The sequence below is a fragment of the Chiloscyllium plagiosum genome, unplaced genomic scaffold (assembly GCF_037043375.1).
Source record: "Chiloscyllium plagiosum isolate Xiang-an unplaced genomic scaffold, Cpla_swu_hap1 HiC_scaffold_18, whole genome shotgun sequence".
NCBI classification, from domain to species: Eukaryota; Metazoa; Chordata; class Chondrichthyes; order Orectolobiformes; family Hemiscylliidae; genus Chiloscyllium; species Chiloscyllium plagiosum.
In genome coordinates, this window is record NW_028270156.1 from 90,327,789 (window position 1) to 90,399,877 (window position 72,089).

Consider the following 72,089-nt stretch of genomic DNA (forward strand, 5'->3'; position numbering starts at 1 on the left):
TCATCCCTGTCACTGACTGAGATTCAATTACTGTCACTGTCTGAGATTCAATCTCTGTCACTGAATGAGATTCAATCCCTCTCACTGACTGATTGTCAATCCCTGTCACTGTCTGAGGGTCAACCCCTGTCACTGTCTGAGGGTCAATCCTTGTTACTGACTGATTATCAACCCCTGTCACTGACTGAGGGTCAATCCCTGTCACTGACTGAGATTCAATCCCTGTCACTGACTGAGATTCAATCCCTGTCACTGACTGATTGTCAATCCCTGTCACTGTCTGATGGTCAATCCTTGTCACTGACTGATTGTCATCCCCTGTCACTGAGTGAGGATCAATCCCTGTCACTGACTGAGATTCAATCCCTGTCACTGACTGAGATACAATCCCTGTCACTGACTGAGAGTCAATGCCTGTCACTGACTGAGATTCAATCCCTGTCACTGACTGAGATTCAATCCCTGTCACTGACTGATTGTCAATCTCTGTCACTGTCTGATGGTCAATCCTTGTCACTGACTGATTGTCAATCCCTGTCACTGATTGAGGTTCAATCTATGTCACTGACTGAGATTCAATGCCTGTCACTGACTGAGATTCAATCCATGTCACTGGCTGAGATTCAATTCCTGTCACTGACTGATTTTCAATGCCTTTCACTGAGTGAGATTCAATTCCTGTAACTAACTGAGATTTAATTCCTGTCACTGACGGAGATTCAATTCCAGTCACTGACTGAGATTCAATCTCTGTCACTGACTGAGATTCAATTCCTTTCACTGACTGAGGTTCAATCCCTGTCACTAACTGAGATTCAATTCCTGTCACTGACTGAGATTCAATCCCTGTCACTGAATGAGATTCAATCCCTCTCACTGACTGATTGTCAATCCCTGTCACTGACTGAGGGTCAATCCCTGTCACTGACTGAGATTCAATGCCTGTCACTGACTGAGATTCCATACCTGTCACTGACTGAGATTCAATTCCTGTCTCTGACTGAGATTCAATCCCTGTCACTGACTGAGTGTCAATCCCTGTCACTGTCTGATGGTCAATCCTTGTCACTGACTGATTGTCAATCCCTGTCACTGACTGAGGTTCAATCTCTGTCACTGACTGAGATTCAATCCCTGTCACTGACTGAGAGTCAATGCCTGTCACTGACTGAGATTCAATCCCTGTCACTGACTGAGATTCAATCCATGTCACTGGCTGAGATTCAATTCCTGTCACTGACTGATTTTCAATGCCTGTCACTGAGTGAGATTCAATTCCTTTAACTAACTGAGATTTAATTCCTGTCACTGACGGAGATTCAATTCCAGTCACTGACTGAGTTTCTATCCCTGTAAATGACTGAGATTCAATTCCTGTCATTGACAGAGATTCAATCCCTGTCACTGACTGATTGTCAATCCCTGTCACTGTCTGAGGTTCAAATCCAGTAACAGTGTGAGCTTCAATTCTTGTCACTGACTGAGATTCAATCTCTGTCACTGACTGATTTTTAATCCCTGTCACTGACTGAGATTCAATTCCTTTCACTGACTGAGGTTCAATCCCTGTCACTGACTGAGGTTCAATCCCTGTCACTGTTTGAGGCTCAATCCCTGTCACTGACTGAGATTCAATTCCTGTCACTGACTGAGATTCAATCCCTGTCACTGTTTGAGGCTCAATCCCTGTCACTGACTGAGATTCAATTCCTGTCACTGACTGAGATTCAATCCCTGTCACTGACTGAGATTCAATCCCTGTCACTGACTGAGATTCAATCCCTGTCACTGACTGAGATTCAATCCCTGTCTCTGACTGATTGTCAATCCCTGACACTGTGTGAGGGTTCATCCCTGTCACTGAGTGAGATTCAATCCCTGTCACTGACTGAGATTCAATCCCTGTCACTGACTGATTGTCAATCCCTGTCACTGTCTGATGGTCAATCCTTGTCACTGACTGATTGTCAACCCCTGTCACTGAGTGAGGGTCAATCCCTGTCACTGACTGAGATTCAATCCCTGTCACTGACTGATTGTCAATCCCTGTCACTGACTGAGAGTCAATGCCTGTCACTGACTGAGATTCAATGCCTGTCACTGACTGAGATTCAATCCCAGTCACTGGCTGAGATTCAATTCCTGTCACTGACTGATTTTCAATCCCTGTCACTGACTGAGGTTCTATTCCTGTCACTGACTGAGGTTCAATCCCTGTCACTGACTGAGGTACAATCCCTGTCACTGACTGAGATTCAATGCCTGTCACTGAGTGAGATTCAATTCCTGTCACTAACTGAGATTTATTTCCTGTCACTGACTGAGATTCAATCGCTATCACTGACTGAGATTCAATTCCTGTCATTGACAGAGATTCAATCCCTGTCACTGACTGATTGTCAATCCCTGTCACTGTCTGATGGTCAATCCTTGTCACTGACTGATTGTCAACCCCTGTCACTGAGTGATGGTCAATCCCTGACACTGTGTGAGGGTCAATCCCTGTCACTGACTGAGATTAAATTCCTGTCACTGACTGAGATTCAATCCCTGTCACTGACTGACATTCAATCCCTGTCACTGACTGAGATTCAATCCCAGTTAATGACTGATGGTCATTCCTTGTCACAGATTGAGAATCAATTGCTGTCACTGACTGTGGGTCAATCCCTGTCATTGTCTGAGATTCAATCCCTGTCACTGACTGAGATTCAATTCCTGTCACTGACTGAGATTCAATTCCTGTCACTGCCTGAGATTCAATTCCTGTCACTGACTGAGATTCATTCCCTGTCACTGACTAAGATTCAATTCCTGTTACTGACTGATTGTCAATCCGATTCACTGACAGCGATTCAAAGCCTGTCACGGACTGAGATTCAATCCCTGTCACTGACTGTGATTCAATCCCTGTCACTGACTGATTGTCAATCCCTGTCACTGTCTGAGGGTCAATCCTTGTCACTGACTGAATGTCAATCCCAGTCACTGACTGATGATCAATCCCTGTCACTGACTGAGATTAAATGCATGTCACTGACTGAGATTCAATCCCTGTCACTGACTGTGATTCAATCCCTGTCACTGACTGATTGTCAATCCCTGTCACTGTCTGAGGGTCAATCCTTGTCACTGACTGAAGGTCAATCCCAGTCACTGACTGATGTTCAATCCCTGTCACTGACTGAGATTCAATCCCTCTCACTGTCTGAGGGTCAATCCCTGTCCCTGACTGAATCTCCATCCCTGTCACTGACTGAAATTCAATCCCTGACACTGAATGAGATTCAATCCCTGTCACTGAATGAGATTCAATCCCTCTCACTGACTGATTGTCAATCCTTGTCACTGTCTGAGGGTCAATCCTTGTCACTGACTGAGGGTCAATCCCTGTCACTGACTGAATTTCTATCCTGGTCACTGACTGAGATTCAATGCCTTTCACTGACTGAGATTCAATTCCTGTCACTGACTGAGATTCAATCCGTGTCACTGAATGAGATTCAATCCCTGTTACTGTCTGAGGTTCAATCCCTGTCCCTGACTCAGTTTCAATCCCTGTCACTGATTGACATTCAATGCCTGTCAATGACTGAGATTCAATCCCTGTCACTGACTGAGATTCAATTCCTGTCACTGACTGAGATTCAATCCCTGTCACGGACTGAGATTCAATCCCTGTCACGGACTGAGATTCAATCCCTGTCACTGACTGATTGTCAAGCCCTGTCACTGTCTGAGGGTCAATCCTTGTCACTGACTGATTGTCAATCCCTGTCACTGACTGAGGTTCAATCCCTGTCACTGACTGAGATTCAATGCCTGTCACTGACTGAGATTCAATCCCTGTCACTGACTGATTGTCAATCCCTGTCACTGTCTGAGGGTCAATCCTTGTCACTGACTGATTGTCAATCCCTGTCACTGACTGAGATTCAATCCCTCTCACTGTCTGAGGGTCAATCCCTGTTCCTGACTGAATCTCCATCCCGGTCACTGACTGTGATTCAAATCCTGTCACTGACTGAGGGTCAATCCCTGTCACTGACTGAGATTCAATCCCTGACACTGACTGAGATTCAATCCCTGACACTGAATGAGATTCAATTTCTGTCACTGACTGATTTTCAATCCCTGTCACTGACTGATTTTCAATCCCTGTCACTGACTGAGATTCAATTCCTGTCACTGACTGAGATTCAATCCCAGTCACTGACTGAGGTTCAATCCCTGTCACTGACTGAGATTCAATCCCTGTCACTGACTGATTGTCAATCCCTGACACTGTGTGAGGGTCAATCCCTGTCACTGACTGAGATTCAATTCCTGTCACTGACTGAGATTCAATCCCTGTCACTGACTGACATTCAATCCCTGTCACTGACTGAGATTCAATCCCTGTCACTGACTGATTGTCAATCCCTGTCACTGTCTGAGGGTCAATCCTTGTCACTGACTGATTGTCAATCCCTGTCACTGACTGAGATTCAATCCCTCTCACTGTCTGAGGGTCAATCCCTGTTCCTGACTGAATCTCCATCCCGGTCACTGACTGTGATTCAAATCCTGTCACTGACTGAGGGTCAATCCCTGTCACTGACTGAGATTCAATCCCTGACACTGACTGAGATTCAATCCCTGACACTGAATGAGATTCAATCTCTGTCACTGACTGATTGTCAATCCCTGACACTGTGTGAGGGTCAATCCCTGTCACTGACTGAGATTAAATTCCTGTCACTGACTGATTGTCAATCCCTGACACTGTGTGAGGGTCAATCCCTGTCACTGACTGAGATTAAATTACTGTCACTGACTGAGATTCAATCCCTGTCACTGACTGACATTCAATCCCTGTCACTGACTGAGATTCAATCCCAGTTAATGACTGATGGTCATTCCCTGTCACAGATTGAGAATCAATTGCTGTCACTGACTGTGGGTCAATCCCTGTCATTGTCTGAGATTCAATCCCTGTCACTGACTCAGATTCAATTCCTGTCACTGACTGAGATTCAATTCCTGTCACTGCCTGAGATTCAATCCCTGTCACTGACTGAGATTCAATCCCTCTCACTGACTGTTTGTCAATCCATGACACTGTGTGAGGGTCAATCCCAGTCACTGACTGAGATTCAATTCCTGTCACTGACTGAGATCCAATCCCTGTCACTGACTGAGATTCAACTCCTGTCACTGACTGAGTTTCAATTCCTGTCACAAATTGAGATTCAATTCCTGTCACCGAGTTAGATTGAATCCCTGTCACTGAATGAGATTCAATCCCTCTCACTGACTGATTGTCAATCCCTGACACTGTGTGAGGGTCAATCCCTGTCACTGACTGAGATTGAATTCCTGTCACTGACTGAGATTCAATCCCTGTCACTGACTGACATTCAATCCCTGTCAATGACTGAGATTCATTCCCTGTCACTGAATGAGATACAATCCCTGTCACTGACTGATTGTCAACCCCTGTCACTGACTGAGGGTCAATCCCTGTCACTGACTGAGATTCAATGCCGGTAATTGACTGAGATTCAATCCCTGTCACTGACTGAGATTCAATGCCTGTCACTGACTGAGATTCAATCCCAGTCACTGACTGAAGGTCAATCCCTGTCACTGACTGAGATTCAATTCCTGTCACTGACTGAGATTTAATTCCTGTCACTGACTGAGATTCAATTCCTGTCACTGACTGAGTTTCAATCCCTGTCACTGACTGAGATTGAATCCCTGTCACTGACTGATTGTCAATCGCTGACACTGTGTGAGGGTCAATCCCTGTCACGAACTGAGATTCAATTCCTGTCACTGACTGAGATTCAATCCCTGTCACTCACTGAGATTAAATCCCTGTCACTGACTGATTGTCAATCCCTGTCACTGTCTGAGGGTCAATCCTTGTCACTGACTGATTGTCAATCCCTGTCACTGACTGAGATTCAATCCCTGTCACTGTCTGATTGTCAATCCCTGACACTGTGTGAGGGTTCATCCCTGTCACTAACTGAGATTCAATTCCTGTCACTGACTGAGATTCAATCCCTGTCACTGAATGAGATTCAATCCCTCTCACTGACTGATTGTCAATCCCTGTCACTGTCTGAGGGTCAATCCTTATCACTGACTGATTGTCAACCCCTGTCACTGACTGAGGGTCAACCCCTGTCACTGACTGAGATTCAATGCCTGTCACTGAATGAGATTCAATCCCTGTCACTGACTGAGGGTCAATCCCTGTCCCGGACTGAATCTCCATCCCGGTCACTGACTGAGATTCAATGCCTGTCACTGACTGAGATTCCATACCTGTCACTGACTGAGATTCAATACCTGTCACTGACTGAGATTCAATTCCTGTTACTGACTGAGATTTAATTCCTGTCACTGACTGAGATTCAATACCTGTCACTGACTGAGATTCAATCCCTGTCACGGACTGAAATTCAATTCCTGTCACTGACTGAGATTCATTCCCTGTCACTGACTGAGATTCAATACCTGTCACTGACAGAGATTCAATTCCTGTTACTGACTGAGGGTCAATCCCTGTCACTGACTGAATCTCCATCCCGGTCACTGACTGAGATTCAATGCCTGTCACTGACTGAGTATCCATACCTGTCACTGACTGAGATTCAATTCCTGTCACTGACTGAGATTTAATTCCTGTCACTGACTGAGATTCAATACCTGTCACTGACTGAGATTCAATACCTGTCACAGACAGAGATTCAATTCCTGTTACTGACTGAGTGTCAATCCCTGTCCCGGACTGAATCTCCATCCCGGTCACTGACTGAGATTCAAAGCCTGTCACTGACTGAGATTCCATACCTGTCACTGACTGAGATTCAATTCCTGTCACTGACTGAGATTTAATTCCTGTCACTGACTGAGATTCAAACCCTGTCACTGACTGACATTCAATCCCTGTCAATGACTGAGATTCAATCCCAGTTAATGACTGATGGTCATTCCCTGTCACAGATTGAGAATCAATTGCTGTCACTGAATGAGATACAATCCCTGTCACGGACTGATTGTCAACCCCTGTCACTGACTGAGGGTCAATCCCTGTCACTGACTGAGATTCAATGCCGGTAATTGACTGAGATTCAATCCCTGTCACTGACTGAGATTCAATGCCTGTCACTGACTGAGATTCAATCCCAGTCACTGACTGAAGGTCAATCCCTGTCACTGACTGAATTTCTATCCTGGTCACTGACTGCGATTCAATGCCTTTCACTGACTGAGATTCAATCCCTGTCACTGACTGCGATTCAATTCCTGTCACTGACTGAGATTTAATTCCTGTCACTGACTGAGATTCAATTCCTGTCACTGACTGAGTTTCAATCTCTGTCCCTCACTGAGGTTGAATCCCTGTCACTGACTGAGATTCAATTCCTGTCTCTGACTGAGATTCAATCCCTGTCACTGACTGAGATTCAATTCCTGTCACTGACTGAGATTCAATCCCTGTCACTGAATGAGATTCAATCCTGTCACTGATTGAGATTCAATCCCTGTCACTGAATGAGATTCAATCCCTGTCACTGACTGAGATTCAATCCCTGTCACTGACTGAGATTCAATCCTTGTCACTGACTGAGGTTCAATCCCTGTCACTGACTGAGGTTCAATCCCTGTCACTGACTGAGATTCAATTCCTGTCACTGACTGAGATTCAATCCTTGTCACTGACTGAGGTTCAATCCCTGTCACTGACTGAGGTTCAATCCCTGTCACTGACTGAGATTCAATTCCTGTCACTGACTGAGATTCAATCCCTGTCACTGACTGAGATTCAATCCCTGTCACTGTCTGATTGTCAATCCCTGACACTGTGTGAGGGTTCATCCCTGTCACTAACTGAGATTCAATTACTGTCACTGTCTGAGATTCAATCCCTGTCACTGAATGAGATTCAATCTCTGTCACTAACTGAGATTCAATTCCTGTCACTGACTGAGATTCAATCCCTGTCACTGAATGAGATTCAATCCCTCTCACTGACTGATTGTCAATCCCTGTCACTGTCTGAGGGTCAATCCTTATCACTGACTGATTGTCAACCCCTGTCACTGACTGAGGGTCAATCCCTGTCACTGACTGAGATTCAATGCCGGTCACTGAATGAGATTCAATCCCTGTCACTGACTGAGGGTCAATCCCTGTCCCGGACTGAATCTCCATCCCGGTCACTGACTGAGATTCAATGCCTGTCACTGACTGAGATTCCATACCTGTCACTGACTGAGATTCAATACCTGTCACTGACTGAGATTCAATTCCTGTTACTGACTGAGATTTAATTCCTGTCACTGACTGAGATTCAATACCTGTCACTGACTGAGATTCAATCCCTGTCACTGACTGAAATTCAATTCCTGTCACTGACTGAGATTCATTCCCTGTCACTGACTGAGATTCAATACCTGTCACTGACAGAGATTCAATTCCTGTTACTGACTGAGGGTCAATCCCTGTCCCTGACTGAATCTCCATCCCGGTCACTGACTGAGATTCAATGCCTGTCACTGACTGAGATTCCATACCTGTCACTGACTGAGATTCAATTCCTGTCACTGACTGAGATTTAATTCCTGTCACTGACTGAGATTCAATACCTGTCACTGACTGAGATTCAATTCCTGTTACTGACTGAGATTTAATTCCTGTCACTGACTGAGATTCAATACCTGTCACTGACTGAGATTCAATCCCTGTCACTGACTGAAATTCAATTCCTGTCACTGACTGAGATTCATTCCCTGTCACTGTCTGAGATTCAATTCCTGTTACTGACTGAGATTCAATACTTGTCACTGACTGAGATTCAATTCCTGTCACTGACTGAGATTTAATTCCTGTCACTGACTGAGATTCAATACCTGGCACTGACTGAGATTCAATCCCTGTCACTTATTGAAATTCAATTCCTGTCACTGACTGAGATTCATTCCATGTCACTGACTGAGATTCAATTCCTTTCACTGACTGAGATTCAATACCTGTCACTGACTGAGATTCAATTCCTGTCACTGACTGAGATTTAATTCCTGTCACTGACTGAGATTCAATACCTGTCACTGACTGAGATTCAATCCCTGTCACTTTTTGAAATTCAATTCCTGTCACTGACTGAGATTCATTCCCTGTCACTGACTGAGATTCAATTCCTGTCACTGACTGAAATTCCATTCCTGTCACTGACTGAGATTCAATCCCTGTCACTGACTGAGATTTAATGCCTGTCACTGACTGAGATTTAATTCCTGTCACTGACTGATTTTCAATCCCTGTCACTGCCTGATTTTCAATCCCTGTCACTGACTGAGATGCAATTCCTGTCACTGACTGAGATTCAATGCCTGTCACTGACTGACATTTAATCCTTGTCACTGACTGAGATTCAATGCCTGTCACTGACTGAGATTTAATTGCTGTCACTGACTGAGATTCAATTCCAGTCACTGACTGAGATTCAATCCCTGTCACTGTCTGATCGTCAATTCTTGTCACTGACTGATACTCAATCCCTGTCACTGACTGAGATTCAATCCCTGTCACTGAATGAGGTTCAATCCCTGTCACTAACTGAGATTTAATTCCTGTCACTGACTGAGATTCAATTCTATTCACTGACTGAGATTCAATCCCTGTAACTGACTGAGGTTCAATCGCTATCACTGACTGAGATTCAATTCCTGTCACTGACTGTGATTCAATCCCTGTCACTGATTGAGGTTCAATTCCTGTCACTGACTGAGTTTCATTCCCTGTCACTGACTGAGATTCAATTCCTGTTACTGACTGAAGGTCAATCCGTGTCACTGACAGCGATTCAAAGCCTGTCACGGACTGAGATTCAATCCCTGTCACTGACTGTGATTCAATCCCTGTCACTGACTGATTGTCAATCCCTGTCACTGTCTGAGGGTCAATCCTTGTCACTGACTGAATGTCAATCCCAGTCACTGACTGATGTTCAATCCCTGTCACTGACTGAGATTCAATGCATGTCACTGACTGAGATTCAATCCCTGTCACTGACTGATTGTCAATCCCTGTCACTGACTGAGATTCAATCCCTCTCACTGTCTTAGGGTCAATCCCTGTCCCTGACTGAATCTCCATCACGGTCACTGACTGAGATTCAAATACTGTCACTGACTGAGGGTCAATCCCTGTCACTGACAGAGTTTAAATTGCTGTCACTGATTGACATTCAATTCCTGTCACTGACTGAGATTCAATCCCTGACACAGACTGAGATTCAATCCCTGACACAGACTGAGATTCAATCCCTGACACTGAATAAGATTCATTGCCTGTCACTGACTGAGATTTAATTCTTGTCACTGACTGAGATTCAATGCCTGTCACTGACTGTGATTTAATTCCTGTCACTGACTGATTTTCAATCCCTGTCACTGACTGAGGTTCAATCCCTGTCCCTGACTGAATCTCCATCCCGGTCACTGACTGAGATTCAATCCCTGTCACTGACTGAGATTCAATCCCTGACACTGAATGAGATTCAATCCCTGTCACTGAATGAGATTCAATCCCTCTCACTGACTGATTGTCAATCCTTGTCACTGTCTGAGGGTCAATCCTTGTCACTGACTGAGGGTCAATCCCTGTCACTGACTGAGATTCAATGCCTGTCAATGACTGAGATTCAATTCCTGTCATTGACTGAGATTCAATGCCTGTCACTGAATGAGATTCAATCCCTGTCACTGACTGAGGGTCAATCCCTGTCCCGGACTGAATCTCCATCCCGGTCACTGACTGAGATTCAATGCCTGTCACTGACTGAGATTCAATTCCTGTCCCTGACTGAGATTTAATTCCTGTCACTGACTGAGATTCAATTCCTGTCCCTGACTGAGATTCAATTCCTGTCACTGACTGATATCCAATCCCAGTCTCAGACTGAGTTTCAATCCCTATGACTGACTGAGAATCAATTCATGTCACTGACGGAGATTCAAACTCTGTCCATGACTGAGATTCAATCCCTGGCGCTGACTGAGGTTCAATTCCTGTCACTGACTGAGATTCATTCCCTGTCACTGACTGAGATTCAATTCCTGTCACTGACTGAGATTCAATCCCTGTCACTGACTGAGATTCAATCCCTGTCACTGACTGAGATTCAATCCCTGTCACTGACTGATTGTCAATCATTGACACTGTGTGAGGGTCAATCCCTGTCACTGACTGAGATTCAATTCCTGTTACTGTCTGAGGTTCAATCCCTGTCCCTGACTCAATTTCAATCCCTGTCACTGATTGACATTCAATGCCTGTCACTGATTGAGATTCAATCCCTATCACTGACTGAGATTCAATTCCTGTCACTGACTGAGATTCAATCCCTGTCACGGACTGAGATTCAATCCCTGTCACTGACTGAGATTCAATCCCTGTCACTGACTGATTGTCAATCCCTGTCACTGTCTGAGGGTCAATCCTTGTCACTGACTGATTGTCAATCCCTGTCATTGACTGAGGTTCAATCCCTCTCACTGACTGAGATTCAATGCCTGTCACTGACTGAGATTAAATCCCTGTCACTATCTGAGGGTCAATCCTTGTCACTGACTGATTGTCAATCCCTGTCACTATCTGAGGGTCAATCCTTGTCACTGACTGATTGTCAATCCCTCTCACTGTCTGAGGGTCAATCCCTGTTCCTGACTGAATCTCCAGCCCGTTCACTGACTGTGATTCAAATCCTGTCACTGACTGAGGGTCAATCCCTGTCACTGACTGAGATTCAATACCTGACACTGACTGAGATTCAATCCCTGTCACTGACTGAGATTCAATCCCAGTCACTGACTGAGGTTCAATCCCTGTCACTGACTGAGATTCAATCCCTGTCACTGACTGATTGTCAATCATTGACACTGTGTGAGGGTCAATCCCTGTCACTGACTGAGATTCAATTCCTGTCACTGACTGAGATTCAATCCCTGTCACTGACTGACATTCAATCCCTGTCACTGACTGAGATTCAATCCCTGTCACAGATTGAGAATCAATTGCTGTCACTGACTGTGGGTCAATCCCTGTCATTGTCTGAGATTCAATCCCTGTCACTGACTGAGATTCAATTCCTGTCACTGACTGAGATTCAATTCCTGTCACTGCCTGAGATTCAATCCCTGTCACTGACTGAGATTCAATCCCTGTCACTGACTGATTGTCAATCCATGACACTGTGTGAGGGTCAATCCCAGTCACTGACTGAGATTCAATTCCTGTCACTGACTGAGATCCAATCCCTGTCACTGACTGAGATTCATCTCCTGTCAGTGTCTGAGTTTCAATTCCTGTCACAAATTGAGATTCAATTCCTGTCACCGAGTTAGATTCAATCCCTGTCACTGAATGAGATTCAATCCCTCTCACTGACTGATTGTCAATCCCTGACACTGTGTGAGGGTCAATCCCTGACACTGACTGAGATTGAATTCCTGTCACTGACTGAGATTCAATCCCTGTCACTGACTGACATTCAATCCCTGTCAATGACTGAGATTCAATCCCAGTTAATGACTGATGGTCATTCCCTGTCACAGATTGAGAATCAATTGCTGTCACTGAATGAGATACAATCCCTGTCACGGACTGATTGTCAACCCCTGTCACTGACTGAGGGTCAAACCCTGTCACTGACTGAGATTCAATGCCGGTAACTGACTGAGATTCAATCCCTGTCACTGACTGAGATTCAATGCCTGTCACTGACTGAAATTCAATCCCAGTCACTGACTGAAGGTCAATCCCTGTCACTGACTGAATTTCTATCCTGGTCACTGACTGAGATTCAATGCCTTTCACTGTCTGAGATTCAATACCTGTCACTGACTGAGATTCAATTCCTGCCTCTGACTGAGATTCATTCCCTATCACTGACTGAGATTCAATTCCTGTCACTGACTGAGATTCAATCCCTGTCACTGAATGAGATTCAATACCTGTTACTGTCTGAGGGTCAATCCCTGTCCATGACTGAGGTTCAATCCCTGTCACTGATTGAGATTCAATCCCTGTCACTGACTGATTGTCAATCCCTGACACTGTGTGAGGGTCAATCCCTGTCACTGACTGAGATTCAATTCCTGTCACTGACTGAGATTCAATCCCTGTCACTGACTGAGATTCAATTCCTGTCACTGACTGAGATTCAATCCCTGTCACTGACTGAGATTCAATTCCTGTCACTGACTGAGATTCAATCCCTGTCACTGACTGAGGTTCAATCCCTGTCACTGATTGAGATTCAATCCCTGTCACTGACTGATTGTCAATCCCTGACACTGTGTGAGGGTCAATCCCTGTCACTGACTGAGAGTCAATTCCTGTCACTGACTGAGATTCAATCCCTGTCACTGACTGACATTCAATCCCTGTCACTGACTGAGATTCAATCCCAGTTAATGACTGATGGTCATTCCCTGTCACAGATTGAGAATCAATTGCTGTCACTGACTGTGGGTCAATCCCTGTCATTGTCTGAGATTCAATCCCTGTCACTGACTGAGATTCAATTCCTGTCACTGACTGAGATTCAATTCCTGTCACTGCCTGAGATTTAATCCCTGTCACTGACTGAGATTCAATCCCTGTCACTGACTGATTGTCAATCCATGACACTGTGTGAGGGTCAATCCCAGTCACTGACTGAGATTCAATCCCTGTCACTGAATGAGATTCAATCCCTCTCACTGACTGATTGTCAATCCCTGACACTGTGTGAGGGTCAATCCCTGACACTGACTGCGATTGAATTCCTGTCACTGACTGAGATTCAATCCCTGTCACTGACTGACATTCAATCCCTGTCAATGACTGAGATTCAATCCCAGTTAATGACTGATGGTCATTCCCTGTCACAGATTGAGAATCAATTGCTGTCACTGAATGAGATACAATCCTTGTCACGGACTGATTGTCAACCCCTGTCACTGACTGAGGGTCAATCCCTGTCACTGACTGAGATTCAATGCCGGTAACTGACTGAGATTCAATCCCTGTCACTGACTGAGATTCAATGCCTGTCACTGACTGAAATTCAATCCCAGTCACTGACTGAAGGTCAATCCCTGTCACTGACTGAATTTCTATCCTGGTCACTGACTGAGATTCAATCCCTGTCACTGACTGATTGTCAATCCATGACACTGTGTGAGGGTCAATCCCAGTCACTGACTGAGATTCAATTCCTGTCACTGACTGAGATCCAATCCCTGTCACTGACTGAGATTCATCTCCTGTCAGTGTCTGAGTTTCAATTCCTGTCACAAATTGAGATTCAATTCCTGTCACCGAGTTAGATTCAATCCCTGTCACTGAATGAGATTCAATCCCTCTCACTGACTGATTGTCAATCCCTGACACTGTGTGATGGTCAATCCCTGACACTGACTGAGATTGAATTCCTGTCACTGACTGAGATTCAATCCCTGTCACTGACTGACATTCAATCCCTGTCAATGACTGAGATTCAATCCCAGTTAATGACTGATGGTCATTCCCTGTCACAGATTGAGAATCAATTGCTGTCACTGAATGAGATACAATCCATGTCACGGACTGATTGTCAACCCCTGTCACTGACTGAGGGTCAAACCCTGTCACTGACTGAGATTCAATGCCGGTAACTGACTGAGATTCAATCCCTGTCACTGACTGAGATTCAATGCCTGTCACTGACTGAAATTCAATCCCAGTCACTGACTGAAGGTCAATCCCTGTCACTGACTGAATTTCTATCCTGGTCACTGACTGAGATTCAATGCCTTTCACTGACTGAGATTCAATACCTGTCACTGACTGAGATTCAATTCCTGTCTCTGACTGAGATTCATTCCCTGTCACTGACTGAGATTCAATTCCTGTCACTGACTGAGATTCAATCCCTGTCACTGAATGAGATTCAATACCTGTTACTGTCTGAGGGTCAATCCCTGTCCATGACTGAGGTTCAATCCCTGTCACTGATTGAGATTCAATCCCTGTCACTGACTGAGATTGAATCCCTGTCACTGACTGATTGTCAATCCCTGACACTGTGTGAGGGTCAATCCCTGTCACTGACTGAGATTCAATTCCTGTCACTGACTGAGATTCAATCCCTGTCACTGACTGAGATTCAATTCCTGTCACTGACTGAGATTCAATCCCTGTCACTGACTGATTGTCAATCCTTGTCACTGACTGATTGTCAATCCCTGTCACTGACTGAGGTTCAATCCCTGTCACTGACTGAGATTGAATGCCTGTCACTGAATGAGATTGAATGCCTGTCACTCACTGAGATTAAATCCCTGTCACTGACTAATTGTCAATCCCTGTCACTGACTGAGATTCAATCCCTGTCACTGTCTGAGGGAAAATTCCCTGTCACTGACTGAATCTCCATCCTGGTCACTGACTGAGATTCAAATCCTGTCACTGACTGAGATTCAGTCCCTGTCACTGACTGTGGTTCAATCCCTATCACTGACAGAGATTCAATTCCTGTCACTGACTGAGATTCAATCCCTGTCACTGACTGAGATTCAATCCCTGTCTCTGACTGATTGTCAATCCCTGATACTGTGTGAGGGTTCATCCCTGTCACTGACTGAGATTCAATTCCTGTCACTGACTGAGATTAAATTCCTGTCACTGACTGAGATTTAATTGCAGTCAATGACTGAGATTCAATTCCAATCACTGACTGAGATTCAATTCCGGTCACTGACTGAGATTCAATCCCGATCACTAACTTAGATTCAATCCCTGTCACTGACTGAGATTCAATCCCTGTCTCTGACTGATTGTCAATCCTTGACACTGTGTGAGGGTTCATCCCTGTCACTGACTGAGATTCAATTACTGTCACTGTCTGAGATTCGATCTCTGTTACTGACTGATATCCAATCCCAGTCTCAGACTGAGTTTCAATCCCTATGACTGACTGAGAATCAATTCATGTCACTGACGGAGATTCAAACTCTGTCCATGACTGAGATTCAATCCCTGGCGCTGACTGAGATTCAATTCCTGTCACTGACTGAGATTCATTCCCTGTCACTGACTGAGATTCAATTCCTGTCACTGACTGATTGTCAATCCGTGTCACTGAATGAGATTCAATCCCTGTTACTGTCTGAGGTTCAATCCCTGTCCCTGACTCAGTTTCAATCCCTGCCACTGATTGACATTCAATGCCTGTCACTGACTGAGATTCAATCCCTGTCACTGACTGAGATTCAATTCCTGTCACTGACTGAGATTCAATACCTGTCACGGACTGAGATTCAATCCCTGTCACTGACTGAGATTCAATCCCTGTCACTGACTGATTGTCAATCCCTGTCACTGTCTGAGGGTCAATCCTTGTCACTGACTGATTGTCAATCCCTGTCACTGACTGAGGTTCAAACCCTCTCACTGACTGAGATTCAATGCCTGTCACTGACTGAGATTAAATCCCTGTCACTGACTGATTGTCAATCCCTGTCACTGACTGAGATTCAATCCCTCTCACTGTCTGAGGGTCAATCCCTGTTCCTGACTGAATCTCCATCCCGGTCACTGACTGTGATTCAAATCCTGTCACTGACTGAGGGTCAATCCCTGTCACTGACTGAGATTCAATACCTGACACTGACTGAGATCCAATTCCTGTCACTGACTGAGATTCAATCCCAGTCACTGACTGAGTTTCAATCCCTGTCACTGACTGAGATTCAATCCCTGTCACTGACTGATTGTCAATCATTGACACTGTGTGAGGGTCAATCCCTGTCACTGACTGAGATTCAATTCCTGTCACTGACTGAGATTCAATCCCTGTCACTGACTGACATTCAATCCCTGTCACTGACTGAGATTCAATCCCAGTTAATGACTGATGGTCATTCCCTGTCACAGATTGAGAATCAATTGCTGTCACTGACTGTGGGTCAATCCCTGTCATTGTCTGAGATTCAATCCCTGTCACTGACTGAGATTCAATTCCTGTCACTGACTGAGATTCAATTCCTGTCACTGCCTGAGATTCAATCCCTGTCACTGACTGAGATTCAATCCCTGTCACTGACTGATTGTCAATCCATGACACTGTGTGAGGGTCAATCCCAGTCACTGACTGAGATTCAATTCCTGTCACTGACTGAGATCCAATCCCTGTCACTGACTGAGATTCAACTCCTGTCAGTGTCTGAGTTTCACTTCCTGTCACAAATTGAGATTCAATTCCTGTCACCGAGTTAGATTCAATCCCTGTCACTGAATGAGATTCAATCCCTCTCACTGACTGATTGTCAATCCCTGACACTGTGTGAGGGTCAATCCCTGACACTGACTGCGATTGAATTCCTGTCACTGACTGAGATTCAATCCCTGTCACTGACTGACATTCAATCCCTGTCAATGACTGAGATTCAATCCCAGTTAATGACTGATGGTCATTCCCTGTCACAGATTGAGAATCAATTGCTGTCACTGAATGAGATACAATCCTTGTCACGGACTGATTGTCAACCCCTGTCACTGACTGAGGGTCAATCCCTGTCACTGACTGAGATTCAATGCCGGTAACTGACTGAGATTCAATCCCTGTCACTGACTGAGATTCAATGCCTGTCACTGACTGAAATTCAATCCCAGTCACAGACTGAAGGTCAATCCCTGTCACTGACTGAATTTCTATCCTGGTCACTGACTGAGATTCAATCCCTGTCACTGACTGATTGTCAATCCATGACACTGTGTGAGGGTCAATCCCAGTCACTGACTGAGATTCAATTCCTGTCACTGACTGAGATCCAATCCCTGTCACTGACTGAGATTCATCTCCTGTCAGTGTCTGAGTTTCAATTCCTGTCACAAATTGAGATTCAATTCCTGTCACCGAGTTAGATTCAATCCCTGTCACTGAATGAGATTCAATCCCTCTCACTGACTGATTGTCAATCCCTGACACTGTGTGAGGGTCAATCCCTGACACTGACTGAGATTGAATTCCTGTCACTGACTGAGATTCAATCCCTGTCACTGACTGACATTCAATCCCTGTCAATGACTGAGATTCAATCCCAGTTAATGACTGATGGTCATTCCCTGTCACAGATTGAGAATCAATTGCTGTCACTGAATGAGATACAATCCCTGTCACGGACTGATTGTCAACCCCTGTCACTGACTGAGGGTCAAACCCTGTCACTGACTGAGATTCAATGCCGGTAACTGACTGAGATTCAATCCCTGTCACTGACTGAGATTCAATGCCTGTCACTGACTGAAATTCAATCCCAGTCACTGACTGAAGGTCAATCCCTGTCACTGACTGAATTTCTATCCTGGTCACTGACTGAGATTCAATGCCTTTCACTGACTGAGATTCAATACCTGTCACTGACTGAGATTCAATTCCTGTCACTGACTGAGATTTAATTCCTGTCACTGACTGAGATTCAATTCCTGTCACTGACTGAGTTTCAATCTCTGTCCCTCACTGAGGTTCAATCCCTGTCACTGACTGAGATTCAATTCCTGTCTCTGACTGAGATTCATTCCCTGTCACTGACTGAGATTCAATTCCTGTCACTGACTGAGATTCAATCCCTGTCACTGAATGAGATTCAATACCTGTTACTGTCTGAGGGTCAATCCCTGTCCATGACTGAGGTTCAATCCCTGTCACTGGTTGAGATTCAATCCCTGTCACTGACTGAGATTGAATCCCTGTCACTGACTGATTGTCAATCCCTGTCATTGTCTGAGATTCAATCCCTGTCACTGACTGAGATTCAATTCCTGTCACTGACTGAGATTCAATTCCTGTCACTGCCTGAGATTTAATCCCTGTCACTGACTGAGATTCAATCCCTGTCACTGACTGATTGTCAATCCATGACACTGTGTGAGGGTCAATCCCAGTCACTGACTGAGATTCAATCCCTGTCACTGAATGAGATTCAATCCCTCTCACTGACTGATTGTCAATCCCTGACACTGTGTGAGGGTCAATCCCTGACACTGACTGCGATTGAATTCCTGTCACTGACTGAGATTCAATCCCTGTCACTGACTGACATTCAATCCCTGTCAATGACTGAGATTCAATCCCAGTTAATGACTGATGGTCATTCCCTGTCACAGATTGAGAATCAATTGCTGTCACTGAATGAGATACAATCCTTGTCACGGACTGATTGTCAACCCCTGTCACTGACTGAGGGTCAATCCCTGTCACTGACTGAGATTCAATGCCGGTAACTGACTGAGATTCAATCCCTGTCACTGACTGAGATTCAATGCCTGTCACTGACTGAAATTCAATCCCAGTCACTGACTGAAGGTCAATCCCTGTCACTGACTGAATTTCTATCCTGGTCACTGACTGAGATTCAATCCCTGTCACTGACTGATTGTCAATCCATGACACTGTGTGAGGGTCAATCCCAGTCACTGACTGAGATTCAATTCCTGTCACTGACTGAGATCCAATCCCTGTCACTGACTGAGATTCATCTCCTGTCAGTGTCTGAGTTTCAATTCCTGTCACAAATTGAGATTCAATTCCTGTCACCGAGTTAGATTCAATCCCTGTCACTGAATGAGATTCAATCCCTCTCACTGACTGATTGTCAATCCCTGACACTGTGTGATGGTCAATCCCTGACACTGACTGAGATTGAATTCCTGTCACTGACTGAGATTCAATCCCTGTCACTGACTGACATTCAATCCCTGTCAATGACTGAGATTCAATCCCAGTTAATGACTGATGGTCATTCCCTGTCACAGATTGAGAATCAATTGCTGTCACTGAATGAGATACAATCCATGTCACGGACTGATTGTCAACCCCTGTCACTGACTGAGGGTCAAACCCTGTCACTGACTGAGATTCAATGCCGGTAACTGACTGAGATTCAATCCCTGTCACTGACTGAGATTCAATGCCTGTCACTGACTGAAATTCAATCCCAGTCACTGACTGAAGGTCAATCCCTGTCACTGACTGAATTTCTATCCTGGTCACTGACTGAGATTCAATGCCTTTCACTGACTGAGATTCAATACCTGTCACTGACTGAGATTCAATTCCTGTCTCTGACTGAGATACATTCCCTGTCACTGACTGAGATTCAATTCCTGTCACTGACTGAGATTCAATCCCTGTCACTGAATGAGATTCAATACCTGTTACTGTCTGAGGGTCAATCCCTGTCCATGACTGAGGTTCAATCCCTGTCACTGATTGAGATTCAATCCCTGTCACTGACTGAGATTGAATCCCTGTCACTGACTGATTGTCAATCCCTGACACTGTGTGAGGGTCAATCCCTGTCACTGACTGAGATTCAATTCCTGTCACTGACTGAGATTCAATCCCTGTCACTGACTGAGATTCAATTCCTGTCACTGACTGAGATTCAATCCCTGTCACTGACTGATTGTCAATCCTTGTCACTGACTGATTGTCAATCCCTGTCACTGACTGAGGTTCAATCCCTGTCACTGACTGAGATTGAATGCCTGTCACTGAATGAGATTGAATGCCTGTCACTCACTGAGATTAAATCCCTGTCACTGACTAATTGTCAATCCCTGTCACTGACTGAGATTCAATCCCTGTCACTGTCTGAGGGAAAATTCCCTGTCACTGACTGAATCTCCATCCTGGTCACTGACTGAGATTCAAATCCTGTCACTGACTGAGATTCAGTCCCTGTCACTGACTGTGGTTCAATCCCTATCACTGACAGAGATTCAATTCCTGTCACTGACTGAGATTCAATCCCTGTCACTGACTGAGATTCAATCCCTGTCTCTGACTGATTGTCAATCCCTGATACTGTGTGAGGGTTCATCCCTGTCACTGACTGAGATTCAATTCCTGTCACTGACTGAGATTAAATTCCTGTCACTGACTGAGATTTAATTGCAGTCAATGACTGAGATTCAATTCCAATCACTGACTGAGATTCAATTCCGGTCACTGACTGAGATTCAATCCCGATCACTAACTTAGATTCAATCCCTGTCACTGACTGAGATTCAATCCCTGTCTCTGACTGATTGTCAATCCTTGACACTGTGTGAGGGTTCATCCCTGTCACTGACTGAGATTCAATTACTGTCACTGTCTGAGATTCGATCTCTGTTACTGACTGATATCCAATCCCAGTCTCAGACTGAGTTTCAATCCCTATGACTGACTGAGAATCAATTCATGTCACTGACGGAGATTCAAACTCTGTCCATGACTGAGATTCAATCCCTGGCGCTGACTGAGATTCAATTCCTGTCACTGACTGAGATTCATTCCCTGTCACTGACTGAGATTCAATTCCTGTCACTGACTGATTGTCAATCCGTGTCACTGAATGAGATTCAATCCCTGTTACTGTCTGAGGTTCAATCCCTGTCCCTGACTCAGTTTCAATCCCTGCCACTGATTGACATTCAATGCCTGTCACTGACTGAGATTCAATCCCTGTCACTGACTGAGATTCAATTCCTGTCACTGACTGAGATTCAATACCTGTCACGGACTGAGATTCAATCCCTGTCACTGACTGAGATTCAATCCCTGTCACTGACTGATTGTCAATCCCTGTCACTGTCTGAGGGTCAATCCTTGTCACTGACTGATTGTCAATCCCTGTCACTGACTGAGGTTCAAACCCTCTCACTGACTGAGATTCAATGCCTGTCACTGACTGAGATTAAATCCCTGTCACTGACTGATTGTCAATCCCTGTCACTGACTGAGATTCAATCCCTCTCACTGTCTGAGGGTCAATCCCTGTTCCTGACTGAATCTCCATCCCGGTCACTGACTGTGATTCAAATCCTGTCACTGACTGAGGGTCAATCCCTGTCACTGACTGAGATTCAATACCTGACACTGACTGAGATCCAATTCCTGTCACTGACTGAGATTCAATCCCAGTCACTGACTGAGTTTCAATCCCTGTCACTGACTGAGATTCAATCCCTGTCACTGACTGATTGTCAATCATTGACACTGTGTGAGGGTCAATCCCTGTCACTGACTGAGATTCAATTCCTGTCACTGACTGAGATTCAATCCCTGTCACTGACTGACATTCAATCCCTGTCACTGACTGAGATTCAATCCCAGTTAATGACTGATGGTCATTCCCTGTCACAGATTGAGAATCAATTGCTGTCACTGACTGTGGGTCAATCCCTGTCATTGTCTGAGATTCAATCCCTGTCACTGACTGAGATTCAATTCCTGTCACTGACTGAGATTCAATTCCTGTCACTGCCTGAGATTCAATCCCTGTCACTGACTGAGATTCAATCCCTGTCACTGACTGATTGTCAATCCATGACACTGTGTGAGGGTCAATCCCAGTCACTGACTGAGATTCAATTCCTGTCACTGACTGAGATCCAATCCCTGTCACTGACTGAGATTCAACTCCTGTCAGTGTCTGAGTTTCAATTCCTGTCACAAATTGAGATTCAATTCCTGTCACCGAGTTAGATTCAATCCCTGTCACTGAATGAGATTCAATCCCTCTCACTGACTGATTGTCAATCCCTGACACTGTGTGAGGGTCAATCCCTGACACTGACTGCGATTGAATTCCTGTCACTGACTGAGATTCAATCCCTGTCACTGACTGACATTCAATCCCTGTCAATGACTGAGATTCAATCCCAGTTAATGACTGATGGTCATTCCCTGTCACAGATTGAGAATCAATTGCTGTCACTGAATGAGATACAATCCTTGTCACGGACTGATTGTCAACCCCTGTCACTGACTGAGGGTCAATCCCTGTCACTGACTGAGATTCAATGCCGGTAACTGACTGAGATTCAATCCCTGTCACTGACTGAGATTCAATGCCTGTCACTGACTGAAATTCAATCCCAGTCACAGACTGAAGGTCAATCCCTGTCACTGACTGAATTTCTATCCTGGTCACTGACTGAGATTCAATCCCTGTCACTGACTGATTGTCAATCCATGACACTGTGTGAGGGTCAATCCCAGTCACTGACTGAGATTCAATTCCTGTCACTGACTGAGATCCAATCCCTGTCACTGACTGAGATTCATCTCCTGTCAGTGTCTGAGTTTCAATTCCTGTCACAAATTGAGATTCAATTCCTGTCACCGAGTTAGATTCAATCCCTGTCACTGAATGAGATTCAATCCCTCTCACTGACTGATTGTCAATCCCTGACACTGTGTGAGGGTCAATCCCTGACACTGACTGAGATTGAATTCCTGTCACTGACTGAGATTCAATCCCTGTCACTGACTGACATTCAATCCCTGTCAATGACTGAGATTCAATCCCAGTTAATGACTGATGGTCATTCCCTGTCACAGATTGAGAATCAATTGCTGTCACTGAATGAGATACAATCCCTGTCACGGACTGATTGTCAACCCCTGTCACTGACTGAGGGTCAAACCCTGTCACTGACTGAGATTCAATGCCGGTAACTGACTGAGATTCAATCCCTGTCACTGACTGAGATTCAATGCCTGTCACTGACTGAAATTCAATCCCAGTCACTGACTGAAGGTCAATCCCTGTCACTGACTGAATTTCTATCCTGGTCACTGACTGAGATTCAATGCCTTTCACTGACTGAGATTCAATACCTGTCACTGACTGAGATTCAATTCCTGTCACTGACTGAGATTTAATTCCTGTCACTGACTGAGATTCAATTCCTGTCACTGACTGAGTTTCAATCTCTGTCCCTCACTGAGGTTCAATCCCTGTCACTGACTGAGATTCAATTCCTGTCTCTGACTGAGATTCATTCCCTGTCACTGACTGAGATTCAATTCCTGTCACTGACTGAGATTCAATCCCTGTCACTGAATGAGATTCAATACCTGTTACTGTCTGAGGGTCAATCCCTGTCCATGACTGAGGTTCAATCCCTGTCACTGATTGAGATTCAATCCCTGTCACTGACTGAGATTGAATCCCTGTCACTGACTGATTGTCAATCCCTGACACTGTGTGAGGGTCAATCCCTGTCACTGACTGAGATTCAATCCCTGTCACTGACTGAGATTCAATCCCTGTCACTGACTGATTGTCAATCCCTGCCACTGTCTGTGGGTCAATCCTTGTCACTGACTGATTGTCAATCCCTGTCACTGACTGAGGTTCAATCCCTGTCACTGACTGAGATTGAATGCCTGTCACTGAATGAGATTGAATGCCTGTCACTCACTGAGATTAAATCCCTGTCACTGACTGATTGTCAATCCCTGTCACTGTCTGAGGATCAATCCTTGTCACTGACTGATTGTCAATCCCTGTCACTGACTGAGATTCAATCCCTGTCACTGTCTGAGGGAAAATTCCCTGTCCCTGACTGAATCTCCATCCTGGTCACTGACTGAGATTCAAATCCTGTCACTGACTGAGGGTCAATCCCTGTCATTGACAGAGTTTAAATTGCTGTCACTGACTGAGATTCAATCCCTGTCACTGACTGAGATTCAATCACTGACACTGAATGAGATTCAATCTCTGTCACTGACTGATTTTCAATCGCTGTCACTAACTGTGATTCAATGCCTGTCACTGAATGAGATTCAATCCCTGTCACTGACTGAGAATCAATGCCTGTCACTGACTGAGATTCAATTCCTTTCACTGACAGAGATTTAATTGCTGTCACTGACTGAGATTCAATTCCAGTCACTAACTGAGATTCAGTCCCTGTCACTGACTGTGGTTCAATCCCTATCACTGACAGAGATTCAATTCCTGTCACTGACTGAGATTCAATCCCTGTCACTGACTGAGATTCAATCCCTGTCTCTGACTGATTGTCAATCCCTGATACTGTGTGAGGGTTCATCCCTGTCACTGACTGAGATTCAATTCCTGTCACTGACTGAGATTAAATTCCTGTCACTGACTGAGATTTAATTGCAGTCAATGACTGAGATTCAATTCCAATCACTGACTGAGATTCAATTCCGGTCACTGACTGAGATTCAATACCTATCACTAACTTAGATTCAATCCCTGTCACTGACTGAGATTCAATCCCTGTCTCTGACTGATTGTCAATCCTTGACACTGTGTGAGGGTTCATCCCTGTCACTGACTGAGATTCAATTACTGTCACTGTCTGAGATTCAATCTCTGTTACTGAATGAGATTCAATCCCTGTCAATAACTTAGATTCAATCCCTGTCACTGACTGAGATTCAATCCCTGTCTCTGACTGATTGTCAATCCCTGACACTGTGTGAGGGTTCATCCCTGTCACTGACTGAGATTCAATTACTGTCACTGTCTGAGATTCAATCTCTGTAACTGAATGAGATTCAATCCCTCTCACTGACTGATTGTCAATCCCTGTCACTGTCTGAGGGTCAATCCCTGTCACTGTCTGAGGGTCAATCCTTGTCACTGACTGATTGTCAACCCCTGTCACTGACTGAGGGTCAATCCCTGTCACGGACTGAGATTCAATTCCTGTCACTGACTGAGATTCAATCCCTGTCACTGACTGAGAGTCAATGCCTGTCACTGACTGAGATTCAATCCCTGTCACTGACTGAGATTCAATCCCTGTCACTGACTGATTGTCAATCTCTGTCACTGTCTGATGGTCAATCCTTGTCACTGACTGATTGTCAATCCCTGTCACTGACTGAGGTTCAATCTCTGTCACTGACTGAGATTCAATGCCTGTCACTGACTGAGATTCAATCCCTGTCACTGGCTGAGATTCAAATCCTGTCACTGACTGATTGTCAATCCCTGTCACTGACTGAGGTTCAATCCCTGTCACTGACTGAGGTACAATCCCTGTCACTGACTGAGATTCAATGCATGTCACTGAGTGAGATTCAATTCCTGTCACTAACTGAGATTTAATTCCTGTCACTGACTGAGATTCAATTCCAGTCACTGACTGAGTTTCAATCCCTGTAACTGACTGAGGTTCAATCGCTATCACTGACTGAGATTCAATTCCTGTCATTGACAGAGATTCAATCCCTGTCACTGACTGATTGTCAATCCCTGTAACTGTCTGAGGGTCAATCCCAGTCACTGACTGAGATTCAAATCCAGTCACAGCCTGCGCTTCAATTCCTGTGACTGACTGAGATTCAATCTCTGTCACTGACTGAGATTCGAACGCAGTCACAGACTGATTGTCAATCCCTGTCACTGACTGAGGTTCAAATCCAGTCACTGTCTGAGCTTCAATTCCTGTCACTGACTGAGATTCAATCCCTGTCACTGATTGAGATTCAATTCCTGTCACTGACTGAGATTCATTCCCTGTCACTGACTAAGATTCAATTCCTGTTAATGACTGAAGGTCAATCCCTTTCACTGACTGAAGTTCAATCCGTGTCACTGACAGCGTTTCAAATCCTGTCACTGACTGAGATTCAATCCATGTCACTGAATGAGATTCAATCCCTTTTACTGACTGAGGTTCAATCCCTGACACTGAATGAGATTCAATCTCTGTCACTGACTGATTTTTAATCCCTGTCACTGACTGAGATTTAATTCCTGTCACTGACTGAGGTTCAATCCCTGTCACTGACTGAGGTTCAATCCCTGTCACTGTTTGAGGCTCAATCGCTGTCACTGACTGAGATTCAATCCCTGTCACTGACTAATATTCAATCCCTATCTCTGACTGAGATTTAATTCCTGTCACTGACTGAGATTCAATCCCTATCACTAACGAAGAATAAATTCCTGTCAATGTCGTAGATTAAATTCCAGTCACTGACTGAGATTCCATCCTTGTCACAGACTGAGATTGAATGCCTGTCACTAACTGAGGTACAATCCCTTTCACAGGTTGAGGTTCAATCCCTGTCCTTGACTGAGGCTCAATCCCTGTCACTGACTGAGGCTCTATCCCTGTCACTGGCTGAGGGTCAATCTCTGTCACTGACTGAGATTCAATTCCTGTCACTGACTGAGATTTAATTGCTGTCATTGACTGTGGTTCAATCCCTCTCACTGCCTGAATCCCTATCCCTGTCACTGTCTGAGATTCAATCCCTGGAATTCACTGAGATTAAATCCCTGTCACTGACTGATTGTCAATCCCTGTCACTGTCTGAGGGTCAACCCTTGTCACTGACTGATTGTCAATCCCTGTCACTGACTGAGATTCAATCCCTGTCACTGTCTGAGGGAAAATTCCCTGTCCCTGACTGAATCTCCATCCTGGTCACTGACTGATATTCAAATCCTGTCACTGACTGAGGGTCAATCCCTGTCACTGACTGAGATTCAATCCCTGTCACTGACTGAGATTCAATCTCTGACACTGAATGAGATTCAATCTCTGTCACTGACTGATTTTCAATCCCTATCACTAACTGAGATTCAATGCCTGTCACTGAATGAGATTCAATCCCTGTCACTGACTGAGAATCATTGCCTGTCACTGACTGAGATTAAATTCCTTTCACTGACAGAGATTTAATTGCTGTCACTGACTGAGATTCAATTCCAGTCACTGACTGAGATTCAGTCCCTGTCACTGACTGTGGTTCAATCCCTATCACTGACAGAGATTCAATTCCTGTCACTGACTGAGATTCAATCCCTGTCACTGACTGAGATTCAATCCCTGTCACTGACTGAGATTCAATCCCTGTCTCTGACTGATCGTCAACCCCTGACATTGTGTGAGGGTTCATCCCTGTCACTGACTGAGATTCAATTCCTGTCATTAACTGAGATTAAATTCCTGTCACTGACTGAGATTTAATTGCAGTCAATGACTGAGATTCAATTCCAATCACTGACTGAGATTCAGTCCCTGTAGCTGACTGTGGTTCAATCCCTATCACTGACTGAGATTCAATTCCTGTCACTGACTGAGATTCAATCCCTGTCACTGACTTAGATTCAATCCCTGTCACTGACTGAGATTCAATCCCTGTCTCTGACTAATTGTCAATCCCTGACACTGTGTGAGGGTTCATCCCTGTCACTGACTGAGATTCAATTACTGTCACTGTCTGACATTCAATCTCTGTCACTGAATGAGATTCAATCCCTCTCACTGACTGATTGTCAATCCTTGTCACTGTCTGAGGGTCAATCCCTGTCAATGTCTGAGGGTCAATCCTTGTCACTGACTGATTATCAACCCCTGTCACTGACTGAGGGTCAATCCCTGTCACTGACTGAGATTCAATCCCTGTCACTGACTGAGATTCAATCCCTGTCACTGACTGATTGTCAATCCCTGTCACTGTCTGATGGTCAATCCTTGTCACTGACTGATTGTCAACCCCTGTCACTGAGTGAGGATCAATCCCTGTCACTGACTGAGATTCCATCCCTGTCACTGACTGAGATTCAATCCCTGTCACTGACTGAGAGTCAATGCCTGTCACTGACTGAGATTCAATCCCTGTAACTGACTGAGGTTCAATCGCTATCACTGACTGAGATTCAATTCCTGTCATTGACAGAGATTCAATGCCTGTCACTGACTGATTGTCAATCCCTGTAACTGTCTGAGGGTCAATCCCAGCCACTGACTGAGATTCAAATCCAGTCACAGTCTGCGCTTCAATTCCTGTCACTGACTGAGATTCAATCTCTGTCACTGACTGAGATTCGAACGCAGTCACAGACTGATTGTCAATCCCTGTCACTGACTGAGGTTCAAATCCAGTCACTGTCTGAGCTTCAATTCCTGTCACTGACTGAGATTCAATCCCTGTCACTGATTGAGATTCAATTCCTGTCACTGACTGAGATTCATTCCCTGTCACTGACTAAGATTCAATTCCTGTTAATGACTGAAGGTCAATCCCTTTCACTGACTGAAGTTCAATCCGTGTCACTGACAGCGATTCAAATCCTGTCACTGACTGAGATTCAATTCCTGTCACTGACTGAGATTTAATTGCTGTCATTGACTGTGGTTCAATCCCTCTCACTGCCTGAATCCCTATCCCTGTCACTGTCTGAGATTCAATCCCTGGAATTCACTGAGATTAAATCCCTGTCACTGACTGATTGTCAATCCCTGTCACTGTCTGAGGGTCAACCCTTGTCACTGACTGATTGTCAATCCCTGTCACTGACTGAGATTCAATCCCTGTCACTGTCTGAGGGAAAATTCCCTGTCCCTGACTGAATCTCCATCCTGGTCACTGACTGATATTCAAATCCTGTCACTGACTGAGGGTCAATCCCTGTCACTGACTGAGATTCAATCCCTGTCACTGACTGAGATTCAATCTCTGACACTGAATGAGATTCAATCTCTGTCACTGACTGATTTTCAATCCCTATCACTAACTGAGATTCAATGCCTGTCACTGAATGAGATTCAATCCCTGTCACTGACTGAGAATCATTGCCTGTCACTGACTGAGATTAAATTCCTTTCACTGACAGAGATTTAATTGCTGTCACTGACTGAGATTCAATTCCAGTCACTGACTGAGATTCAGTCCCTGTCACTGACTGTGGTTCAATCCCTATCACTGACAGAGATTCAATTCCTGTCACTGACTGAGATTCAATCCCTGTCACTGACTGAGATTCAATCCCTGTCACTGACTGAGATTCAATCCCTGTCTCTGACTGATCGTCAACCCCTGACATTGTGTGAGGGTTCATCCCTGTCACTGACTGAGATTCAATTCCTGTCATTAACTGAGATTAAATTCCTGTCACTGACTGAGATTTAATTGCAGTCAATGACTGAGATTCAATTCCAATCACTGACTGAGATTCAGTCCCTGTAGCTGACTGTGGTTCAATCCCTATCACTGACTGAGATTCAATTCCAGTCACTGACTGAGATTCAATCCCTGTCACTGACTTAGATTCAATCCCTGTCACTGACTGAGATTCAATCCCTGTCTCTGACTAATTGTCAATCCCTGACACTGTGTGAGGGTTCATCCCTGTCACTGACTGAGATTCAATTACTGTCACTGTCTGACATTCAATCTCTGTCACTGAATGAGATTCAATCCCTCTCACTGACTGATTGTCAATCCTTGTCACTGTCTGAGGGTCAATCCCTGTCACTGTCTGAGGGTCAATCCTTGTCACTGACTGATTATCAACCCCTGTCACTGACTGAGGGTCAATCCCTGTCACTGACTGAGATTCAATCCCTGTCACTGACTGAGATTCAATCCCTGTCACTGACTGATTGTCAATCCCTGTCACTGTCTGATGGTCAATCCTTGTCACTGACTGATTGTCAACCCCTGTCACTGAGTGAGGATCAATCCCTGTCACTGACTGAGATTCCATCCCTGTCACTGACTGAGATTCAATCCCTGTCACTGACTGAGAGTCAATGCCTGTCACTGACTGAGATTCAATCCCTGTAACTGACTGAGGTTCAATCGCTATCACTGACTGAGATTCAATTCCTGTCATTGACAGAGATTCAATGCCTGTCACTGACTGATTGTCAATCCCTGTAACTGTCTGAGGGTCAATCCCAGCCACTGACTGAGATTCAAATCCAGTCACAGTCTGCGCTTCAATTCCTGTCACTGACTGAGATTCAATCTCTGTCACTGACTGAGATTCGAACGCAGTCACAGACTGATTGTCAATCCCTGTCACTGACTGAGGTTCAAATCCAGTCACTGTCTGAGCTTCAATTCCTGTCACTGACTGAGATTCAATCCCTGTCACTGATTGAGATTCAATTCCTGTCACTGACTGAGATTCATTCCCTGTCACTGACTAAGATTCAATTCCTGTTAATGACTGAAGGTCAATCCCTTTCACTGACTGAAGTTCAATCCGTGTCACTGACAGCGATTCAAATCCTGTCACTGACTGAGATTCAATCCATGTCACTGAATGAGATTCAATCCCTTTTACTGACTGAGGTTCAATCCCTGACACTGAATGAGATTCAATCTCTGTCACTGACTGATTTTTAATCCCTGTCACTGACTGAGATTCAATTCCTGTCACTGACTGAGGTTCAATCCCTGTCACTGACTGAGGTTCAATCCCTGTCACTGTTTGAGGCTCAATCCCTGTCACTGACTGAGATTCAATCCCTGTCACTGACTGAGGGTCAATCCCTATCTCTGACTGAGATTTAATTCCTGTCACTGACTGAGATTCAATCCCTATCACTAACGAAGAATAAATTCCTGTCAATGTCGTAGATTAAATTCCTGTCACTGACTGAGATTCCATCCTTGTCACAGACTGAGATTGAATGCCTGTCACTAACTGAGGTACAATCCCTTTCACAGGTTGAGGTTCAATCCCTGTCCTTGACTGAGGCTCAATCCCTGTCACTGACTGAGGCTCTAATCCTGTCACTGGCTGAGGGTCAATCTCTGTCACTGACTGGGATTCAATTCCTGTCACTGACTGAGATTTAATTGCTGTCATTGACTGTGGTTCAATCCCTATCACTGCCTGAATCTCTATCCCTGTCACTGTCTGAGATTCAATCCCTGTAATTCACTGAGATTAAATCCCTGTCACTGACTGATTGTCAATCCCTGTCACTGACTGAGGGTCAATCCCTGTCACTGTATGAGGGAAAATTCCCTGTCCCTGACTGAATCTCCATCCTGGTCACTGACTGAGATTCAAATCCTGTCACTGACTGAGGGTCAATCCCTGTCATTGACAGAGTTTAAATTGCAGTCACTGACTGAGCTTCAATCCCTGTCACTGACTGAGATTCAATCCCTGTCACTGACTGAGATTCAATCTCTGACCCTGAATGAGATTCAATCTCTGTCACTGACTGATTTTCAATCCCTGTCACTAACTGAGATTCAATGCCTGTCACTGAATGAGATTCAATCCCTGTCACTGACTGAGAATCAATGCCTGTCACTGACTGAGATTCAATTCCTTTCACTGACAGAGATTTAATTGCTGTCACTGACTGAGATTCAATTCCAGTCACTGACTGAGATTCAGTCCCTGTCACTGACTGTGGTTCAATCCCTATCACTGACAGAGATTCAATTCCTGTCACTGACTGAGATTCAATCCCTGTCACTGACTGAGATTCAATCCCTGTCACTGACTGAGATTCAATCCCTGTCTCTGACTGATTGTCAATCCCTGACATTGTGTGAGGGTTCATCCCTGTCACTGACTGAGATTCAATACCTGTCACTAACTGAGATTAAATTCCTGTCACTGACTGAGAGTTAATTGCAGTCAATGACTGAGATTCAATTCCAATCACTGACTGAGATTCAGTCCCTGTAGCTGACTGTGGTTCAATCCCTATCACTGACTGAGTTTCAATTCCTGTCACTAACTGAGATTCAATCCCTGTCACTGATTAGATTCAATCCCTGTCACTGACTGAGATTCAATCCCTGTCTCTGACTGATTGTCAATCCCTGACACTGTGTGAGGGTTCATCCCTGTCACTGACTGAGATTCAATTACTGTCACTGACTGACATTCAATCTCTGTCACTGAATGAGATTCAATCCCTCTCACTGACTGATTGTCAATCCCTGTCACTGTCTGAGGGTCAATCCCTGTCACTGTCTGCGGGTCAATCCTTGTCACTGACTGATTATCAACCCCTGTCACTGACTGAGGGTCAATCCCTGTCACTGACTGAGATTCAATCCCTGTCTCTGACTGAGATTCAATCCCTGTCACTGACTGATTGTCAATCCCTGTCACTGTCTGATGGTCAATCCTTGTCACTGACTGATTGTCAACCCCTGTCACTGAGTGAGGATCAATCCCTGTCACTGACTGAGATTCAATCCCTGTCACTGACTGAGATTCAATCCCTGTCACTGACTGAGAGTCAATGCCTGTCACTGACTGAGATTCAATCCCTGTAAATGACTGAGATTCAATTCCGGTCATTGACAGTGATTCAATCCCTGTCACTGACTGATTGTCAATCCCTGTATCTGTCTGAGGGTCAATCCCAGTCACTGACTGAGATTCAATTCCTGTCACTGACTGATTGTCAATCCCTGTCACTGACTGAGATTCAATTCCTTTCACTGACTGAGGTTCAATCCCTGTCACTGACTGAGATTCAATCCCTGTCACTGTTTGAGGCTCAATCCCTGTCACTGACTGAGATTCAATCCCTGTCACTGACTGAGATTCAATCCCTGTCACTGACTGAGATTCAATCCCTGTCTCTGACTGATTGTCAATCCCTGACATTGTGTGAGGGTTCATCCCTGTCACTGACTGAGATTCAATTCCTGTCACTGACTGAGATTAAATTCCTGTCACTGACTGAGATTTAATTGCAGTCAATGACTGAGATTCAATTCCAATCACTGACTGAGATTCAGTCCCTGTAGCTGACTGTGGTTCAATCCCTATCACTGACTGAGATTCAATTCCTGTCACTGACTGAGATTCAATCCCTGTCACTGACTTAGATTCAATCCCTGTCACTGACTGAGATTCAACCCCTGTCTCTGACTGATTGTCAACCCCTGACACTGTGTGAGGGTTCATCCCTGTCACTGACTGAGATTCAATTACTGTCACTGTCTGAGATTCAATCTCTGTCACTGAATGAGATTCAATCCCTCTCACTGACTAATTGTCAATCCCTGTCACTGTCTGAGGGTCAATCCCTGTCACTGACTGAGATTCAATCCCTGTCACTGACTGAGATTCAATCCCTGTCACTGACTGATTGTCAATCCCTGTCACTGTCTGATGGTCAATCCTTGTCACTGACTGATTGTCAACCCCTGTCACTGAGTGAGGGTCAATCCCTGTCACTGACTGAGATTCAATCCCTGTCACTGACTGAGAGTCAATGCCTGTCACTGACTGAGATTCAATCCCTGTCACTGACTGAGAATCAATCCCTGCCACTGAATGATTGTCAATCTCTGTCACCGTCTGATGGTCAATCCTTGTCACTGACTGATTGTCAATCCCTGTCACTGACTGAGGTTCAATCTCTGTCACTGACTGAGATTCAATGCCTGTCACTGACTGAGATTCAATCCCAGTCACTGGCTGAGATTCAATTCCTGTCACTGACTGATTTTCAATCCCTGTCACTGACTGAGATTCCATTCCTGTCACTGACTGAGGTTCAATCCCTGTGACTGACTGAGGTTCAATCCCTGTCACTGACTGAGGTACAATCCCTGTCACTGACTGAGATTCAATGCCTGTCACTGAGTGAGATTCAATTCCTGTCACTAACTGAGATTTAATTCCTGTCACTGACTGAGATTCAATTCCAGTCACTGACTGAGTTTCAATCCCTGTAACTGACTGAGGTTCAATCGCTATCACTGACTGAGATTCAATTCCTGTCATTGACTGAGATTCAATCCCTGTCACTGACTGATTGTCAATCCCTGTCACTGTCTGATGGTCAATCCTTGTCACTGACTGATTGTCAACCCCTGTCACTGACTGAGGGTCAATCCCTGTCACTGACTGAGATTCAATTCCTGTCACTGACTGAGATTCAATCTCTGTCACTGACTGAGATTCGAACCCTGTCACAGACTAATTGTCAATCCCTGTCACTGACTGAAGTTCAAATCCAGTCACTGTCTGAGCTTCAATTCCTGTCACTGACTAACATTCAATTCCTGTCCCTGACTGAGATTAAATTCCTGTCACTGACTGAGATTTAATTGCAGTCAATGACTGAGATTCAATTCCAATCACTGACTGAGATTCAGTCCCTGTAGCTGACTGTGGTTCTATCCCTATCACTGACGGAGATTCAATTCCTGTCACTGACTGAGATTCAATCCCTGTCACTGACTTAGATTCAATCCCTGTCACTGACTGAGATTCAATCCCTGTCTCTGACTGATTGTCAATCCCTGACACTGTGTGAGGGTTCATCCCTGTCACTGACTGAGATTCAATTACTGTCACTGTCTGACATTCAATCTCTGTCACTGAATGAGATTCAATCCCTCTCACTGACTAATTGTCAATCCCTGTCACTGTCTGAGGGTCAATCCCTGTCACTGTCTGAGGGTCAATCCTTGTTACTGACTGATTATCAACCCCTGTCACTGACTGAGGGTCAATCCCTGTCACTGACTGATTGTCAACCCCTGTCACTGAGTGAGGATCAATCCCTGTCACTGACTGAGATTCAATCCCTGTCACTGACTGAGATTCAATCCCTGTCACTGACTGAGAGTCAATGCCTGTCACTGACTGAGATTCAATCCCTGTCACTGACTGAGATTCAATCCCTGTCACTGACTGATTGTCAATCTCTGTCACTGTCTGCTGGTCAATCCTTGTCACTGACTGATTGTCAATCCCTGTCACTGACTCAGGTTCAATCTCTGTCACTGACTGAGATTCAATGCCTGTCACTGACTGAGATTCAATCCATGTCACTGGCTGAGATTCAATTCCTGTCACTGACTGATTTTCAATGCCTGTCACTGAGTGAGATTCAATTCCTGTAACTAACTGAGATTTAATTCCTGTCACTGACGGAGATTCAATTCCAGTCACTGACTGAGTTTCTATCCCTGTAAATGACTGAGATTCAATTCCTGTCATTGACAGAGATTCAATCCCTGTCACTGACTGATTGTCAATCCCTGTAACTGTCTGATGGTCAATCCCAGTCACTGACTGAGATTCAATTCCTGTCACTGACAGATTGTCAATCCCTGTCACTGACTGAGGTTCAAATCCAGTCACAGTGTGAGCTTCAATTCCTGTCACTGACTGAGATTCAATCTCTGTCACTGACTGATTTTTAATCCCTGTCACTGACTGAGATTCAATTCCTGTCACTGACTAATATTCAATCCCTATCTCTGACTGAGATTTAATTCCTGTCTCTGACTGAGATTCAATCCCTATCACTAACGAAGAATAAATTCCTGTCAATGCCGTAGATTAAATTCCTGTCACTGACTGAGATTCCATCCTTGTAACAGACTGAGATTGAATGCCTATCACTAACTGAGGTACAATCCCTTTCACAGGTTGAGGTTCAATCCCTGTCATTGATTGAGGCTCTATCCCTGTCACTGGCTGAGGGTCAATCTCTGTCACTGACTGAGATTCAATGCCAGTCACTGACTGAGATTCAATTCCTGTCACTGACTGAGATTTAATTGCTGTCACTGACTGTGGTTCAATCCCTATCACTGACTGAGATTCAATTTCCTGTCACTGACTGAGATTCAATCTCTGTCACTGACTGAGATTCAATCCCTCTCACTGACTGATTGTCAATCCCTGTCACTGTCTGAGGGTCAATCCTTATCACTGACTGATTGTCAACCCCTGTCACTGCCTGAAGGTCAATCCCTGTCACTGACTGAGATTCAATGCCTGTCACTGAATGAGATTCAATCCCTGTCACTGACTGAGGGTCAATCCCTGTCCCGGACTGAATCTCCATCCCGGTCACTGACTGAGATTCAATGCCTGTCACTGACTGAGATTCCATACCTGTCACTGACTGAGATTCAATTCCTGTCACTGACTGAGATTTAATTCCTGTCACTGACTGAGATTCAATACCTGTCACTGACTGAGATTCAATTCCTGTTACTGACTGAGATTTAATTCCTGTCACTGACTGAGATTCAATCCCTGTCACTGACTGAGATTCAATCCCTGTCACTGACTGAAATTCAATTCCTGTCACTGACTGAGATTCATTCCCTGTCACTGACTGAGATTCAATTCCTGTTACTGACTGAGATTCAATACTTGTCACTGACTGAGATTCAATTCCTGTCACTGACTGAGATTTAATTCCTGTCACTGACTGAGATTCAATACCTGTCACTGACTGAGATTCAATCCCTGTCACTTTTTTAAAATTCAATTCCTGTCACTGACTGAGATTCAATCCCTATCACTGACTGAGATTCAATCCCTGTCTCTGACTGATTGTCAATCCCTGACACTGTGTGAGGGTTCATCCCTGTCACTGACTGAGATTCAATTACTGTCACTGTCTGACATTCAATCTCTGTCACTGAATGAGATTCAATCCCTCTCACTGACTGATTGTCAATCACTGTCACTGTCTGAGGGTCAATCCCTGTCACTGACTGAGGGTCAATCCTTGTCACTGACTGATTATCAACCCATGTCACTTACAGAGGGTCAATCCCTGTCACTGACTGAGATTCAATCCCTGTCACTGACTGAGATTCAAACCCTGTCACTGACTGATTGTCAATCCCTGTCACTGTCTGATGGTCAATCCTTGTCACTGACTGATTGTCAACCCCTGTCACTGAGTGAGGATCAATCCCTGTCACTGACTGAGATTCAATCCCCGTCACTGACTGAGATTCAATCCCTGTCACTGACTGAGAGTCAATGCCTGTCACTGACTGAGATTCAATCCCTGTCACTGACTGAGATTCAATCCCTGTCACTGACTGATTGTCAATCTCTGTCACTGTCTGATGGTCAATCCTTGTCACTGACTGATTGTCAATCCCTGTCACTGACTGAGGTTTAATCTCTGTCACTGACTGAGATTCAATGCCTGTCACTGACTGAGATTCAATCCATGTCACTGGCTGAGATTCAATTCCTGTCACTGACTGATTTTCAATGCCTGTCACTGAGTGAGATTCAATTCCTGTAACTAACTGAGATTTAATTCCTGTCACTGACGGAGATTCAATTCCAGTCACTGACTGAGTTTCTATCCCTGTGAATGACTGAGATTCAATTCCTGTCATTGACAGAGATTCAATCCCTGTCACTGACTGATTGTCAATCCCTGTAACTGTCTGAGGGTCAATCCCAGTCACTGACTGAGATTCAATTCCTGTCACTGACTGATTGTCAATCCCTGTCACTGACTGAGGTTCAAATCCAGTCACGGTGTGAGCTTCAATTCCTGTCACTGACTGAGATTCAATCTCTGTCACTGACTGATTTTTAATCCCTGTCACTGACTGAGATTCAATTCCTTTCACTGACTGAGGTTCAATCCCTGTCACTGACTGAGGTTCAATCCCTGTCACTGTTTGAGGCTCAATCCCTGTCACTGACTGAGATTCAATCCCTGTCACTGACTGAGGGTCAATCACTGTCACTGACTGAGATTCAATCCCTGTCACTGATTAAGGCTCAATCCCTGACACTGAGTGTGATTCACTTCCTGTCACTGATTGAGATTCAATCCCTGTCACTGACTGAGATTCAATTCCTGTCACTGACTAATATTCAATCCCTATCTCTGACTGAGATTTAATTCCTGTCTCTGACTGAGATTCAATGCCTATCACTAACGAAGATTAAATTCCTGTCAATGTCGTAGATTAAATTCCTGTCACTGACTGAGATTCCATCCTTGTCACAGACTGAGATTGAATGCCTGTCACTAACTGAGGTACAATCCCTTTCACAGGTTGAGGTTCAATCCCTGTCATTGATTGAGGCTCAATCCCTGTCACTGACTGAGGCTCTATCCCTGTCACTGGCTGAGGGTCAATCTCTGTCACTGACTGAGATTCAATGCCTGTCACTGACTGAGATTCAATTCCTGTCACTGACTGAGATTTAATTGCTGTCACTGACTGAGGTTCAATCCCTATCACTGACTGAGATTCAATTTCCTGTCACTGACTGAGATTCAATCTCTGTCACTGACTGAGATTCAATCCCTGTCACTGACTGAGATTCAATCCCTGTCACTGACTGATTGTCAATCCCTGTCACTGACTGAGATTCAATCCCTGTCACTGACTGAGATTCAATCCCTGTCACTGACTGAGATTCCATACCTGTCACTGACTGAGATTCAATTCCTGTCACTGACTGAGATTTAATTCCTGTCACTGACTGAGATTCAATACCTGTCACTGACTGAGATTCAATTCCTGTTACTGACTGAGATTTAATTCCTGTCACTGACTGAGATTCAATCCCTGTCACTGACTGAGATTCAATCCCTGTCACTGACTGAAATTCAATTCCTGTCACTGACTGAGATTCATTCCCTGTCACTGACTGAGATTCAATTCCTGTTACTGACTGAGATACAATACTTGTCACTGACTGAGATTCAATTCCTGTCACTGACTGAGATTTAATTCCTGTCACTGACTGAGATTCAATACCTGTCACTGACTGAGATTCAATCCCTGTCACTTTTTTAAAATTCAATTCCTGTCACTGACTGAGATTCAATCCCTTTCACTGACTGAGATTCAATCCCTGTCTCTGACTGATTGTCAATCCCTGACACTGTGTGAGGGTTCATCCCTGTCACTGACTGAGATTCAATTACTGTCACTGTCTGACATTCAATCTCTGTCACTGAATGAGATTCAATCCCTCTCACTGACTGATTGTCAATCCCTGTCACTGTCTGAGGGTCAATCCCTGTCACTGTCTGAGGGTCAATCCTTGTCACTGACTGATTATCAACCCCTGTCACTGACTGAGGGTCAATCCCTGTCACTGACTGAGATTCAATCCCTGTCACTGACTGAGATTCAATCCCTGTCACTGACTGATTGTCAATCCCTGTCACTGTCTGATGGTCAATCCTTGTCACTGACTGATTGTCAACCCATGTCACTGAGTGAGGATCAATCCCTGTCACTGACTGAGATTCAATCCCTGTCACTGACTGAGATTCAATCCCTGTCACTGACTGAGAGTCAATGCCTGTCACTGACTGAGATTCAATCCCTGTCACTGACTGAGATTCAATCCCTGTCACTGACTGATTGTCAATCTCTGTCACTGTCTGATGGTCAATCCTTGTCACTGACTGATTGTCAATCCCTGTCACTGACTGAGGTTCAATGTCTGTCACTGACTGAGATTCAATGCCTGTCACTGACTGAGATTCAATCCTTGACACTGGCTGAGATTCAATTCCTGTCACTGACTGATTTTCAATGCCTGTCACTGAGTGAGATTCAATTCCTGTAACTAACTGAGATTTAATTCCTGTCACTGACGGAGATTCAATTCCAGTCACTGACTGAGTTTCTATCCCTGTTAATGACTGAGATTCAATTCCTGTCATTGACAGAGATTCAATCCCTGTCACTGACTGATTGTCAATCCCTGTAACTGTCTGAGGGTCAATCCCAGTCACTGACTGAGATTCAATTCCTGTCACTGATTGATTGTCAATCCCTGTCACTGACTGAGGTTCAAATCCAGTCACTGTGTGAGCTTCAATTCCAGTCACTGACTGAGATTCAATCTCTGTCACTGACTGAGGCTCAATCTCTGTCACTGACTGATTTTTAATCCCTGTCACTGACTGAGATTCAATCTCTGTCACTGACTGATTTTTAATCCCTGTCACTGACTGAGATTCAATCTCTGTCACTGACTGAGATTCAATCCCTGTCACTGACTGAGGGTCAATCACTGTCACTGACTGAGATTCAATCCCTGTCACTGACTGAGATTCAATCCCTGTCACTGACTGATTGTCAATCCCTGTCACTGACTGAGATTCAATCCCTGTCACTGACTGAGATTCAATCCCTGTCACTGACTGAGATTCAATCCCTGTCACTGACTGAGAGTCAATGCCTGTCACTGAGTGAGATTCAATCCCTGTCACTGACTGAGATTCAATCCCTGTCACTGACTGATTGTCAATCTCTGTCACTGTCTGATGGTCAATCCTTGTCACTGACTGATTGTCAATCCCTGTCACTGACTCAGGTTCAATCTCTGTCACTGACTGAGATTCAATGCCTGTCACTGACTGAGATTCAATCCATGTCACTGGCTGAGATTCAATTCCTGTCACTGACTGATTTTCAATGCCTGTCACTGAGTGAGATTCAATTCCTGTAACTAACTGAGATTTAATTCCTGTCACTGACGGAGATTCAATTCCAGTCACTGACTGAGTTTCTATCCCTGTGAATGACTGAGATTCAATTCCTGTCATTGACAGAGATTCAATCCCTGTCACTGACTGATTGTCAATCCCTGTAACTGTCTGAGGGTCAATCCCAGTCACTGACTGAGATTCAATTCCTGTCACTGACTGATTGTCAATCCCTGTCACTGACTGAGATTCAATCTCTGTCACTGACTGATTTTTAATCCCTGTCACTGACTGAGATTCAATCCCTGTCACTGTTTGAGGCTCAATCCCTGTCACTGACTGAGATTCAATCCCTGTCACTGACTGAGGGTCAATCACTGTCACTGACTGAGATTCAATCCCTGTCACTGATGAAGGCTCAATCCCTGACACTGAGTGTGATTCACTTCCTGTCACTGATTGAGATTCAGTCCCTGTCACTGACTGAGATTCAATTCCTGTCACTGACTAATATTCAATCCCTATCTCTGACTGAGATTTAATTCCTGTCTCTGACTGAGATTCAATCCCTATCACTAACGAAGAATAAATTCCTGTCAATGTCGTAGATTAAATTCCTGTCACTGACTGAGATTCCATCCTTGTCACAGACTGAGATTGAATGCCTGTCACTAACTGAGGTACAATCCCTTTCACAGGTTGAGGTTCAATCCCTGTCATTGATTGAGGCTCAATCCCTGTCACTGACTGAGGCTCTATCCCTGTCACTGGCTGAGGGTCAATCTCTGTCACTGACTGAGATTCAATGCCTGTCACTGACTGAGATTCAATTCCTGTCACTGACTGAGATTTAATTGCTGTCACTGACTGTGGTTCAATCCCTATCACTGACTGAGATTCAATTTCCTGTCACTGACTGAGATTCAATCTCTGTCACTGACTGAGATTCAATCCCTCTCACTGATTGATTGTCAATCCCTGTCATTGTCTGAGGGTCAATCCTTATCACTGACTGATTGTCAACCCCTGTCACTGACTGAGTGTCAATCCCTGTCACTGACTGAGGTTCAATGCCTGTCACTGAATGCGATTCAATCCCTGTCACTGACTGAGGGTCAATCCCTGTCCCGGACTGAATCTCCATCCCGGTCACTGACTGAGATTCAATGCCTGTCACTGACTGAGATTCCATACCTGTCACTGACTGAGATTCAATTCCTGTCACTGACTGAGATTTAATTCCTGTCACTGACTGAGATTCAATACCTGTCACTGACTGAGATTCAATTCCTGTTACTGACTGAGATTTAATTCCTGTCACTGACTGAGATTCAATACCTGTCACTGATTGAGATTCAATCCCTGTCACTGACTGAAATTCAATTCCTGTCACTGACTGAGATTCATTCCCTGTCACTGACTGAGATTCAATTCCTGTTACTGACTGAGATTCAATACTTGTCACTGACTGAGATTCAATTCCTGTCACTGACTGAGATTTAATTCCTGTCACTGACTGAGATTCAATACCTGTCACTGACTGAGATTCAATCCCTGTCACTTTTTGAAATTCAATTCCTGTCACTGACTGAGATTCAATCCATGTCACTGGCTGAGATTCAATTCCTGTCACTGACTGATTTTCAATGCCTGTCACTGAGTGAGATTCAATTCCTGTAACTAACTGAGATTTAATTCCTGTCACTGATGGAGATTCAATTCCAGTCACTGACTGAGTCTCTATCCCTGTGAATGACTGAGATTCAATTCCTGTCATTGACAGAGATTCAATCCTTGTCACTGACTGATTGTCAATCCCTGTAACTGTCTGAGGGTCAATCCCAGTCACTGACTGAGATTCAATTCCTGTCACTGACTGATTGTCAATCCCTGTCACTGACTGAGGTTCAAATCCAGTCACAGTGTGAGCTTCAATTCCTGTCACTGACTGAGATTCAATCTCTGTCACTGACTGATTTTTAATCCCTGTCACTGACTGAGATTCAATTCCTTTCACTGACTGAGGTTCAATCCCTGTCACTGACTGAGGTTCAATCCCTGTCACTGTTTGAGGCTCAATCCCTGTCACTGACTGAGATTCAATCCCTGTCACTGACTGAGGGTCAATCACTGTCACTGACTGAGATTCAATCCCTGTCACTGATTAAGGCTCAATCCCTGACACTGAGTGTGATTCACTTCCTGTCACTGATTGAGATTCAATCCCTGTCACTGACTGAGATTCAATTCCTGTCACTGACTAATATTCAATCCCTATCTCTGACTGAGATTTAATTCCTGTCTCTGACTGAGATTCAATCCCTATCACTAACGAAGAATAAATTCCTGTCAATGTCGTAGATTAAATTCCTGTCACTGACTGAGATTCCATCCTTGTCACAGACTGAGATTGAATGCCTGTCACTAACTGAGGTACAATCCCTTTCACAGGTTGAGGTTCAATCCCTGTCATTGATTGAGGCTCAATCCCTGTCACTGACTGAGGCTCTATCCCTGTCACTGGCTGAGGGTCAATCTCTGTCACTGACTGAGATTCAATGCCTGTCGCTGACTGAGATTCAATTCCTGTCACTGACTGAGATTTAATTGCTGTCACTGACTGTGGTTCAATCCCTATCACTGACTGAGATTCAATTTCCTGTCACTGACTGAGATTCAATCTCTGTCACTGACTGAGATTCAATCCCTCTCACTGACTGATTGTCAATCCCTGTCACTGTCTGAGGGTCAATCCTTATCACTGACTGATTGTCAACCCCTGTCACTGACTGAGGGTCAATCCCTGTCACTGACTGAGATTCAATTCCTGTCACTGACTGAGATTTAATTCCTGTCACTGACTGAGATTCAATACCTGTCACTGACTGAGATTCAATTCCTGTTACTGACTGAGATTTAATTCCTGTCACTGACTGAGATTCAATACCTGTCACTGATTGAGATTCAATCCCTGTCACTGACTGAAATTCAATTCCTGTCACTGACTGAGATTCATTCCCTGTCACTGACTGAGATTCAATTCCTGTTACTGACTGAGATTCAATACTTGTCACTGACTGAGATTCAATTCCTGTCACTGACTGAGATTTAATTCCTGTCACTGACTGAGATTCAATACCTGTCACTGACTGAGATTCAATCCCTGTCACTTTTTGAAATTCAATTCCTGTCACTGACTGAGATTCAATCCATGTCACTGGCTGAGATTCAATTCCTGTCACTGACTGATTTTCAATGCCTGTCACTGAGTGAGATTCAATTCCTGTAACTAACTGAGATTTAATTCCTGTCACTGATGGAGATTCAATTCCAGTCACTGACTGAGTCTCTATCCCTGTGAATGACTGAGATTCAATTCCTGTCATTGACAGAGATTCAATCCTTGTCACTGACTGAATGTCAATCCCTGTAACTGTCTGAGGGTCAATCCCAGTCACTGACTGAGATTCAATTCCTGTCACTGACTGATTGTCAATCCCTGTCACTGACTGAGGTTCAAATCCAGTCACAGTGTGAGCTTCAATTCCTGTCACTGACTGAGATTCAATCTCTGTCACTGACTGATTTTTAATCCCTGTCACTGACTGAGATTCAATTCCTTTCACTGACTGAGGTTCAATCCCTGTCACTGACTGAGGTTCAATCCCTGTCACTGTTTGAGGCTCAATCCCTGTCACTGACTGAGATTCAATCCCTGTCACTGACTGAGGGTCAATCACTGTCACTGACTGAGATTCAATCCCTGTCACTGATTAAGGCTCAATCCCTGACACTGAGTGTGATTCACTTCCTGTCACTGATTGAGATTCAATCCCTGTCACTGACTGAGATTCAATTCCTGTCACTGACTAATATTCAATCCCTATCTCTGACTGAGATTTAATTCCTGTCTCTGACTGAGATTCAATCCCTATCACTAACGAAGAATAAATTCCTGTCAATGTCGTAGATTAAATTCCTGTCACTGACTGAGATTCCATCCTTGTCACAGACTGAGATTGAATGCCTGTCACTAACTGAGGTACAATCCCTTTCACAGGTTGAGGTTCAATCCCTGTCATTGATTGAGGCTCAATCCCTGTCACTGACTGAGGCTCTATCCCTGTCACTGGCTGAGGGTCAATCTCTGTCACTGACTGAGATTCAATGCCTGTCGCTGACTGAGATTCAATTCCTGTCACTGACTGAGATTTAATTGCTGTCACTGACTGTGGTTCAATCCCTATCACTGACTGAGATTCAATTTCCTGTCACTGACTGAGATTCAATCTCTGTCACTGACTGAGATTCAATCCCTCTCACTGACTGATTGTCAATCCCTGTCACTGTCTGAGGGTCAATCCTTATCACTGACTGATTGTCAACCCCTGTCACTGACTGAGGGTCAATCCCTGTCACTGACTGAGATTCAATTCCTGTCACTGACTGAGATTTAATTCCTGTCACTGACTGAGATTCAATACCTGTCACTGACTGAGATTCAATTCCTGTTACTGACTGAGATTTAATTCCTGTCACTGACTGAGATTCAATACCTGTCACTGATTGAGATTCAATCCCTGTCACTGACTGAAATTCAATTCCTGTCACTGACTGAGATTCATTCCCTGTCACTGACTGAGATTCAATTCCTGTTACTGACTGAGATTCAATACTTGTCACTGACTGAGATTCAATTCCTGTCACTGACTGAGATTTAATTCCTGTCACTGACTGAGATTCAATACCTGTCACTGACTGAGATTCAATCCCTGTCACTTTTTGAAATTCAATTCCTGTCACTGACTGAGATTCAATCCATGTCACTGGCTGAGATTCAATTCCTGTCACTGACTGATTTTCAATGCCTGTCACTGAGTGAGATTCAATTCCTGTAACTAACTGAGATTTAATTCCTGTCACTGATGGAGATTCAATTCCAGTCACTGACTGAGTCTCTATCCCTGTGAATGACTGAGATTCAATTCCTGTCATTGACAGAGATTCAATCCTTGTCACTGACTGAATGTCAATCCCTGTAACTGTCTGAGGGTCAATCCCAGTCACTGACTGAGATTCAATTCCTGTCACTGACTGATTGTCAATCCCTGTCACTGACTGAGGTTCAAATCCAGTCACAGTGTGAGCTTCAATTCCTGTCACTGACTGAGATTCAATCTCTGTCACTGACTGATTTTTAATCCCTGTCACTGACTGAGATTCAATTCCTTTCACTGACTGAGGTTCAATCCCTGTCACTGACTGAGGTTCAATCCCTGTCACTGTTTGAGGCTCAATCCCTGTCACTGACTGAGATTCAATCCCTGTCACTGACTGAGGGTCAATCACTGTCACTGACTGAGATTCAATCCCTGTCACTGATTAAGGCTCAATCCCTGACACTGAGTGTGATTCACTTCCTGTCACTGATTGAGATTCAATCCCTGTCACTGACTGAGATTCAATTCCTGTCACTGACTAATATTCAATCCCTATCTCTGACTGAGATTTAATTCCTGTCTCTGACTGAGATTCAATCCCTATCACTAACGAAGAATAAATTCCTGTCAATGTCGTAGATTAAATTCCTGTCACTGACTGAGATTCCATCCTTGTCACAGACTGAGATTGAATGCCTGTCACTAACTGAGGTACAATCCCTTTCACAGGTTGAGGTTCAATCCCTGTCATTGATTGAGGCTCAATCCCTGTCACTGACTGAGGCTCTATCCCTGTCACTAGCTGAGGGTCAATCTCTGTCACTGACTGAGATTCAATGCCTGTCGCTGACTGAGATTCAATTCCTGTCACTGACTGAGATTTAATTGCTGTCACTGACTGTGGTTCAATCCCTATCACTGACTGAGATTCAATTTCCTGTCACTGACTGAGATTCAATCTCTGTCACTGACTGAGATTCAATCCCTCTCACTGACTGATTGTCAATCCCTGTCACTGTCTGAGGGTCAATCCTTATCACTGACTGATTGTCAACCCCTGTCACTGACTGAGGGTCAATCCCTGTCACTGATTGAGATTCAATGCCTGTCACTGAATGAGATTCAATCCCTGTCACTGACTGAGGGTCAATCCCTGTCCCGAACTGAATCTCCATCCCGGTCACTGACTGAGATTCAATGCCTGTCACTGACTGAGATTCCATACCTGTCACTGACTGAGATTCAATTCCTGTCACTGACTGAGATTTAATTCCGGTCACTGACTGAGATTCAATACCTGTCACTGACTGAGATTCAATTCCTGTTACTGACTGAGATTTAATTCCTGTCACTGACTGAGATTCAATACCTGTCACTGACTGAGATTCAATCCCTGTCACTGACTGAAATTCAATTCCTGTCACTGACTGAGATTCATTCACTGTCACTGACTGAGATTCAATTCCTGTTACTGACTGAGATTCAATACTTGTCACTGACTGAGATTCAATTCCTGTCACTGACTGAGATTTAATTCCTGTCACTGACTGAGATTCAATACCTGTCACTGACTGAGATTCAATCCCTGTCACTTTTTGAAATTCAATTCCTGTCACTGACTGAGATTCAATCCCTGTCACTGACTGAGATTCAATCCCTGTCTCTGACTGATTGTCAATCCCTGACACTGTGTGAGGGTTCATCCCTGTCACTGACTGAGATTCAATTACTGTCATTGTCTGACATTCAATCTCTGTCACTGAATGAGATTCAATCCCTCTCACTGACTGATTGTCAATCCCTGTCACTGTCTGAGGGTCAATCCCTGTCACTGACTGATTGTCAATCTCTGTCACTGTCTGATGGTCAATCCTTGTCACTGACTGATTGTCAATCCCTGTCACTGTCTGAGGGTCAATCCCTGTCACTGTCTGAGGGTCAATCCTTGTCACTGACTGATTATCAACCCCTGTCACTGACTGAGGGTCAATCCCTGTCACTGACTGAGATTCAATCCCTGTCACTGACTGAGATTCAATCCCTGTCACTGACTGATTGTCAATCCCTGTCACTGTCTGATGGTCAATCCTTGTCACTGACTGATTGTCAACCCCTGTCACTGAGTGAGGATCAATCCCTGTCACTGACTGAGATTCAATCCCTGTCACTGACTGAGATTCAATCCCTGTCACTGACTGAGAGTCAATGCCTGTCACTGACTGAGATTCAATCCCTGTCACTGACTGAGATTCAATCCCTGTCACTGACTGATTGTCAATCTCTGTCACTGTCTGATGGTCAATCCTTGTCACTGACTGATTGTCAATCCCTGTCACTGACTGAGGTTCAATCTCTGTCACTGACTGAGATTCAATTCCTGTCACTGACTGAGATTTAATTCCTGTCACTGACTGAGATTCAATACCTGTCACTGACTGAGATTCAATCCCTGTCACTTTTTGAAATTCAATTCCTGTCACTGACTGAGATTCAATCCCTGTCACTGACTGAGATTCAATCCCTGTCTCTGACTGATTGTCAATCCCTGACACTGTGTGAGGGTTCATCCCTGTCACTGACTGAGATTCAATTACTGTCACTGTCTGACATTCAATCTCTGTCACTGAATGAGATTCAATCCCTCTCACTGACTGATTGTCAATCCCTGTCACTGTCTGAGGGTCAATCCCTGTCACTGTCTGATGGTCAATCCTTGTCACTGACTGATTGTCAACCCCTGTCACTGAGTGAGGATCAATCCCTGTCACTGACTGAGATTCAATCCCTGTCACTGACTGAGATTCAATCCCTGTCACTGACTGAGAGTCAATGCCTGTCACTGACTGAGATTCAATCCCTGTCACTGACTGAGATTCAATCCCTGTCACTGACTGAGAGTCAATGCCTGTCACTGACTGAGATTCCATACCTGTCACTGACTGAGATTCAATTCCTGTCACTGACTGAGATTTAATTCCGGTCACTGACTGAGATTCAATACCTGTCACTGACTGAGATTCAATTCCTGTTACTGACTGAGATTTAATTCCTGTCACTGACTGAGATTCAATACCTGTCACTGACTGAGATTCAATCCCTGTCACTGACTGAAATTCAATTCCTGTCACTGACTGAGATTCATTCCCTGTCACTGACTGAGATTCAATTCCTGTTACTGACTGAGATTCAATACTTGTCACTGACTGAGATTCAATTCCTGTCACTGACTGAGATTTAATTCCTGTCACTGACTGAGATTCAATACCTGTCACTGACTGAGATTCAATCCCTGTCACTTTTTGAAATTCAATTCCTGTCACTGACTGAGATTCAATCCCTGTCACTGACTGAGATTCAATCCCTGTCTCTGACTGATTGTCAATCCCTGACACTGTGTGAGGGTTCATCCCTGTCACTGACTGAGATTCAATTACTGTCATTGTCTGACATTCAATCTCTGTCACTGAATGAGATTCAATCCCTCTCACTGACTGATTGTCAATCCCTGTCACTGTCTGAGGGTCAATCCCTGTCACTGTCTGAGGGTCAATCCCTGTCACTGACTGATTGTCAATCTCTGTCACTGTCTGATGGTCAATCCTTGTCACTGACTGATTGTCAATCCCTGTTACTGACTGAGGTTCAATCTCTGTCACTGACTGAGATTCAATTCCTGTCACTGACTGAGATTTAATTCCTGTCACTGACTGAGATTCAATACCTGTCACTGACTGAGATTCAATCCCTGTCACTTTTTGAAATTCAATTCCTGTCACTGACTGAGATTCAATCCCTGTCACTGACTGAGATTCAATCCCTGTCTCTGACTGATTGTCAATCCCTGTCACTGACTGAGAGTCAATGCCTGTCACTGACTGAGATTCAATCCCTGTCACTGACTGAGATTCAATCCCTGTCACTGACTGATTGTCAATCTCTGTCACTGTCTGATGGTCAATCCTTGTCACTGACTGATTGTCAATCCCTGTCACTGACTGAGGTTCAATCTCTGTCACTGACTGAGATTCAATTCCTGTCACTGACTGAGATTTAATTCCTGTCACTGACTGAGATTCAATACCTGTCACTGACTGAGATTCAATCCCTGTCACTTTTTGAAATTCAATTCCTGTCACTGACTGAGATTCAATCCCTGTCACTGACTGAGATTCAATCCCTGTCTCTGACTGATTGTCAATCCCTGACACTGTGTGAGGGTTCATCCCTGTCACTGACTGAGATTCAATTACTGTCACTGTCTGACATTCAATCTCTGTCACTGAATGAGATTCAATCCCTCTCACTGACTGATTGTCAATCCCTGTCACTGTCTGAGGGTCAATCCCTGTCACTGTCTGAGGGTCAATCCTTGTCACTGACTGATTATCAACCCCTGTCACTGACTGAGGGTCAGTCCCTGTCACTGACTGAGATTCAATCCCTGTCATTGACTGAGATTCAATCCCTGTCACTGACTGATTGTCAATCCCTGTCACTGTCTGATGGTCAATCCTTGTCACTGACTGATTGTCAACCCCTGTCACTGAGTGAGGATCAATCCCTGTCACTGACTGAGATTCAATCCCTGTCACTGACTGAGATTCAATCCCTGTCACTGACTGAGAGTCAATCCCTGTCACTGACTGAGATTCAATCCCTGTCACTGACTGAGATTCAATCCCTGTCACTGACTGATTGTCAATCCCTGTCACTGTCTGATGGTCAATCCTTGTCACTGACTGATTGTCAACCACTGTCACTGAGTGAGGATCAATCCCTGTCACTGACTGAGATTCAATCCCTGTCACTGACTGAGATTCAATCCCTGTCACTGACTGAGAGTCAATGCCTGTCACTGACTGAGATTCAATCCCTGTCACTGACTGAGATTCAATCCCTGTCACTGACTGATTGTCAATCTCTGTCACTGTCTGATGGTCAATCCTTGTCACTGACTGATTGTCAATCCCTGTCACTGACTGAGGTTCAATCTCTGTCACTGACTGAGATTCAATTCCTGTCACTGACTGAGATTTAATTCCTGTCACTGACTGAGATTCAATACCTGTCACTGACTGAGATTCAATCCCTGTCACTTTTTGAAATTCAATTCCTGTCACTGACTGAGATTCAATCCCTGTCACTGACTGAGATTCAATCCCTGTCTCTGACTGATTGTCAATCCCTGACACTGTGTGAGGGTTCATCCCTGTCACTGACTGAGATTCAATTACTGTCACTGTCTGACATTCAATCTCTGTCACTGAATGAGATTCAATCCCTCTCACTGACTGATTGTCAATCCCTGTCACTGTCTGAGGGTCAATCCCTGTCACTGTCTGATGGTCAATCCTTGTCACTGACTGATTGTCAACCCCTGTCACTGAGTGAGGATCAATCCCTGTCACTGACTGAGATTCAATCCCTGTCACTGACTGAGATTCAATCCCTGTCACTGACTGAGAGTCAATGCCTGTCACTGACTGAGATTCAATCCCTGTCACTGACTGAGATTCAATCCCTGTCACTGACTGAGAGTCAATGCCTGTCACTGACTGAGATTCCATACCTGTCACTGACTGAGATTCAATTCCTGTCACTGACTGAGATTTAATTCCGGTCACTGACTGAGATTCAATACCTGTCACTGACTGAGATTCAATTCCTGTTACTGACTGAGATTTAATTCCTGTCACTGACTGAGATTCAATACCTGTCACTGACTGAGATTCAATCCCTGTCACTGACTGAAATTCAATTCCTGTCACTGACTGAGATTCATTCCCTGTCACTGACTGAGATTCAATTCCTGTTACTGACTGAGATTCAATACTTGTCACTGACTGAGATTCAATTCCTGTCACTGACTGAGATTTAATTCCTGTCACTGACTGAGATTCAATACCTGTCACTGACTGAGATTCAATCCCTGTCACTTTTTGAAATTCAATTCCTGTCACTGACTGAGATTCAATCCCTGTCACTGACTGAGATTCAATCCCTGTCTCTGACTGATTGTCAATCCCTGACACTGTGTGAGGGTTCATCCCTGTCACTGACTGAGATTCAATTACTGTCATTGTCTGACATTCAATCTCTGTCACTGAATGAGATTCAATCCCTCTCACTGACTGATTGTCAATCCCTGTCACTGTCTGAGGGTCAATCCCTGTCACTGTCTGAGGGTCAATCCCTGTCACTGACTGATTGTCAATCTCTGTCACTGTCTGATGGTCAATCCTTGTCACTGACTGATTGTCAATCCCTGTTACTGACTGAGGTTCAATCTCTGTCACTGACTGAGATTCAATTCCTGTCACTGACTGAGATTTAATTCCTGTCACTGACTGAGATTCAATACCTGTCACTGACTGAGATTCAATCCCTGTCACTTTTTGAAATTCAATTCCTGTCACTGACTGAGATTCAATCCCTGTCACTGACTGAGATTCAATCCCTGTCTCTGACTGATTGTCAATCCCTGTCACTGACTGAGAGTCAATGCCTGTCACTGACTGAGATTCAATCCCTGTCACTGACTGAGATTCAATCCCTGTCACTGACTGATTGTCAATCTCTGTCACTGTCTGATGGTCAATCCTTGTCACTGACTGATTGTCAATCCCTGTCACTGACTGAGGTTCAATCTCTGTCACTGACTGAGATTCAATTCCTGTCACTGACTGAGATTTAATTCCTGTCACTGACTGAGATTCAATACCTGTCACTGACTGAGATTCAATCCCTGTCACTTTTTGAAATTCAATTCCTGTCACTGACTGAGATTCAATCCCTGTCACTGACTGAGATTCAATCCCTGTCTCTGACTGATTGTCAATCCCTGACACTGTGTGAGGGTTCATCCCTGTCACTGACTGAGATTCAATTACTGTCACTGTCTGACATTCAATCTCTGTCACTGAATGAGATTCAATCCCTCTCACTGACTGATTGTCAATCCCTGTCACTGTCTGAGGGTCAATCCCTGTCACTGTCTGAGGGTCAATCCTTGTCACTGACTGATTATCAACCCCTGTCACTGACTGAGGGTCAATCCCTGTCACTGACTGAGATTCAATCCCTGTCATTGACTGAGATTCAATCCCTGTCACTGACTGATTGTCAATCCCTGTCACTGTCTGATGGTCAATCCTTGTCACTGACTGATTGTCAACCCCTGTCACTGAGTGAGGATCAATCCCTGTCACTGACTGAGATTCAATCCCTGTCACTGACTGAGATTCAATCCCTGTCACTGACTGAGAGTCAATGCCTGTCACTGACTGAGATTCAATCCCTGTCACTGACTGAGTTTCAATCCCTGTCACTGACTGATTGTCAATCTCTGTCACTGTCTGATGGTCAATCCTTGTCACTGACTGATTGTCAATCCCTGTCACTGACTGAGGTTCAATCTCTGTCACTGACTGAGATTCAATGCCTGTCACTGACTGAGATTCAATCCATGTCACTGGCTGAGATTCAATTCCTGTCACTGACTGATTTTCAATGCCTGTCACTGAGTGAGATTCAATTCCTGTAACTAACTGAGATTTAATTCCTGTCACTGACGGAGATTCAATTCCAGTCACTGACTGAGTTTCTATCCCTGTGAATGACTGAGATTCAATTCCTGTCATTGACAGAGATTCAATCCCTGTCACTGACTGATTGTCAATCCCTGTAACTGTCTGAGGGTCAATCCCAGTCACTGACTGAGATTCAATTCCTGTCACTGACTGATTGTCAATCCCTGTCACTGACTGAGGTTCAAATCCAGTCACAGTGTGAGCTTCAATTCCTGTCACTGACTGAGATTCAATCTCTGTCACTGACTGATTTTTAATCGCTGTCACTGACTGAGATTCAATTCCTTTCACTGACTGAGGTTCAATCCCTGTCACTGACTGATTGTCAATCCCTGACACTGTGTGAGGGTTCATCCCTGTCACTGACTGAGATTCAATTACTGTCACTGTCTGACATTCAATCTCTGTCACTGAATGAGATTCAATCCCTCTCACTGACTGATTGTCAATCCCTGTCACTGTCTGAGGGTCAATCCCTGTCACTGTCTGAGGGTCAATCCTTGTCACTGACTGATTATCAACCCCTGTCACTGACTGAGGGTCAATCCCTGTCACTGACTGAGATTCAATCCCTGTCACTGACTGAGATTCAATCCCTGTCACTGACTGATTGTCAATCCCTGTCACTGTCTGATGGTCAATCCTTGTCACTGACTGATTGTCAACCCCTGTCACTGAGTGAGGATCAATCCCTGTCACTGACTGAGATTCAATCCCTGTCACTGACTGAGATTCAATCCCTGTCACTGACTGAGAGTCAATGCCTGTCACTGACTGAGATTCAATCCCTGTCACTGACTGAGATTCAATTCCTGTCACTGACTGAGATTTAATTCCTGTCACTGACGGAGATTCAATTCCAGTCACTGACTGAGTTTCTATCCCTGTAAATGACTGAGATTCAATTCCTGTCATTGACAGAGATTCAATCCCTGTCACTGACTGATTGTCAATCCCTGTAACTGTCTGAGGGTCAATCCCAGTCACTGACTGAGATTCAATTCCTGTCACTGACTGATTGTATATCCCTGTCACTGACTGAGGTTCAAATCCAGTCACAGTGTGAGCTTCAAACCCTGTCACTGACTGAGATTCAATCTCTGTCACTGACTGATTTTTAATCCCTGTCACTGACTGAGATTCAATTCCTTTCACTGACTGAGGTTCAATCCCTGTCACTGACTGAGGTTCAATCCCTGTCACTGTTTGAGGCTCAATCCCTGTCACTGACTGAGATTCAATCCCTGTCACTGACTGAGGGTCAATCACTGTCACTGACTGAGATTCAATCCCTGTCACTGATTAAGGCTCAGTCCCTGACACTGAGTGTGATTCACTTCCTGTCACTGATTGAGATTCAATCCCTGTCACTGACTGAGATTCAATTCCTGTCACTGACTAATATTCAATCCCTATCTCTGACTGAGATTTAATTCCTGTCTCTGACTGAGATTCAATCCCTATCACTAACGAAGAATAAATTCCTGTCAATGTCGTAGATTAAATTCCTGTCACTGACTGAGATTCCATCCTTGTCACAGACTGAGATTGAATGCCTGTCACTAACTGAGGTACAATCCCTTTCACAGGTTGAGGTTCAATCCCTGTCATTGATTGAGGCTCAATCCCTGTCACTGACTGAGGCTCTATCCCTGTCACTGGCTGAGGGTCAATCTCTGTCACTGACTGAGATTCAATGCCTGTCACTGACTGAGATTCAATTCCTGTCACTGACTGAGATTTAATTGCTGTCACTGACTGTGGTTCAATCCCTATCACTGACTGAGATTCAATTTCCTGTCACTGACTGATTGTCAATCTCTGTCACTGACTGAGATTCAATCCCTCTCACTGACTGATTGTCAATCCCTGTCACTGTCTGAGGGACAATCCCTGTCACTGACTGAGATTCAATGCCTGTCACTGAATGAGATTCAATCCCTGTCACTGACTGAGGGTCAATCCCTGTCCCGAACTGAATCTCCATCCCGGTCACTGACTGAGATTCAATGCCTGTCACTGACTGAGATTCCATACCTGTCACTGACTGAGATTCAATTCCTGTCACTGACTGAGATTTAATTCCGGTCACTGACTGAGATTCAATACCTGTCACTGACTGAGATTCAATTCCTGTTACTGACTGAGATTTAATTCCTGTCACTGACTGAGATTCAATACCTGTCACTGACTGAGATTCAATCCCTGTCACTGACTGAAATTCAATTCCTGTCACTGACTGAGATTCATTCCCTGTCACTGACTGAGATTCAATTCCTGTTACTGACTGAGATTCAATACTTGTCACTGACTGAGATTCAATTCCTGTCACTGACTGAGATTTAATTCCTGTCACTGACTGAGATTCAATACCTGTCACTGACTGAGATTCAATCCCTGTCACTTTTTGAAATTCAATTCCTGTCACTGACTGAGATTCAATCCCTGTCACTGACTGAGATTCAATCCCTGTCTCTGACTGATTGTCAATCCCTGACACTGTGTGAGGGTTCATCCCTGTCACTGACTGAGATTCAATTACTGTCACTGTCTGACATTCAATCTCTGTCACTGAATGAGATTCAATCCCTCTCACTGACTGATTGTCAATCCCTGTCACTGTCTGAGGGTCAATCCCTGTCACTGTCTGAGGGTCAATCCTTGTCACTGACTGATTATCAACCCCTGTCACTGACTGAGGGTCAATCCCTGTCACTGACTGAGATTCAATCCCTGTCACTGACTGAGATTCAATCCCTGTCACTGACTGATTGTCAATCCCTGTCACTGTCTGATGGTCAATCCTTGTCACTGACTGATTGTCAACCCCTGTCACTGAGTGAGGATCAATCCCTGTCACTGACTGAGATTCAATCCCTGTCACTGACTGAGATTCAATCCCTGTCACTGACTGAGAGTCAATGCCTGTCACTGACTGAGATTCAATCCCTGTCACTGACTGAGATTCAATCCCTGTCACTGACTGATTGTCAATCTCTGTCACTGTCTGATGGTCAATCCTTGTCACTGACTGATTGTCAATCCCTGTCACTGACTGAGGTTCAATCTCTGTCACTGACTGAGATTCAATGCCTGTCACTGACTGAGATTCAATCCATGTCACTGGCTGAGATTCAATTCCTGTCACTGACTGATTTTCAATGCCTGTCACTGAGTGAGATTCAATTCCTGTAACTAACTGAGATTTAATTCCTGTCACTGACGGAGATTCAATTCCAGTCACTGACTGAGTTTCTATCCCTGTGAATGACTGAGATTCAATTCCTGTCATTGACAGAGATTCAATCCCTGTCACTGACTGATTGTCAATCCCTGTAACTGTCTGAGGGTCAATCCCAGTCACTGACTGAGATTCAATTCCTGTCACTGACTGATTGTCAATCCCTGTCACTGACTGAGGTTCAAATCCAGTCACAGTGTGAGCTTCAATTCCTGTCACTGACTGAGATTCAATCTCTGTCACTGACTGATTTTTAATCGCTGTCACTGACTGAGATTCAATTCCTTTCACTGACTGAGGTTCAATCCCTGTCACTGACTGAGGTTCAATCCCTGTCACTGTTTGAGGCTCAATCCCTGTCACTGACTGAGATTCAATCCCTGTCACTGACTGAGGGTCAATCACTGTCACTGACTGAGATTCAATCCCTGTCACTGATTAAGGCTCAATCCCTGACACTGAGTGTGATTCACTTCCTGTCACTGATTGAGATTCAATCCCTGTCACTGACTGAGATTCAATTCCTGTCACTGACTAATATTCAATCCCTATCTCTGACTGAGATTTAATTCCTGTCTCTGACTGAGATTCAATGCCTATCACTAACGAAGAATAAATTCCTGTCAATGTCGTAGATTAAATTCCTGTCACTGACTGAGATTCCATCCTTGTCACAGACTGAGATTGAATGCCTGTCACTAACTGAGGTACAATCCCTTTCACAGGTTGAGGTTCAATCCCTGTCATTGATTGAGGCTCAATCCCTGTCACTGACTGAGGCTCTATCCCTGTCACTGGCTGAGGGTCAATCTCTGTCACTGACTGAGATTCAATGCCTGTCACTGACTGAGATTCAATTCCTGTCACTGACTGAGATTTAATTGCTGACACTGACTGTGGTTCAATCCCTATCACTGACTGAGATTCAATTTCCTCTCACTGACTGATTGTCAATCCCTGTCACTGACTGAGATTCAATCCCTCTCACTGACTGATTGTCAACCCCTGTCACTGACTGAGGGTCAATCCCTGTCACTGACTGAGATTCAATGCCTGTCACTGAATGAGATTCAATCCCTGTCACTGACTGAGGGTCAATCCCTGTCCCGAACTGAATCTCCATCCCGGTCACTGACTGAGATTCAATGCCTGTCACTGACTGAGATTCCATACCTGTCACTGACTGAGATTCAATTCCTGTCACTGACTGAGATTTAATTCCGGTCACTGACTGAGATTCAATACCTGTCACTGACTGAGATTCAATTCCTGTTACTGACTGAGATTTAATTCCTGTCACTGACTGAGATTCAATACCTGTCACTGACTGAGATTCAATCCCTGTCACTGACTGAAATTCAATTCCTGTCACTGACTGAGATTCATTCCCTGTCACTGACTGAGATTCAATTCCTGTTACTGGCTGAGATTCAATACTTGTCACTGACTGAGATTCAATTCCTGTCACTGACTGAGATTTAATTCCTGTCACTGACTGAGATTCAATACCTGTCACTGACTGAGATTCAATCCCTGTCACTTTTTGAAATTCAATTCCTGTCACTGACTGAGATTCAATCCCTGTCACTGACTGAGATTCAATCCCTGTCTCTGACTGATTGTCAATCCCTGACACTGTGTGAGGGTTCATCCCTGTCACTGACTGAGATTCAATTACTGTCACTGTCTGACATTCAATCTCTGTCACTGAATGAGATTCAATCCCTCTCACTGACTGATTGTCAATCCCTGTCACTGTCTGAGGGTCAATCCCTGTCACTGTCTGAGGGTCAATCCTTGTCACTGACTGATTATCAACCCCTGTCACTGACTGAGGGTCAATCCCTGTCACTGACTGAGATTCAATCCCTGTCATTGACTGAGATTCAATCCCTGTCACTGACTGATTGTCAATCCCTGTCACTGTCTGATGGTCAATCCTTGTCACTGACTGATTGTCAACCCCTGTCACTGAGTGAGGATCAATCCCTGTCACTGACTGAGATTCAATCCCTGTCACTGACTGAGATTCAATCCCTGTCACTGACTGAGAGTCAATGCCTGTCACTGACTGAGATTCAATCCCTGTCACTGACTGAGATTCAATCCCTGTCACTGACTGATTGTCAATCTCTGTCACTGTCTGATGGTCAATCCTTGTCACTGACTGATTGTCAATCCCTGTCACTGACTGAGGTTCAATCTCTGTCACTGACTGAGATTCAATGCCTGTCACTGACTGAGATTCAATCCATGTCACTGGCTGAGATTCAATTCCTGTCACTGACTGATTTTCAATGCCTGTCACTGAGTGAGATTCAATTCCTGTAACTAACTGAGATTTAATTCCTGTCACTGACGGAGATTCAATTCCAGTCACTGACTGAGTTTCTATCCCTGTAAATGACTGAGATTCAATTCCTGTCATTGACAGAGATTCAATCCCTGTCACTGACTGATTGTCAATCCCTGTAACTGTCTGAGGGTCAATCCCAGTCACTGACTGAGATTCAATTCCTGTCACTGACTGATTGTCAATCCCTGTCACTGACTGAGGTTCAAATCCAGTCACAATGTGAGCTTCAATTCCTGTCACTGACTGAGATTCAATCTCTGTCACTGACTGATTTTTAATCCCTGTCACTGACTGAGATTCAATTCCTTTCACTGACTGAGGTTCAATCCCTGTCACTGACTGAGATTCAATCCCTGTCACTGACTGAGGGTCAATCACTGTCACTGACTGAGATTCAATCCCTGTCACTGATTAAGGCTCAATCCCTGACACTGAGTGTGATTCACTTCCTGTCACTGATTGAGATTCAATCCCTGTCACTGACTGAGATTCAATTCCTGTCACTGACTAATATTCAATCCCTATCTCTGACTGAGATTTAATTCCTGTCTCTGACTGAGATTCAATGCCTATCACTAACGAAGAATAAATTCCTGTCAATGTCGTAGATTAAATTCCTGTCACTGACTGAGATTCCATCCTTGTCACAGACTGAGATTGAATGCCTGTCACTAACTGAGGTACAATCCCTTTCACAGGTTGAGGTTCAATCCCTGTCATTGATTGAGGCTCAATCCCTGTCACTGACTGAGGCTCTATCCCTGTCACTGGCTGAGGGTCAATCTCTGTCACTGACTGAGATTCAATGCCTGTCACTGACTGAGATTCAATTCCTGTCACTGACTGAGATTTAATTGCTGTCACTGACTGTGGTTCAATCCCTATCACTGAATGAGATTCAATTTCCTCTCACTGACTGATTGTCAATCCCTGTCACTGACTGAGATTCAATCCCTCTCACTGACTGATTGTCAACCCCTGTCACTGACTGAGGGTCAATCCCTGTCACTGACTGAGATTCAATGCCTGTCACTGAATGAGATTCAATCCCTGTCACTGACTGAGGGTCAATCCCTGTCCCAAACTGAATCTCCATCCCGGTCACGGACTGAGATTCAATGCCTGTCACTGACTGAGATTCCATACCTGTTACTGACTGAGATTTAATTCCTGTCACTGACTGAGATTCAATACCTGTCACTGACTGAGATTCAATCCCTGTCACTGACTGAAATTCAATTCCTGTCACTGACTGAGATTCATTCCCTGTCACTGACTGAGATTCAATTCCTGTTACTGACTGAGATTCAATACTTGTCACTGACTGAGATTCAATTCCTGTCACTGACTGAGATTTAATTCCTGTCACTGACTGAGATTCAATACCTGTCACTGACTGAGATTCAATCCCTGTCACTTTTTGAAATTCAATTCCTGTCACTGACTGAGATTCAATCCCTGTCACTGACTGAGATTCAATCCCTGTCTCTGACTGATTGTCAATCCCTGACACTGTGTGAGGGTTCATCCCTGTCACTGACTGAGATTCAATTACTGTCACTGTCTGACATTCAATCTCTGTCACTGAATGAGATTCAATCCCTCTCACTGACTGATTGTCAATCCCTGTCACTGTCTGAGGGTCAATCCCTGTCACTGTCTGAGGGTCAATCCTTGTCACTGACTGATTATCAACCCCTGTCACTGACTGAGGGTCAATCCCTGTCACTGACTGAGATTCAATTCCTGTCACTGACTGAGATTCAATCCCTGTCACTGACTGATTGTCAATCCCTGTCACTGTCTGATGGTCAATCCTTGTCACTGACTGATTGTCAACCCCTGTCACTGAGTGAGGATCAATCCCTGTCACTGACTGAGATTCAATCCCTGTCACTGACTGAGATTCAATCCCTGTCACTGACTGAGAGTCAATGCCTGTCACTGACTGAGATTCAATCCCTGTCACTGACTGAGATTCAATCCCTGTCACTGACTGATTGTCAATCTCTGTCACTGTCTGATGGTCAATCCTTGTCACTGACTGATTGTCAATCCCTGTCACTGACTGAGGTTCAATCTCTGTCACTGACTGAGATTCAATGCCTGTCACTGACTGAGATTCAATCCATGTCACTGGCTGAGATTCAATTCCTGTCACTGACTGATTTTCAATGCCTGTCACTGAGTGAGATTCAATTCCTGTAACTAACTGAGATTTAATTCCTGTCACTGACGGAGATTCAATTCCAGTCACTGACTGAGTTTCTATCCCTGTAAATGACTGAGATTCAATTCCTGTCATTGACAGAGATTCAATCCCTGTCACTGACTGATTGTCAATCCCTGTAACTGTCTGAGGGTCAATCCCAGTCACTGACTGAGATTCAATTCCTGTCACTGACTGATTGTCAATCCCTGTCACTGACTGAGGTTCAAATCCAGTCACAATGTGAGCTTCAATTCCTGTCACTGACTGAGATTCAATCTCTGTCACTGACTGATTTTTAATCGCTGTCACTGACTGAGATTCAATTCCTTTCACTGACTGAGGTTCAATCCCTGTCACTGACTGAGGTTCAATCCCTGTCACTGTTTGAGGCTCAATCCCTGTCACTGACTGAGATTCAATTCCTGTCACTGACTGATTGTCAATCCCTGTCACTGACTGAGGTTCAAATCCAGTCACAATGTGAGCTTCAATTCCTGTCACTGACTGAGATTCAATCTCTGTCACTGACTGATTTTTAATCCCTGTCACTGACTGAGATTCAATTCCTTTCACTGACTGAGGTTCAATCCCTGTCACTGACTGAGGTTCAATCCCTGTCACTGTTTGAGGCTCAATCCCTGTCACTGACTGAGATTCAATCCCTGTCACTGACTGAGGGTCAATCACTGTCACTGACTGAGATTCAATCCCTGTCACTGATTAAGGCTCAATCCCTGACACTGAGTGTGATTCACTTCCTGTCACTGATTGAGATTCAATCCCTGTCACTGACTGAGATTCAATTCCTGTCACTGACTAATATTCAATCCCTATCTCTGACTGAGATTTAATTCCTGTCTCTGACTGAGATTCAATGCCTATCACTAACGAAGATTAAATTCCTGTCAATGTCGTCGATTAAATTCCTGTCACTGACTGAGATTCCATCCTTGTCACAGACTGAGATTGAATGCCTGTCACTAACTGAGGTACAATCCCTTTCACAGGTTGAGGTTCAATCCCTGTCATTGATTGAGGCTCAATCCCTGTCACTGACTGAGGCTCTATCCCTGTCACTGGCTGAGGGTCAATCTCTGTCACTGACTGAGATTCAATGCCTGTCACTGACTGAGATTCAATTCCTGTCACTGACTGAGATTTAATTGCTGTCACTGACTGTGGTTCAATCCCTATCACTGAATGAGATTCAATTTCCTCTCACTGACTGATTGTCAATCCCTGTCACTGACTGAGATTCAATCCCTCTCACTGACTGATTGTCAACCCCTGTCACTGACTGAGGGTCAATCCCTGTCACTGACTGAGATTCAATGCCTGTCACTGAATGAGATTCAATCCCTGTCACTGACTGAGGGTCAATCCCTGTCCCAAACTGAATCTCCATCCCGGTCACTGACTGAGATTCAATGCCTGTCACTGACTGAGATTCCATACCTGTCTCTGACTGAGATTCAATTCCTGTCACTGACTGAGATTTAATTCCGGTCACTGACTGAGATTCAATACCTGTCACTGACTGAGATTCAATTCCTGTTACTGACTGAGATTTAATTCCTGTCACTGACTGAGATTCAATACCTGTCACTGACTGAGATTCAATCCCTGTCACTGACTGAAATTCAATTCCTGTCACTGACTGAGATTCATTCCCTGTCACTGACTGAGATTCAATTCCTGTTACTGACTGAGATTCAATACTTGTCACTGACTGAGATTCAATTCCTGTCACTGACTGAGATTTAATTCCTGTCACTGACTGAGATTCAATACCTGTCACTGACTGAGATTCAATCCCTGTCACTTTTTGAAATTCAATTCCTGTCACTGACTGAGATTCAATCCCTGTCACTGACTGAGATTCAATCCCTGTCTCTGACTGATTGTCAATCCCTGACACTGTGTGAGGGTTCATCCCTGTCACTGACTGAGATTCAATTACTGTCACTGTCTGACATTCAATCTCTGTCACTGAATGAGATTCAATCCCTCTCACTGACTGATTGTCAATCCCTGTCACTGTCTGAGGGTCAATCCCTGTCACTGTCTGAGGGTCAATCCTTGTCACTGACTGATTATCAACCCCTGTCACTGACTGAGGGTCAATCCCTGTCACTGACTGAGATTCAATCCCTGTCATTGACTGAGATTCAATCCCTGTCACTGACTGATTGTCAATCCCTGTCACTGTCTGATGGTCAATCCTTGTCACTGACTGATTGTCAACCCCTGTCACTGAGTGAGGATCAATCCCTGTCACTGACTGAGATTCAATCCCTGTCACTGACTGAGATTCAATCCCTGTCACTGACTGAGAGTCAATGCCTGTCACTGACTGAGATTCAATCCCTGTCACTGACTGAGATTCAATCCCTGTCACTGACTGATTGTCAATCTCTGTCACTGTCTGATGGTCAATCCTTGTCACTGACTGATTGTCAATCCCTGTCACTGACTGAGGTTCAATCTCTGTCACTGACTGAGATTCAATGCCTGTCACTGACTGAGATTCAATCCATGTCACTGGCTGAGATTCAATTCCTGTCACTGACTGATTTTCAATGCCTGTCACTGAGTGAGATTCAATTCCTGTAACTAACTGAGATTTAATTCCTGTCACTGACGGAGATTCAATTCCAGTCACTGACTGAGTTTCTATCCCTGTAAATGACTGAGATTCAATTCCTGTCATTGACAGAGATTCAATTCCTGTCACTGACTGATTGTCAATCCCTGTCACTGACTGAGGTTCAAATCCAGTCACAATGTGAGCTTCAATTCCTGTCACTGACTGAGATTCAATCTCTGTCACTGACTGATTTTTAATCGCTGTCACTGACTGAGATTCAATTCCTTTCACTGACTGAGGTTCAATCCCTGTCACTGACTGAGGTTCAATCCCTGTCACTGTTTGAGGTTCAATCCCTGTCACTGACTGAGGTTCAATCCCTGTCACTGTTTGAGGCTCAATCCCTGTCACTGACTGAGATTCAATCCCTGTCACTGACTGAGGGTCAATCACTGTCACTGACTGAGATTCAATCCCTGTCACTGATTAAGGCTCAATCCCTGACACTGAGTGTGATTCACTTCCTGTCACTGATTGAGATTCAATCCCTGTCACTGACTGAGATTCAATTCCTGTCACTGACTAATATTCAATCCCTATCTCTGACTGAGATTTAATTCCTGTCTCTGACTGAGATTCAATCCCTATCACTAACGAAGAATAAATTCCTGTCAATGTCGTAGATTAAATTCCTGTCACTGACTGAGATTCCATCCTTGTCACAGACTGAGATTGAATGCCTGTCACTAACTGAGGTACAATCCCTTTCACAGGTTGAGGTTCAATCCCTGTCATTGATTGAGGCTCAATCCCTGTCACTGACTGAGGCTCTATCCCTGTCACTGGCTGAGGGTCAATCTCTGTCACTGACTGAGATTCAATGCCTGTCACTGACTGAGATTCAATTCCTGTCACTGACTGAGATTTAATTGCTGTCACTGACTGTGGTTCAATCCCTATCACTGACTGAGATTCAATTTCCTGTCACTGACTGAGATTCAATCTCTGTCACTGACTGAGATTCAATCCCTCTCACTGATTGATTGTCAATCCCTGTCACTGACTGAGGGTCAATCCCTGTCACTGTCTGAGGGTCAATCCTTATCACTGACTGATTGTCAACCCCTGTCACTGACTGAGGGTCAATCCCTGTCACTGACTGAGATTCAATGCCTGTCACTGAATGAGATTCAATCCCTGTCACTGACTGAGGGTCAATCCCTGTCCCGGACTGAATCTCCATCCCGGTCACTGACTGAGATTCAATGCCTGTCACTGACTGAGATTCCATACCTGTCACTGACTGAGATTCAATTCCTGTCACTGACTGAGATTTAACTCCAGTCACTGACTGAGATTCAATACCTGTCACTGACTGAGATTCAATTCCTGTTACTGACTGAGATTTAATTCCTGTCACTGAGATTCAATACCTGTCACTGATTGAGATTCAATCCCTGTCACTGACTGAAATTCAATTCCTGTCACTGACTGAGATTCATTCCCTGTCACTGACTGAGATTCAATTCCTGTCACTGACTGAGATTCAATACTTGTCACTGACTGAGATTCAATTCCTGTCACTGACTGAGATTTAATTCCTGTCACTGACTGTGATTCAATACCTGTCACTGACTGAGATTCAATCCCTGTCACTTTTTGAAATTCAATTCCTGTCACTGACTGAGATTCAATACCTGTCACTGACTGAGATTCAATCCCTGTCACTTTTTGAAATTCAATTCCTGTCACTGACTGAGATTCATTCCCTGTCACTGACTGAGATTCAATTCCTGTCACTGACTGAAATTCCATCCCTGTCACTGACTGAGATTTAATCCTTGTCACTGACTGAGATTCAATGCCTGTCACTGACTGAGATTTAATTCCTGTCACTGACTGATTTTCAATCCCTGTCACTGCCTGATTTTCAATCCCTGTCACTGACTGAGATTCAATGCCTGTCACTGACTGAGATTCAATCCCTGTCACTGACTGAGAGTCAATGCCTGTCACTGACTGAGATTCAATGCCTGTCACTGACTGACATTTAATCCTTGTCACTGACTGAGATTCAATGCCTGTCACTGACTGAGATTTAATTGCTGTCACTGACTGAGATTCAATTCCAGTCACTGACTGAGAATCAGTCCCTGTCACTGACTGAGATTCAATCCCTGTCACTGAATGAGATTCAATCCCTCTCACTGACTGATTGTCAACGCCTGTCACTGCCTGAGGTTCAATCCCTGTCACTGACTGTGCTTCAATGCCTGTCACTGACTGAGATTCAATCCCTGTCACTGACTGAGAGTCAATGCCTGTCACTGACTGAGATTCAATCCCTGTCACTGACTGAGATTCAATCCCTGTCACTGACTGAAATTCAATCCCTGTCACTGTCTGATCGTCAATTCTTGTCACTGACTGATTGTCAATCCCTGTCACTGACTGATACTCAATCCCTGTCACTGACTGAGATTCAATCCCTGTCACTGAATGAGGTTCAATCCCTGTCACTAACTGAGATTTAATTCCTGTCACTGACTGAGATTCAATTCTATTCACTGACTGAGATTCAATCCCTGTAACTGACTGAGTTTCAATCGCTATCACTGACTGAGATTCAATTCCTGTCATTGACAGAGATTCAATCCCTGTCACTGACTGATTGTCAATCCCTGTAAGTGTCTCAGGGTCAATCCCAGTCACAGTCTGAACTTCAATTCCTGTCACTGACTGAGATTCAATCCCTGTCACTGATTGAGATTCAATTCCTGTCACTGACTGAGATTCATTCCCTGTCACTGACTGAGATTCAATTCCTGTTACTGACTGATGGTCAATCCCTGTCACTGACTGAAGTTCAATCCGTGTCACTGAGAGCGATTCAAAGCCTGTCACGGACTGAGATTCAATCCCTTTCACTGACTGTGATTCAATCCCTGTCACTGACTGAGATTCAATCCCTGACACTGTCTGAGGGTCAATCCTTGTCACTGACTGAATGTCAATCCCAGTCACTGACTGATGTTCAATCCCTGTCACTGGCTGAGATTCAATGCATGTCACTGACTGAGATTCAATCCCTGTCACTGACTGATTGTCAATCCCTGTCACTGTCTGAGGGTCAATCCTTGACACAGACTGATCGTCAATCCCTGTCACTGACTGAGATTCAATCCCTCTCACTGACAGAGGTTCAAATCCAGTCTGAACTTCAATTCCTGTCACTGACTGAGATTCAATCCCAGTCACTGACTGAGGTTCAATCCCTGTCACTGACTGAGATGCAATTCCTTTCACTGACTGAGATTCAATCCCTGTCACTGACTGAGATTCAATCCCCGTCACTGACTGAGATTCAATCCCTGTCACTGACTGAGATTCAGTGCCTGTCACTGACTAAGATTCAATTCCTGTCACTGACTGAGATTTAATTACTGTCACTGACTGAGATTCAATTCCAGTTACTGACTGAGATTCAATCCCTGTCACTGACTGAGATTCAATCCCTGTCACTGACTGATTGTCAATCCCTGTCACTGTCTGACGGTCAATCGTTGTCACTGACCGAGATTCAATCCCTGTCACAGACTGAGGTTCAATCCCAGTCACTGACTGAGATTCAGTCCCTGTAACTGACTGAGATTCAATCCCTGTCACAGACTGTGGTTCAATCCCTGTCACTGACTGAGATTCAATCCCTGTCCCTGACTGAGATTCAATTCCTGTCACTGACTGAGTTTCAAACCCAGTCACAGTCTGAGATTCAATTCCTGTCACTGACTGAGATTCAATCCCTGTCCCTGACTGATTGTCAATCCCTGTCACTGTCTGAGGGTCAATCCCTGTCACTGACGGAGATTCAATTCCTGTCACTGACTAAGATTCAATCCCTATCACTGACTGAGAGTCAATCCCTGTCACGGTCTGATAGTCAATCCTTGTCACTGACTGAGATTCAATTCCTGTCACTGACAGAGGTTCCAATCCCGTCACTGTCTGAGATTCAATTCCTCAGTTCAATTCCTCCTTCATTTTACTGTCTTCCATGTACCTATCCAGTACTCGTTTAAAGTTTCCTAATGTATCTGAATCTACTAATACTGTGGTAAGTGCATTCCACGCGCAGAAAAATCACTGTGCAGGAAACTACATCTGGCATCTCCCCTAAACCCTCCTGCAAAAACATTAAAATTATGTCCCATTGTGGTAGCCATTTACACTACGGGCAAAAGTCTCTGGCTATCCACTCCATCTATGCCTGTACTGTACCTCTATCAAATCACCTCTCATCCTTCTGAATTTTCCTTGAGTAAAGCCCTAGCTCCCTGAACATATCTTTTGAAGACCTGCCTTCCAGTCCAGGCAGCATCCTGGTAAGTGTCATGGCCTTTCCTTTCTTGTGTCCCACAGGAGCATGGGATAAAACTCATCCAATCCTGGGGATTTGTTTAATTTTATACTCGGCAAAACCAATCATTCCTGTTCGCATTTTATGTAAATGTGTTTACGAGCTTCACAGTCAATCTTCTCGAATTCTTGACATGCATCATCCTTCTCCATAACAAACCAGGTGTGAAGCTTTCATGTAACAATTTATCAATGCTTACGAGCTTCACACACAGATTGCCTGCTTGGTTTCTAATGGACAGTAATTGCTCCCTAGTAATATTTTTCTAGTTGCTGCAATTGTGAAAAATCCTGTGATTCCGCTTAACTTTGCCTGCTTGCACTTTTTCATGTTCCGGTGTTAGTCAGTCCCCACTGGTGTGAATTTTCAATGTTTCACTGCGATCATTTCTCATTCGTTGAAACTCCAGTGAACACAGACAGAGAATCATCGGACAATCTTCCAATCTGCAGCATTAAACTGGAGAATGGCCATTCAGTATATGTGATCAGTATATACTTGCTTATATCAGAAAATCATAACCGCATACAATGCTGCAGCTACCCTCTCACCAACACTCTGTGAAACTGGCGCAGGATCTTTTTACTTTTCGTGGAAGCAAAGTACTGCAGATACTGGAACCTGTACTGAAAAGAAAACAATTGCCGGAGAGCTCATCAGGGCAGGCCGCATAATTGGAGAGACAGCAAGCTAACGTTCAGTCGAGATGACTCTTCATCATCTTTCTCGTGATGCCCATTAAATGAAGAAAATTTGAATTTTACAAACTCTGTTTGCATAGGTTCCTCTCAATATTCTTGGCTTTAATTTTTTTCTTCGAACTCACTGTATGAACTCCCTAAAAATGTCCCCCGAACATTCAACTCTACCACATCCATAAGTTCTTATTTGTTGATGTCTACAAGAGATATCTTCAAACAAGAAGAATGTAATCTATGACTTCCCTTTCATTAACAGTCAAACATTCTCTTGAAGTTTGCTTTCATTTTCTAGGTGAAAGAGAGTACTCCAGATGCTTGAGAGTCAGAGTCGAAAAGTGTGACAGCTGACCAGGCAGCAACGGAGGAGGAGGCGAGTCGAAGTTTCGGGCAGAGGCCCTTCATCAGGAATATGGGATGGAAGAGAACGAGAACTCTACAATTCCCCACAACTCCACTATTTCTATAACATAATCCAGCCTTGATAATGCTCCCTAATGTGCGCTTCCCTAAATATTTACTGACTCCAGTCACTATAAGTCACTTTACTCTAACATCCACAAGATTCTAGTACTCTAAAGGTCCCTCTCTGTCATTTTTCCCTTTGTTCAAGTATTCATATTTCTGTAACCGTTTACTAGAAATCTTTTTTTATCTACCGAGCACTAACTCGAGTAACCGTTTCCAACCATGGACTCTCACCACTCACCAGTATTCAACCGTGTCAAACGTTTCCTGAACAATCAAATCCTCTACTCCCACCGGTTGTCAATTTTCGATGTCACAACGGACAATCTCCCCAAACTACAGCAGATTTATCAAAGATTCTTTCTCTTTCCTGAATCTAGGCTGACTCTACCAAATCATATCATTATTTTCCAAGTGTCTAGTTGTCACATTACTTATAAAAGGTTACAATGTTTTTCTCACAGCTGAAATCAAGTTATTTCGTTTTCTGTTTGCCTTCTTCATCCTGTTTTAAATGTTTAGGTTTACAATAGCTGTTTTCCAGTCTGCAGGATCCTTTCCAGAATCTAACCAGCTTTGACGAATAGTCAGTAATTCTTTCACGAGCCCTGTTGCCACCTTCTCAGTACTCTGGGATGCAGCTCATCAGATCCAGCAACATACCAAGCTTCAATTCGATCAGATTTTCAAAGACATACCCTTCATTAATCCCAATTGCGTGCAGCCCCTCATTTTCACCAGTGTCCCTGTTCCCTACTATTTCTGGAAGTTAGTTTTTGCACCTTCTTCTGTGGAGGCAGAACCAATGTATTCCTCTCAGCAGGCAGGTGGCTTTTATTAGCGAGTGATATATCGGAGGACTACACTCCGGATATGTCGCTAACTCCTGCCTGGAAAGTTTCAGACTCAATCCAATATATTTCATGGTGATGAATATGTCATCCACTCTGCCTGGAAAGTTCCAGTATCAATCCAGTTCACTTCATGGTGAGTGTCAGCACAGTCCTGTCCCTGGCGTGAGTTTGAAGGAGGGGACCCAGCTCAGTGACCACCTCATTTATGAAAGAAGCTGGTTTCACATTTTACACTTGGAATGTGTCCAGCTTTGACAAATATTCCTGGAAATTCCTGGTAGGAACATGCACTGCCCTGGCCCTCCCTGTGTACAGAGCTTCCTTTCTGTGCAGCCACGACTCCATGTGTTCACCATGGACCCAGAACACTCTGTAAACGCAGTGCTCATATCTCGTCCAGAGTGGGGTCACCATACCCTTGGGTATCCCTGAATAGACGCAGCAGCTGATAACACAAACCCGTCAAAAGCGTCGACAGAACGTCTCTTTACTCTGTAATTACTTGAGCAAGTCAAATCCCCACCCACGGTGCACCCATTCAGTGTTGAAAATGTTTCTATTCTTAGCAGATAAAAACAGTTACATCTTTGCACAGCCCTACAATTACAGTTCCCTTCTTCAAACAAAAACAGTTAACAATGTGACGCTCCGTTTCTTTGTATCTCAGCAACTATAAGGGCGGCACCAGTATTGCCGATGGAGTTGATCATCACACAGAGAAGAAAGACAGAGGGAATATAATTCAATGTAAACAGGGACACATCTAAATTCACATGATATTCAGGAATATGGAAAAAGGGGAGATTTTAGAATAAGCTCCCATGTTATTTTCCTTCTGGTTCATCATGTTTGCTTTTCATTTCTCTCTCTCTCTATCTCTCCCTCTCTTTCTCACTGGGCATTTCTACATCCATTCAACTAACCCCCCCCCCCCCCCCCCTCACGTATCAGACCATCCCTGACATAAATAGCATTACTTCCCAGTTGCTTTCAGTTGTGATATCGGGTCACGAGATTCAAACTTTTTTTCTCCTGACAGAGGTTGCCATACTTTCTGAGATTCTCCAATGTTTTCAGACGCTGGGGAATTTTATTTCAGATCTCCACCATCCACAGTTCCTTGGTTTATTTCACCTTTAATTCTGTTGTTTCACGAGATGTCCGCATCACTGGCAAGGGCTGCATTTGTCTTCCATCACTAATTGCCGTTGACTGCGAGACCATTTGTCAAGACAATATGGAGCCAACCTTTTTTTGTCACACTTGGTTTCTTTACCAAAGGCTATTAGTGAAATAATGAAATAAATCATGATGGTTTATGGTTGCTGTTTGTAAAATGAGGTTTCTTTCCGATTGTTGCCATTTGAATTTAAGTTTATATCATTGGTTCTGGTAGAATTTGAAACAATGCCTTTAGAGTCATAACTTGGCTAGTGACATTATTATTCTGATATGAGGTCACTATTATGAAATAACTGGACAGACAGGTACAGGTTTGTAGTCAATATATCTATAACTGGAAGAGTTGTCAGAAAATAACTGGAGCCGTAAAATCTGTAGGTAACAAGGGGAATGATGGCCTATTTTGGAACAGCACTGAGGCAGAGCTGGAGACTGGGGATATTATAGTGGTGGGCGTAGGCAGGGTTGATAACAGAGAGAATATAGAGACATAAAACAGTTCAGGCAAAAGGAAAACTCAAGGGTCTGAACAGTTTTCTTCCTTCTTAGATGTTTATGAGTGAGGATTCGGAAATTGATAGAAATGAAGTGGAATTTGTGACTCAAATTGAAGATAACAGTTTATATATTTGTTAAATATAAATAACAGAAATAGCAATAACCTTCACCATCGTGAATAGAATTGACAGAGATAGGCTTACCCGGAACACCAATAATAGCGAGG